Consider the following 72,089-nt stretch of genomic DNA (forward strand, 5'->3'; position numbering starts at 1 on the left):
ATACTGAACCCATGATTGGAATCTGATTTCTTTTTACATTCAGAGAGGGGCGGAATCCTGAGCTCTGCTCCCTACAGTTACAGAAATCAATGTGACCATTTTCTAATGACAGGAGATTGGTGGAAGTAGGTCACAAGCTGCAAAACCCAAGGAGTAAAATGAGAAAGTGTGGGAGCCGCTGTGATGTGAGGTGGATATGGGGGTAAGGTCGCTGGATTTGAATGCTGGAGCTGTCTGATCTCAGGCACATCATGAGGTTAGTGAGGGAGAAATCTTTCTTTGACAAATACCAGGAGAAATGAAACAGAAACTACATTGCAGCATCTGAGCCCAGACAGGAGACAGAAGGAGCAAAGATTGGGGCCTTTGAGACTGAACCTATGACTGAGATTTCATATTTGTGGAAAGAGGATCAGGTTTTTAGAATGGTGATATCAGAAAGGATTAGATATTGGAGGGGGCTTAGATCAATTTTCGTAAGGAATTAAGTTAATTTGCAGAAAATGATGCATATTTATTAAGAGTGAACAGGATTTAATTATTTTGAGGATTAATATTCTGGCCCTATGTCCCTTGTATTGATGATCCACAGACAGACAGATTTCCCTTTCATAAATCCATGTTGACTCTGCCCAATCTCATTATTATTTTCTATGTGCCCTGAATAATAGATTCGAGCATTCTCCCTGCAACTGATGCCAGGCTAACTGGAATGTAGTTCCCCGTTTTCTCTCTCCCTCCTTTCTTAAATAGTGGGGTTACATTTGCTATCTTCCAATCCGCAGGAACCATCCTAGAATCTATAGAATTTTGGAAGATGATAACCAATGCTTCCACTATTTCTATAGCCACCTCTTTCAAAACCCTCGGATGTAGGCCATCAGGTCCAAGGGATTTATTGGCTTTCGATGCCATTAATTTCTCCAGCACCATTTTTTTACTAATTAATTTCTTTCAGTTCCTCATTCTCGCCAGACACTTGGTTCTCCACTATTTCCACTAAGTTGTTTGCGTCTTCTTCGGTGAAGACAGACAGACACAAAATATCTGTTTAATTTCTCTGCTATTTCCGTATTCCCCGTTATAATTTCTCCTAATTCAGCCTGTAAGGGACCCACATTTACTTTCACTAATCTTTTCCTGTTTATATACCTTTACCATTTTACATATCTGTAGAAGCTTTTAGTCTGTTTGTACTCTCATATTCTATTTTCTCTTTCTTTATCCATTTCTTGGTCCTCCTTTGCTGAATTCTAAAATCCTTCCAATCCTCTGGCTTGCTACTTTTTATGGCAACATTATAAGCCTCTTCCTTTGATCTAATACTATTTTTAACTTATCGTTAGCTACGGTTGAACCACATTTCCTGTGGGATTTTGGTACCTTAAAGGAATGTATTTTTGTTATAAATTATGTATTAATTCTTTAAATGCTATCCATTGTCTGTCCACCATCATAACTTTTAATGTAGTTTCCAATCTACCTTAGCCAACTGACCCCACATACCTATGTAGATTGCTTTGTTTCGATTTAAGACCCTAGTTTCGGATTTAACTAAATCACTTTCAAAGTTATGTAAAATTCTATCATATTATGGTCACTCTTCCCTAAAGGCCCATTTACTACAGCTTAATAATGAACCTTTCCTCATTGCACAATACTAGTTCTAAAATTGTCTGTTTCCCAGTAGGTTCCTCAACATGTTGATCTCGAAAACTATCTTGTATACATGCCATGAATTCGTCCTCTACACTATTACTGAACATTTGGTTTGCCCAGTCGAAATGTAGATTAAAGTTCCCCGTGATTACTGCATTACCCTTATTACATGCGTTTCCAAATTCTCATGATTTATACTCTGCCCTACATTACAACTCCTGTTCGGGGGCCTATAAACAACTCCCACCAAAGTTTTCAGCCCCTTGCTATTTCTTAACTCCAATCAAACTGATTCTATTTCTGGATTTTCGGAGCTCAGGTCCTTTCTCTGTACTGTCTTTATCCCATCCTTTATTATCAATGCTATCCCTCCTCCTTTTCCATGTTGCCCATCTCTTCTAAAATATCCCTGTAATCCCAATCTTCGCCACTTTGCAACCACGTCTCTGTAATGGCTCTTCGATCAAACCTATTAATTTCTATCTGCGCTATTAATTTATCTATTTTATGGTGAATGCTTCGCGCATTCAGATATAGTGCCTTTAGCTTTGACTTATTTATATTCTTCCCTGATGTCACCTTAGTCACTGATGCCTTATTACCTTTGTTACTTTCTCCGTCTCTTCCTGACCCACTCTGCTTATTTTTACCCAAAACTCTACTCTGCTCCAGTGCCTTGACATTTCTCTTGCTGCTTTTAAATTTACTTTTTCCTGAAACCTCCCACCCACCCTTCATTAGTTTAACGCCCAATTCGAAAAATAATGGAGGTTCGAGAAATATTTCTATATTCAAGGATTTTCTATCTTCTGAGCACCATTTATATCAAGGCAAGGTCTTTCTTTAAAGGCTGTTGTTGTTTGAGTCTAAGGCCCTTCCCCAGATGTTGCAGCAGCTGTGTCAGAGGCCTGAGAGGGAGATACAAGCCCACCCTCCCATCCAGTCAATGTTGGGCAGTGAGAGGGAGGGAACGGGAAGATGGAATGGTTGAAACAATGAAGGAGGAAGAAGGGAGAAGTTTACAAATAAACATCGACACTGATAAAAAGGTCACTGGAAAGTGAATACAAAGAAACCCAAATATTTTCCACAGGCTGTCCCTGTCTGTGTGCCCGGGCCTGAGATTTATATTTCAGCTGACTTCAGTCAGAAATAAGAAACACATCTTTGAATTATTGATCTTTTCGACATATTTATTTCAACTTCTTTTTTCTCATTCGACATCCTGTCAAAAGAGGCAGTAAATATTTCATTGAGGAAGTCTGTTGGTATCATTGTCTGCTCAGGTTTCGATGTGACAGTCGATGAGAAACAGGTTCGGAGAAATTTCAGAGTTTTTTAACGGAAAGTTGAACTTTAGGTATGAGCTGTGGTTCAGTGGGCAGCATTTTGCCTCTGAGTCAGAAGGTCATGGGTTCAAGTTGGCCCCTAAAGCCTTGAGCCCATAATCCAGGCAGATACTCTCAGTGCAGTACTGAGGGAGTGCTGCACTGTCAGAGGAGCAGTACTGAGGAGGGGCAGTACTGAGGAAGTGCTGCACTGTCAGAGGGGCAGTACAGAGGGAGTGCTGCACTGTCAGAGGGGCAGTACTGAGGAAGTGCTGCACTGTCAGAGGGGCAGTACAGAGGGAGTGCTGCACTGTCAGAGGGGCAGTACTGTGGTAGTGCCGCACTGTCGGAGGTGCAGTACTGAGGGAGCGACGCACTTTCGGAGTGGCAGTCCTGAGGGAGCGCCGCACAGTCGGAGGGGCAGTACTGAGGGAGCGCCGCACTGTTGGAGGGGCAGTACTGAGGGAGTGCTACACTGTCGGAGAGGCAGTACTGAGGGAGTGCTGCACTGTCAAATGGAGTGAGGAAGGGAGGGAGTGGATGGACTGAGAGTGATAGCGTGTAACTGTTATATGTGCAGACTATAGATATACTCTCTGCGTAGTCACTGTATAGTTGCATAAGATGGAGACTTGTTACCTGATGCACCATCAATAAGGTTTACACTGTGTATATATTATGCTGGCACCACTAGAGGATGCAACTGGCGGAGACCGGGGTTTCCTGCTCCTGTGGCAGAGGATGTCCACCAGAGGGCACTGTGGTGGGAGAACTGAGGGTCACCTGCAAAGATCTGCAGGGCCCAGTATAAAAGACTGCCCACCAAGCTTGTGCCTGACTCTGGAGTTATGATTAAAGGACCAAGATCACTACAGTTTGAGTACAACACATTGCCTCGTGGAGTCATTCATAAGTGCATTACAGACATAACAGTAACAAGTGTGAGTGAGTGAGTGCTGCACTATCGGAGGTACCATCTTTCGGATGAGACATTAAACCGAGGCTCCGTCTGCCCTCTCAGGTGGGTGTAAAAGATCCCATTTCAATATTTCGAAGAAGAGCGGGGGAGTTATCCCCGGTGTCCTGGCCAACATTTATCCCTTGACCAACATCAGTAAAACAGATTGTCTGGTCATTATCACATTGCTGTTTGTTGAGAAAGTCCTTCATTGTCTGTGAGGCGCTTTGGGCCATCCTGAGGGGGTGAAAGGCAATGTAGAAATGCAAGTCCTTTCTTTCTTTCTTTGTCCCAAAGCTGGACATGGGCCGAGCGGCTGCCGATTACAGAATGAATATTAGCAGCTGCCTGGGCCCCGCGGGGAGTCCGAGAGTCCAGTCCCCACTGACTGCCCATTCCTTCCGGCCTCTCACATCCAGTCGGGCTGGGTGGGCTCCGGCCTCGGTTCCACTTTGCCTTTCCCAGGGGTGGGAGCGGGTGAGGGGAGCGTGTTTTACCGGCGACGCAGTAAACGCTGGATTCTCCTGCGCTATTCGCACCTTCCCGTGAGCGGCCATGGCGCTGGAAGCCGGTCAGAGCGGCGGGCGGCCGTTAGCGGCAGTTAGCAGTGCAGTCAGCGACAGCAGCACCCGGTGTAAGGTGGGGTCCCGCGGGGATTGGGAGACACACCCTCCCACTTCCTCCCCACACTGGCCTTTCTCACACAGGAGCCCGGTGTAGGGAGCGGGGCACACACACCTCCCATTGTCCTCACACACTCCTCCGTTCTCACACCGCGTCAGAAAGTTATCACACACGCCCGCTGCAAGAGGTCAGAGAAAAGAAAGGTCAGGTCACAGAAACTCTCCCACGTTACAGATTGTTCCAACTCACACTCACTTTTACAACAACTTGCATTTATATCGCGTCTTAATCGTAATATAACGTCCCAAGGTGCTTCACAGGTTATCAGACAAAATTTAACAGAGAGACACAAAAGGAGATATTAGGACAGGGGACCAAAAGCTTGGCCCAAGAAGTCAGGTTCAAGGATTGTCTTATAGGAGGAGCGAGAGGTGGAGAGGTTCAGGAAGTGAAATCCAAAGCTTCGGGCCCAGGCAGCTGAAGGCACGGCCGTCAATGGTTGAGCGATTAGAGTCGGGAATATGCAAGAGGACAGAACTGGAGGAGCACAGAGTTCGTAGACGGTTATGTGGCTGGAGGGGTTTACAGAGATAGGGAGGGTTATGAGGCTGGATGAGGTTACAGAGATGGGGAGGGGTGTAGGGCTGCAGTGGGTTATAGGGAGGGATGTAGGGCTGGAGGGGATTACAGAGATAGGGATGGGTGTAGGGCTGGAGGGGGTTACAGAGATAGGGAGGGGTGTAAGGCTGGAGGGGGTTATAGAGATAGGAAGGAGTGTAGGGCTGGAGGGGGTTACAGAGATAGGGAGGGTTGTAGGGCTGGAGGGGGTTTCAGAGATAGTGGGGGGTGTAGGTTGGGAGGAGGTTACAGAGATCGGGAGAGGTGTCGGGTGGAGGAGATTACAGAGATAGGGAGGGGTGTCGAGTGGAGCGGATTACAGAGATAGGGAGGTATGAGGCCATGGAGAGATTTGAACACAAACATGAGAATTTTAAATTCGAGGCATTGCCAGACTGGGAGCCACTGAGGATCAGCGAGCACAGGGGGGATGGGTGAACGGGACTTGGTGCAAATTAGGATGGGATTAAATATTGAGGCAGAGATTGAGGATTAAATTCTGTATCCAATTATTCTGTCTAATTCTGGGCACATTAGGAAGGATGTCAACGCCTTGGAGCAGAGAAGATTTACAGGAATGATACTGGGGATGTGGGACTTCAGTTATGTGGAGAGACTGGAAAAGCTGGGATTCTTCTCCTTCGAGCAGAGAAGGTTAAAGGGAGATTTAATAGTGGAGTTCACAATTATGGAAGGTTTTTGATCGAGTAAATAAGTAGAAGATGTTTCCAGGGGCAGGAGGGTCAGGGACCAGAGGTCACAGGTTGAAGGTAATTGGCAAAGGACCAGAGGGGAGATGGGGAGAGTTTATTTACGCATCGAGTTGTTGTGATCTGGAATGCGCTGCCTGAAAGGGCGGTGGGAGCAGATTCAATCGTAACTTTCAAAAGGGAATTGGATAAATATTTGAAAAGGAAAGATGTGCAGGTCTATTGGGAAAGAGCAGGGAGTGGGAGTAATTGGATCGCTCTTTCAAAGAGCCAACACAGGCCCGATGGGCCGAATGGCTTCCTTCTGAGCTGTCTGATTCTATGACCCGCCCTCACTGAACTCCAGGCCTCCCTTTGCGAGGAGCTGTGCCACTAATTGTGTGGCAGGTGATGGGAGAGTCCAGGGGGATTCACTCACTAAAAGCCTCTGTGTTTCCCCCCACGGTACCTCTGCTATTGGATACTCTGCTGACCCTGACACCCAGAAGCCGGGGCGGAGTGAGGGGAGGGGCTGGTGCTGGAACGGTTACTTACCTCGACAGCCCCTGTGCCAGTAATATCCGGGCAGGCACCTGTCACACTTGGGCCCTGTCGCCCCCTCCTTACAGTCACAATATCCCGTGTCATTACAGCGATGGTGGAACGAGCCATCAGGGTGACACTCACAGTCTGCAGAAACAAGACAACACACACACTGCACACGGCTGTTCCCAATAAACACAGCGACACAATCTCAGCGACAGGAATGAGTGCGAGCCGGGACAAGGGAGGCTCAGACTGTGGGGGTGAAACAAGTCTCCAACACTTTACAAACAGCTTCAAACCTCCACACACTGACTGCACACGGCCCGTGTTCCACTCCCTGGGGCGACTGCACAGAATTAACGCAGGTTAACAAGGCCAGAAAAAACAAACCAGGTTCATCAATAGAGGATAGAATGCACAAGCACAGAAGTGATGTTAAACTTGTATCGAACCTTGGTTAGACTGCACTTGGAGCACTGGGCACAGTTCTGGTCTCCGTATTATAAAAAGGACAGAGAGGCACTGGAGAAGGTACAAAGTAGATTTGCAAGGATGATACCAGAACTGAGACGTTGTACCTATCAGGAAAGGCTGACCAGGCTGGGGCTCTTTGCTGGGAAAGAGAAGACTGAGGGGTGACCTGATCGAGGTCTTTAAAATTGTGAAGCGGTTTGATAGGGTGGACGTAGAGAAGATGATTCCACTTGTGGGGAGTCAAAAACTAGGGTCAAAAATATAAGATCATCACTAATAAATCCAATAGGGAATGGAGGAGAAATTTCTTTATCCAGAGAATGGAACTCACTACCACAGGGAGTTGATTGAGGTGAATAGTATCGATGCATTTACGGGGAAGAGAGATAAACACATGAGGGCGAAAGGAATAGAAGGATATGCTGATCGGGTGAGATGAAGAGGGGTGGGAGGAGGCTCGTGTGGAGCATAAACACCGGCATGGAGTGGTTGGGCCGAATGGCCTGTTTCAGTGCTGCACATTCTGTGTAATTGTGTGTGTGGAGAATGGGAGGAGATGAGGAAATGGAGAGAGGGGATTGTTGGTGGACACTGACCGGGAGGGGTAACATTGAGCAGAGGGAAGCAATGCTGCTACGATGCAGGATGGTCGTTTACCGAGAATACAAACTGTCATGTATTCAACTGTCATTGTAACCCATGTATAAGCTGACCTAAGTTGTGCATCTTGAGAACACTGACCACAGGGGGCGAACTTGTGGGAGACACTCCTAACCTGGACTTTCCGGTACAAAAGGGGAAGTTCCACCCACCGTCTGTCTCTTGAGGTCTTGGTAATAAAGGTAACTGGTCACAGAGTGACCTTCTCTCAAGTATGGGCCTCGTGTGCATTTATACTGTATAGTAAGGACATATTATTGGCAACGAGAAACTGGGATTTAAACCACGCGAGCATGGCCACTAGCAGCAGAGAAGAGAGATGCTGTGTTGGTGATGATTGGGACGACTTTATTGAGAGACTATAGCTAAGTTTTGTCACTCAGGAAAGGTTGGGACAGCATTCGGCCAGCCAACGCAGGGCTCATCTCCTGACTGTTTGTGGATCCAGAACGTACTCCCTGATGAAGGACCTTCTAGTGCCAGTGAAGCCGGCAGATAAGACTTTTCAAGAGCTCAATAAGTTGATCGGGGAACACCTTAAACCAGCGAGCAGCATGCACATGGCGAGACTGGCGGCGAGAAGGGCAAAGTGTTCCTGACTTCGTGGCAGATCTCCGGCGACCGGCGAGCCTATGTAAGTTCCCAGATGCATGCAGAGCGGAGATGCTGTGAGACTTTTTTTTTGAGGGCATCGGGCACGCTGGGGTTTTCAGGAAGCTGATTGAGACCAAAGACTTGACCTTGGAAGTGGCGGCTCTGATAGCCCAGACAATTATCTCAAGGGAGGAAGAGACTAGAATGATTTATGGCAAAAATCTTGGCTCAAATGCGTCAAATGACCAGGGAGTCAACATTGTTAACGCGGTGCACAGTTCTCTAGGCAGACAAGGGCAATCAGACATGCCCCAGCATGCAGTCGAACCCAAAGAGGGAATTCAACAGAGACAATGGCTAGCTGAACAGCGATTCAGGCCATCGCAATGGACAATGTGCGGCCAGTAATGGGTTCATCAATATCTGTTAATGGTGCGCTTAAGGACAGTTACAGAGATAGTCAGAGACGATCGACTGGTAATGGATCTTTTGTTTCCAACAATGGAGCCTCCAGCTCATGCTGGAGGTGTGGAAGCAAACACCCAGCCAGAGCTTGCAGGTATCAGCAATATACCTGCAGAAACTGCAACATCAGCGGTCACTTGGCGCGTATGTGCAGGAAGCCTGCAGCCAGGTTGATGTACGAGGAGGACGGGCCCGATTTAAGCCCAAGAAGCCAAATGAATACTGGGGGAAATCACTGGAAGCTGAAGTTCAGCGAGTTCAGGTGGAGCACATATACAGTTCATACACCAGGATGCCACTGATAATGATGAAAGCGCTCCTCAATGGCATCCCAATATTAATGGAGCTAGACACGGGGGCCAGCCAGTTCCTGATGAGTACCAAACAGTTCAAAAGGTTGTGGGTGTCCAAGGCCAGGAGGCCAAAATTATTGCCGATTGACGCACTGCTACGGACATATACAAAGGAGATCATTCCGGTGCTAGGCAGCACCACGGTAGCCATGACCCACAAAGATTCGGAGAACAGGTTGCTGCTCTGGATTTTCCCGGGGGACGGTCCCGTACTACTGGGGAGGATTTGGCTTGCTGTCATGAACTGGAAATGGCCGATATCAATGCAATTTCTTCTGTGGAGCGAGTATCATTCTCACAGGTCCTAGACAAATTTGACTCATTATTTCAACCCGGCATCGGCACTTTCATGGGGACCAAGGTAGTGATTCACATAAACATGGACGCCAGGCCAGTATACCACAAGGCCAGAGCGGTGCCGTACGTGATGCGGGAAAAGATAGAATGCGAATTGGACTGCCTGCTGAGGGAAGGCATCATCTCGCCAGTCGAATTCAGCGAGCCCAATCGTGCCGGTGCTCAAGGCGGATGGGTCGGTCAGGATATGTGGCGATTACAAGGCCACCATCAATCGGGTATCACTCCAAGATCAGTACCCGCTACCGAGAGTGGAGGACCTCTTTGCGATGCTATCCGGTGGCAAACTTTCTTCAAAATTGGACCTGACCTCAGCTTACATGACCCAGGAGCTGGCGAGTGAGTCAAAGAAGCTGACCACAATCACGACACACAAGAGGTTGTTTGTGTATAACAGATGTCTGTTCGGGATTCATTCGGCCGCCGCGATCTTTCAGCGAAATATGGAAAGCCTCCTCAAGTCGATTCCAAGGACAGTGGTCTTTCAAGACGACATCCTCATCACGGGTCGCGATATTGAAGAACACCTCCACAACCTGGAGGAGGTGCTACGCAGACTGGACCGGGTAGAGCTGCGACTGAAAAAGGCGAAGTGTGTCTTCTTAGCTCCAGAGGTAGAATTCCTCGGGAGGAGGGTAGCAGCAGACGGGATCAGAGCTACTGCGTCCAAAACGGAAAGGATCCAGAGAGCCGTAACACGACGGAGCTGCATTCGTTCCTGGGGCTCCTGAACTATTTTGTTAACTTTCTTCCCAAATTGAGCACGCTGTTAGAGCCGCTACAGGTGCTCCTACGCAAAGGTCGTGAGTGGGTCTGGGGGGACAGCCAGGAAAGGGCTTTTGATAGAGCACGCAATTTGTTGTGCTCTAACAAACTGTTAACGTTATATGACCCGTGTAAGAAACTAATTTTAACGGGTGATGCATTGTCCTATGGGGTCGGGTGTGTGTTGCAGCATGTGAATGCCAATGGTCAGTTACAGCCGGTAGCTTATGCCTCCATAAGTCTGTCCCAGGAAGAAAGGGGCTGCGGGATGGTAGAAAAGGAAGCGCTAGCATGTGTATATGCAGTAAAAAAAATGCATCAGTATCTGTTTGGCAGGAAATTTGAGCTGGAGACAGATCACAAACCAATAACGTCCCTTTTCGCCGACAACAAGGCCATAAATGTGAATGCATCGGCCCGCATACAGAGGTGGGCACTTACGTTAGCCGCCTATGACTACACAATTTGACACAGACCGGGCACTGAAAACTGCGCCGATTCACTCAGCAGGATCCCACTAGCCACCACTGAGGGGGCAGCTGAGCATGATGCTGAGATGGTCATGGCTGTTGAAGCTTTCGAAAGCGAAGGCTCACCTGTGACAGCCCATCAGATTAAGGTCTGGACAAATAAAGACCCGCTACTGTCTTTAGTTAAGAAATGTGTCCTGAATGGGGACTGGGCAGCTATGTACGGGGCATGCCCTGAGGAGTTTAAACCGTTTCATAGGCGCAAGGATGAACTCTCGATTCAGGCCGATTGCCTACTGTGGGGAAACCGAGTAGTCATGCCCCCGAAGGGCAGAGAGGTGTTTATCAGAGAACTTCACAACGAGCACCCGGGCATTGTCATGATGAAGGCAATTGCCAGGTCATATGTTTGGTAGCAAGGGATAGATGCAGACCTGGAACTTTGTGTTGGCAGATGCAACACATGTGCTCAGCTGGGCAACGCAGCCAGGGAAGCCCCCCTTAGCCCTGGTCCTGGCTCGCCAAGCCATGGTCACGCTTCCATGTGGACTATGTAGGTCCTTTCATGGGAAAAATGCTTTTGGTTGTTGTAGACGCTTAATCCAAATGGATTGAGTGTGCCATTTTAAATTCAAGCACATCCTCTGCCACGGTAGAAAGTCTACAGGCAATATTTGCCGCCCATGGTCTACCGAACGTCTTGGTCAGCGACAATGGCCCGTACTTCACAAGTACTGAATTCCAGGACTTCATGGCGGGCAATGGAATCAACCATGTCAGAATGTCATCGTTCAAGCCGGCCTCAAATGGCCAGGCAGAACGAGCAGTGCAGATAATCAAACAGGGGATGCTCAGAATCCAAGGGGGTTCCCAACAAATCTGCTTATCACGTCTCCTGTTGGCCAATAGATCCCGACCACACTCGCTCACAGGGGTTCCACCTGCAGAGCTGCTGATGAAAAGCACGCTCAAAACCAGGTTATCCTTATACACCCTGCTATGAAAGAAATTGTTGAGATCAGGCGTCAGTCACAATGTGACCACCATGACAGAAATGCGAGGGCAAGATGTATTGATGTCAATGACTCTGCTTTTGTCCTTAATTACGCTGCAGGGCCCAAATGGCTTGCAGGCACTGTGATTGCCAAAGAGGGGAATAGGGTTTTGGCAGTTAAACTTACCAATGGACAAATCTGCCACAAACACGTGGATCAAACTAAAAGGAGGTTCAGCAACCCCATAGAAGAAGCAGAGGAAGAACACGACGTAGAGTTTACTCCACAACAGGTGACCGAACACCGGAACCAAGTGAAGGAGAGCCCAGTCACTGTGGGCAGTCTGGACAGGCCTGAGGCACCGCAAACAGCAGACACTCAGGCCAGCGTCCAACAACCGGAGCCCCAACTCAGGCGCTCTACAAGGGAGCACCAACCACCAGAGAGACTTAACCTGTGATCCCAATAAAACTTTGGGGGGGAGGTGATGTCATGTATTCAACTGTCAGTGTGACCCATGAATAAGCTGACCTAAGTTGTACACCGTGAGAACACTGACCACAGGGGGCGAACTTGTGGGAGACACTCCTAACCTGGACTTTCCGGTATAAAAGGGGAAGCTCCACTCACCGTCTGTCTCTTGAGGTCTTGGCAATAAAGGTAACTGGTCACAGAGTGACCTTCTCTCAAGTATGGGCCTCGTGTGCATTTATACTGTATAGTAAGGACATATTACAAACAACATACAAATTCCTGAAAAACAATGGAGACAGGGAGGCAACAATTATATCGTCAAAACACAGAGCTTTCAATTTACCTCAACACAGCCTGGGCCAAGCCTCATCGCCAGGGAAAGATCGGGTTGGGGCCAAGTCACTGGGGAAAGGTTGGGTCGGAGTCTAGTCACTGGGGAAAGGTTGGGTCGGGGTCTAGTCACTGGGGAAAGATCGGGTTGGGGCCAAGTCACTGGGGAAAGGTTGGGTCGGAGTCTAGTCACTGGGGAAAGGTTGGGTCTGGGCCTAGTCACTGGGGAAAGGTTGAGTTGGGGCCTAGTCACTGGGGAAAGGTTGGGTCGGGGTCTAGTCACTGGGAAAAGGTTGGGTCGGCATCTAGTCACTGGGGAAAGGTTGGGTCGGGGTCTAGTCACTGGGGAAAGGTTGGGTCGGGGTCTAGTCACTGGGGAAAGGTTGGGTCGGGGTCTAGTCACTGGGGAAAGGTTGGGTCGGGGTCTAGTCACTGGGGAAAGGTTGAGTCGGGGTCTAGTCACTGGGGAAAGGTTGGGTCGGGGTCTAGTCACTGGGGAAAGGTTGAGTCGGGGTCTAGTCACTGGGGAAAGGTTGGGTCGGGGTCTAGTCACTGGGGAAAGGTTGGGTCGGGGTCTAGTCACTGGGGAAAGGTTGAGTCGGGGCCTAGTCACTGGGGAAAGGTTGGGTCGGGGTCTAGTCACTGGGAAAAGGTTGGGTCGGCATCTAGTCACTGGGGAAAGGTTGGGTCGGGGTCTAGTCACTGGGGAAAGGTTGAGTCGGGGTCTAGTCACTGGGGAAAGGTTGGGTCGGGGTCTAGTCACTGGGGAAAGGTTGAGTTGGGGCCTAGTCACTGGGGAAAGGTTGGGTCGGGGTCTAGTCACTGGGAAAAGGTTGGGTCGGCATCTAGTCACTGGGGAAAGGTTGGGTCGGGGTCTAGTCACTGGGGAAAGGTTGGGTCGGGGTCTAGTCACTGGGGAAAGGTTGGGTCGGGGTCTAGTCACTGGGGAAAGGTTGAGTCGGGGTCTAGTCACTGGGGAAAGGTTGGGTCGGGGTCTAGTCACTGGGGAAAGGTTGAGTCGGGGTCTAGTCACTGGGGAAAGGTTGGGTCGGGGTCTAGTCACTGGGGAAAGGTTGGGTTGGTGTCTAGTCACAGGGGAAAGGTTGGGTCGGGGTCTAGTCACTGGGGAAAGGTTGGGTTGGTGTCTAGTCACTGGGGAAAGGTTGGGTCGGGGTTTAGTCACTGGGGAAAGGTTGGGTCGGGGCCAATCACTGGGGAAAGGTTGGGTCGGGGTCTAGTCACTGGGGAAAGGTTGGGTCGGGGTCTAGTCACTGGGGAAAGGTTGGGTCGGGGTCTAGTCACTGGGGAAAGGTTGGGTCGGGGTCTAGTCACTGGGGAAAGGTTGGGTCGGGGTCTAGTCACTGGGGAAAGGTTGGGTCGGGGTCTAGTCACTGGGGAAAGGTTGGGTCGGGGTCTAGTCACTGGGGAAAGGTTGGGTCGGGGTCTAGTCACTGGGGAAAGGTTGGATTGGGACCTGGTCACTGGGGAAAGGTTGGGTCGGGGTCTAGTCACTGGGGAAAGGTTGGGTTGAGGCTGGTCACTGGTGAAAGAGGGGCTGATTTCCGACGCGCTTTGCTCAGCCCTATTGAAGTTATTTTCTTTGTTTCTTTATCTTGTTTTGGGCTGAAAGCAGAAGGGTGAAAGAAGGTGAGAGCAAAGATTGTAACAGGAACTGACCTCGGCAAACGTTGTGGTGGTCCAGCTGTGTTGAAGGGTTTCGGTGGTAGCCCAGCCGACATAACTGGCAGTGTCGGCCTCTAGTGTTGTGCTTACAGCTCACGCAAATGGCGGTGGTAAGCAGCTCGAGGTAACTGCACCGGTTCGAATGGCCGAAGCATTCGCAGGCTTGCAGGGAAAAGACAGAGAGTATAGACGGGACACAGACAGTTTGCAGACTGCGAGAGGGTCACATACTGCAGGAATGAGAGGTGGGGAGGAAATGGCAGGAATGGGAGGGAGGGAGGGAACACTGAGGCTTTTAGCCGTGAGGGGAAAACATCAGACTCCTGGCCAGTTACGGTTTGCATTGAATCAGGCAGATGGCAATGGATGGTCCCAATCCCAGGTTTATAGAGTCTGTGCCGGGTTTTACACAGCACTGCCAAGTTAGGAGCCTTTCAACTGTGGCTCAGTGGGCAGCACGTTCGCCTCGGAGTCAGAAGGTCATCGGTTCAAGTCCCATTCCAGAGATTTGAGCCCATAATCCAGACTGACGCTCCCAGTGCAGTACTGAGGGAGTGGTGCACTGTCGGAAGGGCAGTTCTGAGGGAACGCTGCAGTGTCGGAGGGGCAGTTCTGAGGGAGCACTGTGCTGTCGGAGGGGCAGTACTGAGGGAGTGCTGCACTGTCGGAGGGGTAGTACTGAGAGATTGCTGCACTGTCGGATGGGCAGTACTGAGGGATTGCTGCACTGATGGAGCGGCAGTACTGAGGGAGTGCTGCACTGTGTGAGGGGGAGTACTGAGGGATTGCTTCACTGACGGAGGGGCAGTACTGAGGGAGTGCTGCACTGTTTGAGGGGCATTACTGAGGGATTGCTGCACTGCCGGAGTGGTAGTACTGAAAGACTGCTGCACTGCCAGAGGGACAATACTGAGGGAGTGCTGCACTGTCGGAGGGACAGTACTGAGGGAACACTGCACTGTTTGAGGGGCAGTACTGAGGGATTGCTGTCCTGCCGGAGGAGCAGTCCTGAAGGATCAATATATAAATGCAAATCCTTGCTTTCTCCTGTGCTCTGAGCCAGTCGCGGTGTTTGAGGTTCTTGCTCTGGGTTCGTGACCTCTAGTGATGAGATTCTTGGCCGTGTGCGACCGAGTTTTGGGTCAGCTGCATGTGTCAGGAGAAATCAGCAATTATTAATCCCAGCTGGAGAACAACGCGCGTTCTGAACAGAACATCTGTACTGTGCGCACACACATCGAGTGGACACTGTCCGGGATGGCAGGAGTGTCCGAGAGACAAGCAAACAGACATTTCCATCTCTGCTACACCGCCAATCAGACAGAAACTCACACCGAGACTCGGGAGGAGATATTAGGACAGGTGACCAAAGGCTCAGTCAAAGTGATAGGTTTTAAGGAGATTCTTAAAGGAGCAGAGAGAGGTGGTGTGGAGAGGTTTAGGGAGGGAATTCCAGAGCTTCGGGCCCAGGCAGCTGGAGGCTTGGGAAGGTGGTAGGGATGGAGAAAGTTACAGAGATAGGGAGGGTTGTAGGTTGGGAGGGGGTTACAGAGATAGGGAGGGGTGTAGGGTGGGAGGGGGTTCTAGAGATAGGGAGGGGTGTAGGGTGGGAGGGGGTTATAGAGATAGGGAGGGCTGTAGGGTGTGAGGCTTTACTGATAGGGAGGGGTGGGACCACAGAGGGATTTGAACGTGAGGATGAGAATTATAAATTGGAGGCGTTGCTGGACCGGGAGCCAATGTCGGATCAATCAAACACTTCCCCGGGTCGACTCACTGCCCGGGCTGTCGCTCGAAGTGGATCGATGGATAATTAGTGGGAATCTGGTCCGCGGAGAGATGATTACATAGAAACATAGAAAATAGGTGCAGGAGAAGGCCATTCGGCCCTTCTAGCCTGCATCGCCATTCAATGAGTTCATGGCTGAACATGCAACTTCAGTACCCCATTCCTGCTTTCTCGCCATACCCCTTGATCCCCCGAGTATTAAGGACTTCATCTAACTCCTTTTTGAATATATTTAGTGAATTGGCCTCAACAACTTTCTGTGGTAGAGAATTCCACAGGTTCACCACTCTCTGGGTGAAGAAGTTTCTCCTCATCTCGGTCCTAAATGGCTTACCCCTTATCCTTAGTCTGTGTCCCCTGGTTCTGGACTTCCCCAACATTGGGAACATTCTTCCGGCATCTAACCTGTCTAAACCCATCAGAATTTTAAACGTTTCTATGAGGTCCCCTCTCATTCTTCTGAACTCCAGTGAATGGGGTGAGGCTGTGACAGGCTGTTATTGTGGGATTACGGTACATTCGAGTGGGTTGAGGGTTTGAAAGGCAAACTGTGTAATGCCGGATGTGACGGAGTCTCCCTGTTATTATTCAGTGTGACTGAATACAGCAACAACTCACTCAGTAATTCAGCAGAAAATGGAGATTCTTCACCAGATATTAGAACTAGTTTGTCTTTAGTTCAGTTTGTGTCGGTGATGAAGGTTTTGAGTGTTGGTTCTGGCTGTACCTGGGCAGGAAAGGAGCAGGTTTGGGGTCAAAGTGTAACGTTTCATAGACCCCCAGTCTCAGTCAGTGTGGTGGGTTATGGTCACTCCCGGTCAGTGTGCGGAGTTTTGTTCACTCCCGGTCAGTGTGGAGAGTTATGGTCACTCCCGGTCAGTGTGGGAAGTTATGGTCACTCCTGGTCAGAGAGTTATGGTCACTCCCGGTCAGTGTGGGGAGTTATGTTCACTCCCGGTCAGTGTGGGGAGTTATGGTCACTCCCGGTCAGTGTGGAGAGTTATGGTCACTCTCGGTCAGTGTGGGGAGTTATGGTCACTCCCGGTCAGTGTGGGGAGTTATGGTCACTCTGCTCCCGGTCAGTCTGGGTGTTGGTTCGGGGTTGCGATATTGCGGATGATTTGGAATGACATGGACAGCATGCGAAGGGTTAAATAAACGGGAACAAGTTGATGTAAGATCCAGGAACAAAGGGGAACAGATTGAGGCCGAGACACTCACCCAGTTCCCATTCCTGTATATGGGATCACGGGATTACAACAGGTCCACATTGATCTCGGCCTCAGCCACCATATGGATTTCTACAAATCTTCCCTCCACTTCCCACTGAACGTTCTCACTGAGACACAGTTAAGAAGCATTTTCATCTCAGCTAAGATGTGTGTCGTATATATTACATCTTCCCTGCTTTATATCTGCTGCACTGCTCGAGGAGATTATACTTTACTGCATAGATACACAGGCAAGCAGACTCCTGATCCCAGCCCTGTTCATACCGAATCTGCCTCACACCTTCATCTGTTCACACTCAGCCCCTGCTCACACTCAATCCCTGCTCACACCTACACCTGTTCCTCGCTCACTGAGCGACAAGGGAGGTTTGAGGGAAGCGGATCATTCCCGATACAGAAATGAGCTCTGGGTCAGCAAGTCACAGGTCAGAGAGCATAGGTCCTACTTACGGCCACTCGCCACGGAGGGGTTAGGGAGCCCTGGAGAGGGAAACGGAAACAAACAGAGTTAGAGAGACATCTGATCAACAATCTTTATCGATAAACACATTAACACAACCGATCACACGGAGTGTTCATCAGATCTACGTTACTCAAACTCACGAACAAGGAACTGATGGGGGATTGGCGTGCTGCATCCTCTGAGCGCTCACACCAGCCCTGTGTGAGACCAGGTAGAGTTGCTAAAGTGCTCCCATAAGGTGAGTGTGAGAGTAGTACGTGGGGACGCTCCCACTACGTGCGATTAGTGTGTAAGTACGCAGAGTTAATACGTAAGGGCATCAGTGGTCACACACACCCCTCCCCCACTGCCCAGTCAGCTCACTATCTGGATATTGATCTCGGGACATTCCACACACAGCAGGCCACAGATGTCCCTCACAACCTTCACTTCCTGATCTGCTTCAGATATTGATTACACAGAGGCTTATTCTCCTCTCACCTTCCCCAGCTGTTCCCCAGATGTTCATCCAGCTGTGAACATTCCATTCTCACATCAGTCTGCACCTCACTGCTGGCTCTGTATCTGTGGGTGTCCGGAGTGAGGTTTCAGCAAATTCAACCCCTGCTATTACAACCTCACCCTCTACATAATGCCAGCGATCCCCCTCGCTCACTGACCCCGACATTACATTGATAGAGGGCTTCAAAATGAGGAAGGGTTTTGATGGAGTGAATAAGGAGAAACTGTTTGCAGGGGCAGGAGGGTGGGTAACCCAAGGACACAGATTGAAGGTGATTGGCCAAAGATCCAGAGGGAGATGAGGATTATTTTTATGCAGCGAGTGGTTGTGTGCTGCCTGAAAGGGCGATGGGAGCAGATTCAATCATAACTTTCAAAAGGGAGTAGGATAAATACTTGAAAAGGCAACATTTGCAGGGCCAGGGCAGTGGGGAGTGGGACTAATTGGATAATCTTTCTTTCATTTTTATTTCCTTTTCTAGATCTCTTCCATTCTCTTTCTCACTTTCCTTTTCTCTCTCTTTTCTTCTCCCTTATTTTCCATCTCTCATTCTCAGTTACTTACTCTGCTTCTCTCTCTCCCTCTTTCTCACATTCTCTATTTCTCTCTTTCCCACTTTCTCACTTTTTTTTGTTCTCTTTCATTCTTTACTTCTCTCTTTCTCTCTCGACACACCTCTCTCTCTCCCTCCGTCTCTCTTTCTCTCCCCCTCCCACTTTCTCTCCCCCCTTTTTCGCTCCCTCCCTCTGCCCTTCTCTCTCTCTCCCCTCTCCATCTCTCCCCCCCCCCCCCCACCCCGCCCCCTCAGTGTGGAGCTGTGGGCACGGACCCTATTTCTGTCCCTGGCTCTGTCCAATTTCCCGCTGTGAGTCTCTGTTCCCACATGAACACAATGACAAAGATGGGTGGGTTGTATTTTGGAGTCGGTGCTTTGCCGGGAGTTGGGCTGAGAATGAAATGTGAAGGGAATCTGGTGCCGGCACTGGTCCGGGTCGGAGCAGCTCTGGTTACTCACAGACATTGGCCGTCCCTTTGGGAATTAGGAGGTACGAGCCCGCTCTCCACGCTCGGCCTTGAAAGTCTTTCTTGCATCTCCCGCAGTCCGGCCCCGTCGTGTTGTGCTCACACTCGCAACTCAGCTTCCCCTTCTCCCAGATACAGTTGTTGGCGTGAAGATTGCACTTACACCTGGCAAAAAACAACAGCAAGCTGGTTTCAAATAAGCTGAGCAGCCGGGTTAGACTGGGGACTGGCCGCTCCGCGAGTCCGCTCTCCCTTTCCCAGCTTCGCTCTGCAAACAGCAACATTTTTCTCCCACTTATTGCCTTTCAACCCAGGCGGCGGGTCAGTTTCTGGGTGTGTTTCCGCTGATTGACGATCAGATTCTGGGCAGCAACAAGAACACGTTAGGAGAGAGTTTCTGATCAGCTCCGGCCTTCCAGGCCCCTCAAAGGAAGAGCTTGCATTTATAGAGCGCCTCTCACAAGTTATTTCTTTACAACAACAACACCTACAACTGCAACAATAACTTGCATTTAGATAGCGCCTATAGTTAGTAAACCATCCCAAGGTGCTTCACAGGAGCATAAATCAGATAAACTGACACCGAGCGACATAAGGATATATTTAGACAGGTGACCAAAAGCTTGGTTTAAGAGGTCAGTTTTAAGGAGCGTCTTAAAGGAGGAGAAAGAGGTAGAGAGGGAGATGTTTCGGGAGGGAATTCCAGAGCTTAGGGCCCAGGCAGCTGAAGGCACGGCCGCCAATGGTGGGGCGAAGGGAGTGGGGAATGGGCAAGAGGCCTTGGTGGAAGAGAGCAGAGATCTCGGAGGGCTGTTCTTGGTGTTGGAGGAGAGCAGAGATCTCGGAGGGCTGTAGGGTGGGAGGAGGTTACAGAGATAGGGAGGGGGAGAGGCCATGGAGGGATTTTTAGACAAGGATGAGAATTTGTTGTTGTTGTGGTTCAGTAAATGCAATTTGGAAAGGCGCAAAGTGCTGTGATGGTCTCTGTGCCGTGAAGCGTGAGAACGCTGGTCTCGGTGACTCTGTGCTAACAGCATCGAGCCGCCGTTTAACTCACTGCGAGGGTGAAGCTTCACAATCCGCAGATTGTACGTTGCACATTCAGCAAATTGTCAGTTATGGGCACTGTTTGCTGAACTAAGCAGATACCCAGACAGTTCCTTGGAGTCACATTAACGGCAGCGTAAACATTTTACTGCTCCTGTTCTCTAATTAGTGTCTGAAGATTGTCCTCGGCTAAAAGCTGGAACGAGCCTCCCAGAAGCTGAGTGTGGAATAATGAGGGAATGCCTCCGAGCCCTGGAGATTGTGTGATGGGAGAATGGGAACTCACTGACCCAGACTGAATATAGATCCAACACGAAGGAAGCCTTCAGTCACAATCATTCCTCAAATCAGGGAGGGCTTGGATCGAGTAAATGGGGAGCAACTGTTTCCAGTGGCAGGAGGGTCGGGGAGCAGAGGTCACAGGTTGAAGGTAATTGGTAAAAGACCCAGAGGGGAGATAAGGAGAGTTTATTTACGCAGCGAGTTGTCGTGATCTGGAATGCGCTGCCTGAAAGGGCGGTGGGAGCAGATTCAATCGTAACTTTCAGAAGGGAATTGGATAAATACTTCAAGGGAAAGATTTGCAGGGCTATGGGGAAAGAGCGGGGAGTGGGACTAATTGGATATGTCTTCCAAACAGCCGGCACAGGCCCGATGGTCTGAATGGCCTCCCCCTGTGTTGTGTGATCCTCTCACTCTCTGAATCCTGATCAGACTGGAGCTCGGCAGTGCTGAGAGTAAAGGGACAGACTCTGCTCGCTCCGTGCTGCTCGATTGGCTGAACACTGAGCAGGAACTCGCTGACTCATCGCCAGCCAGCCAGCAGGACTGTGAAAGCTCACAAACGGGCCCATCACCAGGGGCAGGGGGAGCTGGCACAGTGCTGGTCTGTGCCCACTGTCGCAGGGCCATTCAGGAAAGCTCAAACACCCGACACAGGGGCAGCTGGCGGTGCCCAGTGGGCCGGGGGAGGGATCCCCATCTATCGCTGTCAAACCTCCCAGTTACCCAGCGTTCATGTTGGAACAGGAGGAGGCCACTCAGCCCCTCGAGCCTGCTCCACCATTCAATGAGATCATGGCTGATCTGTGACCTAACTCCATTCACCCACCTTTGCCCCATATCCCTCAATACCATTGGCTGATAAAATCTATTAATCTCAGATTTAAAATTAACAATTGGTCTTGCATCAACTGCTGTTTGTGGAAGAGAGTTCCAAACTTCTACCACCCTTTGTGTGTAGAAGTGTTTCCGAATTTGACTCCTGAAAGGTCTGGCTCTAATTTTTAGACTTTTCACCCTACTCCTAGAATCCCCAACCAGGGAAATAGTTTCTCTCTATCTACCCTTTCAGTTCCCCTTCATATCTTGAAAACTTCAATCAAATCACCTTCTAAATTCTAGGGAACACAACCGTAGTTTATGTAATCGCGCCTCATAATTAGATGTTGGCCCTAATAAACTGCGCTTCAGATGTTCATTGAGATTGTGTGCCAGATGTTAAGTCAGATATAGTGCCCTCCAGATGATAACTGAGAGTGCCATGCCAGATGTTATCTCTGATAGAGTATCCCAGATGTTAGCTCTGATAGGGAACACCAGATATTTACCCTGATGGAGAATCACCAAGTTAATAGACTGAGAATATCCCCCAGATGTTGGTCCTGATAGAGTTCCCCAGATGTTGGTCCTGTGAGTGCTCCCAGATGTTGGACCTGAAAGAGTGCCCCCAGATGTTGACCCTGAGCTCCCCAGATGTTGACCATGTGAGTGCCCTCCCAGATGTTGGCCGCGTGAGTTACCCCCAGACGGTGACCATGAATGCCCCAGATGTTGGCCCTGTAAGTGCCCCCTCGATGTTGGCCTGACACGGCGCCCCCTGGGTGTGAAGTGTGGGGTCTGCGACTCTGGCCAGAAGGGGCAGGAGCTCTCACCGGCCGCGAATGTCCAGGTTGGAGATGGCGTAAAAGTATGTGGAGAGGTTGTGCTGGTCAACACTGGTTGCCCCAGTGGCCGGCCGGAGCAGCCTGACCCGCAGGTCAGTCAGGGTGAAGAAGTCCCTCAGGTCTTTGGTGGTGTTGGCCGTACAGCGAGGCCATGTCCTGGAGACGGGGCCCCCCGAACAGGGCAAAACGCTCCTGGATCTCGAAGCGGACCATCTTGTCCACCTTCCACACGTAGCCCCTGGAGTACTCCTCCGTGCAGATGATGTCCAGTACTGAGGCCGGGCTCAGATCCCGGGCGCTTCTCGGCTCCATCCCGAAGGAGGTGAGGCAGTCGGCCGCGTAGAACTGGTATGGTTGCCACGTCCGGCCGTGGTCCAGAGACTTCTCCAGGACCATCTGCTCCGGCCGGCTCGACTCGAAGGTGATGACTATGTCCTCGGTCAGCTCGATGGTCTTGCCCCAGGACAGAGTGATGTTGATCAGGAGGGGCTCGGGGAAACTCCTCCAGGAGATGCTTTGCCAAAAGGAGTTGGGAATCCGCCCCTCGTCATCCAGCATCAGCTCGGGCGGGTGTGCGAGCTCGGGCATGTGAGCATCACACTCGTTGTTGCACATGTACGGGTTCTCCTGGAAACGGAGACGGAACAACACAGGTTAGATACAGAGTAAAGCTCCCTCTACACTGTCCCATCAATCACTCCCAGGGCAGGTACAGCATGGGTTAGATACAGAGTAAAGCTCCCTCTACACTGTCCCATCAAACACTCCCAGGGCAGGTACAGCACGGGTTAGATACAGAGTAAAGCTCCCTGTACACTGCCCCATCAAACACACCCAGGGCAGGTACAGCACGGGTTAGAGACAGAGTAAAGCTCTCTCTACACTGTCCCATCAAACACTCCCAGGGCACGTACAGCACGGGTTAGATACAGAGTAAAGCTCCCTCTACACTGTCCGATCAAACACTCCCAGGGCAGGTACAGCACGGGATAGATACAGAGTAAAGCTCCCTCTACACTGTTCCTTCAAACACTCTCAGGGCAGGTACAGCACGGGTTAGATACAGAGTAAAGCTCCCTGTACACTGTCCCATCAAACACTCCCAGGGCAGGTACAGCACGGGTTAGATACAGAGTAAAGCTCCCTCTACACTGTCCCATCAAACACTCTCAGTGCAGGTACAGCATGGGTTAGATACAGAATAAAGCTTCCTCCACACTGTCTCATGAAGCAATCTCATGGCAGGTACAGCATGGGTTAGATACAGCGTAAAGCTCCCTCTACACTGTCTGATGAAATACTCCCAGTGCATGTACAGCACGGGTAAGATACAGAGTAAAGCTCCATTTAAACTGTCCCATTTAATACTCCCAGGGCAGGTACAGTACAGGTTAGATACAGAGTAAAGCTCCCTCTACATTGTCCCATCAAACACTCCCAGGGCAGGTACAGCACGGGTTAGATACAGAGTAAAGCTCTCTGTGCACTGTCCCATCAAACACTCCCAGTGCAGGTACAGCATGGGTTAGATACAGAATAAAGCTCCCTCTACACTGTCCCATTAAACACTCCCAGGGCAGGTACAGCATGGATTAGATACAGAGTAAAGCTCCCTCCACACTGTCCCATGAAGCACTCCCATGGCAGGTAAGCATGGGTTAGATACAGAGTAAAGCTCCCTCTACACTGTCTGATGAAATACTTCTCGTGCAGGTACAGCATGGGTCAGATACAGAGTAAAGCTCCATTTAAACTGTCCCATTTAATACTCCCAGGGCAGGTACAGTACAGATTAGATACAGAGTAAAGCTCCCTCTACACTGCTCCATCAAACACTCCCAGGGCAGGTACAGCACGGGTTAGATACAGAGTAAAACTCTCTCTACACTGCCCCATCAAACACTCCCAGGGCAGGTACAGTACAGGTTAGATACAGAGTAAAGCTCTCTCTACACTGCCCCATCAAACACTCCCAGCGCAGGTACAATACAGGTTGGATACAGAGTAAAGCTCCCTCTACACTGCCCCATAAAACACTCCCAGGGCAGGTACAGCATGGGTTAGATACAGAGTAAAGCTCCCTCTACACTGCCCCATCAAACACTCCCAGGGCAGGAACAGTACAGGTTAGATACAGAGTAAAGCTTCCTCTACACTGTCCCATCAAACACTCCCAGGACATGTACAGCATGGGTTATATACAGAGTAAAGCTCCCTCTACACTGTCCCATCAAACACTCCCAGGACAGGTACAGCATGGGTTAAATAAAACCCCAGGTCTGGACGGAACACTTTGTGCTTTTTAAATGAATCTGGGGAAGAAATAGCAGAGGCTTATATTTAATAATTAGTTAGAAAAAGGTGTCATACCCGAGGACTGGAAGCTAGCTAACATAATACTTATATTTAAGAAGGGAGATAGAACATGTCCAGAGAACTGTAAACCCGTCAACTTAATATCGGTGGTAGGAGAAATAATGGAATCCTTACTAAAGGAGAATATACAATAACATTTAGAGAGCAGAAGTATAATAATGAATAGTCAGCATGGATTTCAAAAGGGAAAGTCTTGCTTGACCAACCTCATTGCATTCTCTGAAGAGGTAACAGAGAGAGCAGACAAGGGTAATGCAGTAGATATAATTTATCCAGATTTCCAAAAGAACTTCGATGAGGGACCACATAATAGACTAATGAATAAGGTCAGAGAATGCAGAGTCAGGGAGCCAGTAGCAGAATGGATAGCTAGCTGGCTTCAAGACATAAAGCAGAGAGTCGGGGTAAAGGGCAGCTATTCAGAGTGTCAGAAGGTAAAAGTGGGGTCTCCTCATCTCCCCTCTGGTACTTTCACCAATCACCTTCAATCTGTGTCCTCTGGTTACCGACCCTCCTGCCACTGGAAACATTGTCTCCTTATTTACTCAATCAAAATCCCTTCATGATTTTGAACACCTGTATTAAATCTCCCCTTAACCTTCTCTGCTCTGAGGAGAAAATCCCAGCTTCTCCAGAGTCTCCACATAACTGAAGTCCCTCATCCCTGGGACCATTCCAGTAACTCTCGTCTGCTCCCTCTCCAAGGCCTTGACATCCTTCCTAAAGTGTGGTGCCCAGAATTTGGACACAATTCTCCCGCTGGGCTCTGCCTCCACCACCCTTTCAGGCAGTGCATTCCAGATCCTAACCACTCACTGCGCAGAAACATTTTTCCTCATGTCGCCTTTGGTTCTTTTGTCAATCACCTTAAATATGTGTCCTCTGGTTCTCGAGCCTTCCGTCAATGGGAACAGTTTCTCTCTATCTACTCTGTCTAAACCCCTCATGACCATGAACACCTGTATTAAATCTCCCCTTAACCTTCTCTGCTGTAAGGAGAACAATCCCAGCTTCTCCAGTCTCTCCCTGCAACTGAAGTCCCACATCCCTGGGACCAGGAACGAGCCCCAGCCTGTTCAGCCTTTCCCCATAGTTAGATCCTCTCAGTTCCCCAATCATTCTTGGGAATCATTTTGAGCAAAATAAAATGGACTGTAAAGAGACCAGGGAGCTGATATTTGGACAGATTTCTGACATGACGAAATTTTGCAAGTTTTCTTTGTTTAGATTTTCCAAAGTTCATGTTCAGTGAAAGAATCTCCGACCTCTGACCTCTAGAGATGGGAAAATGAGTCTCACTGCAGCTGTCTGTTTGGGTTAGAGAGAGAGAGAAAGGGCGAGAGTTTTGTGGGCAGAATGATTGATGGGAACTTGTCTTTTTATTGTCTGTTGATAAAACAATCCCTTATTTGTGCTCAGGCCTTACCCCTGGGCTCTGTGTGTCGGACCCTCGCCCAGCCTGTGGGCCTAATGATGCTTTACCTCAGGCTGGTTTGTGAGGGAGCAGTCGGAGGTGGCAGGGCTCCCTTGGGGTCACTTCAGGTCATTGACCTTCCGCGGTGAAGCAGCGATGGACACAGCGGCAGCTCCAAATGTTGTGATCTGGAAGGCGCTGCCTGAAAGGGCGATGGCAGCAGATTCAATCGGGAATTGGAGAAATACCTGTAGGGGAAAGATTTACAGGGCTGTGGGGAAAGAGCGGGGAGTGGGGTTAATTGGGTAACACTTTCAAAGAGCCGACACAGGCACGATGGGCCGAATGGACTCCTTCTGTGCTGTATCATTCTATGATGCTGTGATTCTAAGTCGGGACACTGTGTGACTCGAGGGGAACTTGGAGGCGATGGTGTTCCCAGGCACCTGCTGCCCTCGTCCTTCTAGATGCTGGAGGTGGCGGGTTTGGGAGGTGCTGCTGAAGAAGCCTTGGCGAGTTGCTGCAGTGCATCCTGTGGATCGGACACACTGCGACTCTACCTGACATCGGCAACACAGAATCAGCCCGACATCCTTTTCCAAATGATCAGACAGCTCACCTGTAACATCCTCATCCCCAGCAAGTGGCTGTTGCAGCAATCAATAAAACTAATGCGTGTGATAAAGATGGAGAGCGCGGCAATATACAGAGATCATAGAGATTAATGAATCTACAATTGTCACAGCATCGACTAAAGGCAGTGACTAAAGCCGCATATTGGATTGGTTATTTTTAATACTCGATGTAGAAGGAATGGAGTAACATTAGTACCAGAATCCTAAAGCTGTGTAATGTGTGAATGAATAATGGAACGGTGCAGATGTGACGTGCTCCTGAATTGCCGTGTCCTCGGGACATAATTAACAGCACCATGCCCCAGCGCTACAACTGACCTCCGACTGCTCCATCACTGTGTGTCCCAGGCCGTGGTCTTTGTTGGTGAAGGCACCATAAATGTTCAGGCTCAGTTCACCAGCCATGCCCATCCAAACCTGGCTCACCTTCTGGTTCCCTACTCAGCCTCACCCCACCTCACACTACCCTTTCACAAGATTTCAGCCTCATCCCTAATCTGAGGTCCTTCTCACCTCATCCCACCGTTCACACATGCACTGTGAGCAGCCACGCAGATTCAAATGCACGTTTACACACATCCACACAGCAGCAGCTATTCAACTATGGAAGGCACATGTGGCACACGATGAGCTGCACACTCACTCACACCTTCTTGTGCTTCTTACTGCAGGTGAAACTGGTTCACAACAGGAGAGAGCAGCAGTGCACCGGTGGAGGGGAGCCTGACATACAAGCCCTCAGTGACGTGGAGGAGCGAGTGTCCATCCCCATGGGCACACCAGTTGGTGCGGTAGTGGCCGGAGAAGCAGCGCCCCCTGTGGACCGTGACGGTATGTGAATGCCCTTTGGCATTTCTGTGAGATCCTTGACCCTTGACAGTAAACGCCGTCCACTTCGACTGACGGGGAAGATGATGAGGAAGGTGAGGAAAGTGTGGTGTCTTTGAGGGACCCTCCATCAGTTGCTCCGAGTGGGGTCACCACCTTGGTGGAAGAGCCAACATTCCTGGGCTTTGAAGAGCCTGAGGCTCCTGAATCCAGTGGCCTGCAGCAGTGCCCAGAGCGAGGGGAAGCTCGGGGGCCATCTCCCCGCACAGTGAGTCGGCCTATCAGTCCTGCTCAGAGACAGTCAGACGTGGACCTGGACTTGGAGGCTATGTCCAGAGAGTCCATGCAAATACACCGCGAGCCAATGGGTGCATTGGAGAAGGTCCCGCAGAGCATGGATACACTTGCCCTGAGGTTGGGGGAGACCGCCTCGAGCATTGTCCCTGCCTCTCAGCAGTTCAATGAACCCATCCTTGCCCACTTACAGAGGGAGATGGACTCAACCAGCGACAGTGGAGTCGCAGAGGGGAGAGCGCGTGCCATGGTTGACGTGGCAGCAACTATCGCATCACAGGCCCAAGCCACGCAAGGTCTTTGTGATGTGATACTGTCAATGATTGTGGCAACAACTCTCAGAATGCTGCCTTTCAGACTCAGGCTGCTCTGAGTCAGTCACAGAGTGATGCCATGCAAACACTGACTGCTGCCATCCTCTCTGTTCCCCACAGTCCAACGGGGAGGTAACGGTGCCGAAGCAGGCCAGTAATCCGCGCTCCCACATATTGCTCCGGATATTTGAGGCTCCGCCCTGGGGGAGTGGCAGTGGGCTGTGGGAAATGGAACGTGTTGTCTTTGCTCAAGATGACAGCATTCTGGCTCCCACCACTGCCACTCTGCCTTTGCACCTGCCGCGGTCTACACACCAGCCAACCTAGACTGCTGCTGCCGATGCTGAGGTGGCGCAGTCTGCAGCCGGGCCTTCCAGGCCCAGAGCTGGTCCAATGTATCCTACTCGGCCATCTGTAGTGTCTGTGTTAAACACACAGCAGCCCTCAAGCAGCCTTGCTGCAGGCACTGAGGCAACATTGAGGAGGAGCAGGAGGTGTGGGAGGGGTTTAAGGTAAGGGGTAGCAAATGCTCGAGCTAGTCTCAATAAAAACTTTAGCCACAATGGACAGAAGGCCTCATCCTGCAAATATGTTTGTCAAGATCTGGTTGCAGTTTTTGAGGCCTGCTATTGTTGTAAGTGTATGTGCCTAATATGGCACATGGGTACTGTTGAGGAATGACAAATGGCAGGGGCCTGTGTACAGATATTGTTGAGGTTAATTGTGTGTTATGGTGTTTCAAGGGGCCGTTGTTAAATGTTTATTAGTTGCTGGTCAGGGGTTGTGTTGTGTTGTTGGAGAACCGATGTATGATGAGCCGCTGACATGTGGCCCTTGTATCGGGAGCAGTGCCACGGTGTCTCCTCCGTGGCTGCTGCACCTCCTCCTCTGGCTGGCCAGTCGGGGCCTCGCCAGGCTCCTGTTCCTCTTTCTCCTCCTCCTGAGTTGGGGCTGCACTTCCCGCTGGCAAGGCCTTGGCCCTCACGATGGCCAAGTTGTGCAACATGCAGCACACCACAATGAATAGCGACACCTGTTGAGGGAAGTATTGAAGGCTGCCTCCAGAGTAGTCCAGGCTTCGGAAACGCTGCTTGAGCACCCCTATTGTCTGCTCGATGATGTTGTGAGTGGCCGTATCTTGGATCTTTGGATCCAGACCGCTCAAAATGGAGGAGAAGCTTCCGAGAAGGCGACGAACACATCGAGTCTCTTTGCTGGGAGGATGCGGAAGCCAAGTACAAACAGCAGAAGGAGCGTACGACAACCCAAGCACCCCACCCACCCGTCCCTCTAACCACCATCTACCCCACCTGTGACAGAGACTGTGGATCCCACATTGGTCTCATCAGTCACCTGAGAACTCATTTTAATGTGGAAGCAAGTCATCCTCGACTCCAGGGGACTGCCTAAGAAGAAGAGAAGAATTTAACATTACCATACAGCATAGGGAGAAAGAGACACAACAGGCTCCTGCTGTGTGTGGCTGCATCAATGCGGGAAGGGAAGATATTTCAATATAAGGATCATATATTACAGAAACTGCTCCTGCGACACTGGAGCATAAACGGACCATCTCATAAATCATTGCTCCTTCTACAAATCCACTCACCCCTTGACATTTATTTCGGGGCTTTAAGTGTTGCTGTCTCGGATTTACACTGTGTGGTGTGACGAAGAGCCTGTCGTTATCACCAACTAAACCACTCACTATCAGCACGGTTCACTCCCCTGGTTAATGATATTAATTAGTGTATTATTGAGTCCAGAAGTTAGTGGCTCCATAAAGTACAATCCCGCAGATTGCTGTCACTTCCCATCACCCAGTAATCAGGCCCTTTGTTGGAGTTAATGTTAGAGCAGAGTTGCTCAGTTAGCAGCATTTAGTGGGCCAGTACTGAGCTGAAAGATTACATCGGATTACATATAGGATTATGTATAGGATTACATAAGATACACAGCACAGAAACAGGCCATTCAGCCCAACCAGTCCATGCCGGTGTTTATGCTCCACTCGAGCCTCTTCCCGTCTTCCCTCATCTAAATCTATCCACAACCCTCTATTCCCGTCTCCCTCATACGCTTGTCTAGCCCCCCTTAATGCATCTACACTATTCGCTTTAACCAGTCCCTGTGGTAGCAATTTCCACATTCTCACCACTCTTTGGGTACAGACGTTTCTTCTGAATTCCCGATTGGATTTCTTGGTTCTGTCTGTATCCACTCTATCAAAACCTTTCATAATTTCAAAGACCTTTATTAGATCACCCCTCAGCATTCTCTTTTCAAGAGAAAAGTGACCCAGCCTGTTCATCCTTTCCTGATATGTATACCCTCTCATTTCTGGTATCATCCATCTCCCCACGGCCACAGTGGGTCAGGGAGAGGGTCCTCTCCCCACGGCCCACAGTGGGTCAGGGAGAGGGTCCATCTCCCCACGGCCCACAGTGGGTCAGAGAGAGGGTCCTCTCCCCACGGCCCACAGTGGGTCAGGTAGAGGGTCCATCTACCCACGGCCCACAGTGGGTCAGGGAAAGGGTCCTCTCCCCACGGCCCACAGTGAGTCAGGGAGAGGGTCCATCTCCCCACGGCCCACAGTGGGTCAAGGAGAGGATCCATCTCCCCACGGCCCACAGTGGGTCAGGGAGAGGGTCCTCTCCCCACGGCCCACAGTGGGTCAGGGAGAGGGTCCACTCCCCACGGTCCACAGTGGGTCAGGGAGAGAGTCCTCTCCCCACGGCCCACAGCTCAGGGAGAGGGTCCTCTCCCCACGGCCCACAGTGGGTCAGGGAGAGGGTCCTCTCCCCATGGCCCACAGTGGGTCAGGGAGAGGGTCCTCTCCCCACGGCCCACAGTGGGTCAGGGAGAGAGTCCATCTCCCCACGGCCCACAGTGGGTCAGGGAGAGGGTCCTCTCCCCACGGCCCACAGTGGTTCAGGGAGAGGGTCCATCTCCCCACGGCCCACAGTGGGTCAGGGAGAGGGTCCTCTCCCCACGGCACACAGTGGGTCAGGGAGAGGGTCCTCTCCCCACGGCCCACAGTGGGTCAGGGAGAGGGTCCTCTCCCCACGGCCCACAGCTCAGGGAGATTGCCGTGAAGCCCAACTGGTTCAGTAATGTCCTTTAGGGAAGGAAACCTGCCTCCGTACCCAGTCCAGGCCTATATGTGACTCCAGTCCCACACCAACGTGGTTGACTATTAATGACCCTCTGAAGTGCCCGAGCGAGACACTCAGTTTGTATCAAACCCGCTCCCAGTGGATCAAGAAGGCAGCCCACCCCCACCTTCTCAGGGCACCTGGGGATGGGCAATAAATGCCGGCCGTGTCACCGATGCCCACATTGACAGAATTAATTTAATAAAGGAATGGAGGTTTTAAGTCCATATCTTGCCAGGGAGCTCGATGGGATTCTACACTTTGGAATTTAATTATAAAGAACATGAGCCGGCAGAAATGAATGTTTGTTCAAGTTAATGAAACCCAGAACTCTGCACCTGGTGTTTGTGTCTAAACATTTCAGCAATGAGAAGACCAGAGGGAGGTTTCAGAGAAAGAAACCAGACTGGGGAAGGATTGAGAATCTGCAGCAAATCTTCAACCAGCTGTGGTGTAATCCCACATTATTGACCGGCCTGTGTCGATCGGCCCTTATAGACCACAGCCATCGTTCATTAAACACCCAGCTTCCAATTTTAAACCGTCCGTCCCCAATGGGTGACCTCCTTCTAATGAAAGGTCCCCAATAAAGGGCCTTCTCCCCAAACTAATGTCCCCAGTGCCCCAGCCTCACGGAGACTCAGGGCTGTGAGCAGGTGTTCAGGGAACCCACCGACAGTCTGTCAAACCAGGTTTAAACAAACACTTTAATCCCAGGCTCATTTCAGCTCCGTCAGTCAGCAGGTTCCTGGGGGTGGGAAATAAAACAGGAGCTCGCAGACATATACCGCCGTCCGCCCCGCTCCCCACGCACTTCCACCCCGCCGCAAACCGACTACACCGCCCGCAACAAAAACAATCTACAAAGAGCTGAATTTTGCTCAACTCTCCACTCCATGGATTGGGGCGGGGAAAATCGTCTCGCTCAGTGAGTGCGCCCCCTTTCGTCGGAGGGCAAATTCGGCAACAGGGTGTTTCTGGTGAATGAGCCCGTGTAATGTGGGAGGGGAGGAAGGAGCAAGAGGGAGAAAGAGAGTGGAGAGAAAGAGAGAGCAAAGACTGAATTCTAAAGCGCGATTCACTATTTCAGGATGAGAGCAGTGCAGCGCTCCCTCAGTACTGCCCCTCCGACAGTGCAGTGCTCCCTCAGTACTGCCCCTCTGACAGTGCAGCGCTCCCTCAATAATGACCCTCCGACAGTGCAGCACTCCTTCAGTACTGCTCCTCCGACAGTGCAGCACTCCCTCAGTACTGCCCCTCCGACAGTGCAGTGCTCACTCAGTACTGATGCTCCGAAAGTGCAGCACTCCCTCAGTACTGCCCCTCTGACAGTGCAGCGCTCCCTCAGTACTGCCCCTCTGACAGTGCAGCGCTCCCTCAGTACTGCACTGGGAGTCTCGGCCTGGGTTTTGTGCTCAAGTCTCTGGAGTGGGACTTGAACCCTCGACTTTGCCTGTCTGCCTCTATCTGTGTTTATAATGAAATTTGCGCGTGGCCAATACAGAGAATGGGTAACAGAGAATAACAGGAGATGGAACCGAAACTCCTCGTCATTCAAACTGCTCGATAGAAAAATCCATCCACTGGTGACAGGGTCAGGGGTCAGTCAGTCAGTGCCACAACAACAGTAAATCATTCTTCAAGCATTCTCCTGTCTGAGCTGCTAAAGTGAGTGGAACATTGTCAGAGAGCAACGCAGTGAGGGAGCTCTGATCCAGGAATCAAGAGACTGGGAAAGTTTGATGTGCAGCCGGTTTACTGGGGACAGTAGGCAGTGAGTGAGATATTGGGCAGGGGGAGGATTCATGGGGATAAAGTCTATGGCCTCAGGTTTAATCCACTTACTGTAGGCCTCTCCCAACCCCTCGATTTCCCGTCTGAGTATTTAAGGTTTAGTCCCAGACCCAATAGAACGGACTGCAATATTACAAAGAGAATGTTTGGTTCGTTCAGACTGAAATCCCGTCTGCTGTTCGCATCTGCTGAAAATAAACTCCCTTAAAACAGGGGAAATATCATAGAATCTCACAGCACAGAAGGCCATTCGACCCATCGTGCCTGTGCACGCTCTTTGAAGAGCTGTTTGAACCTGCTTCAACTAAACTCCCTGAAAACAGGGAAAAATATACTTAATAAATTTGAGAAAAAGGATAAATTTGCAAGGCTATGGGGAAAGAGCAGGGAGTGGGACTAATTGGATCGCTCTCTCAAAGAGCCGGCACAGGCACGATGGGTCGAATGGCCTCCTGTTGTGCTGTGAGATTGTGTGAACAGCTGGCGGGGGAATGGATACCGATGTTAACAATCCCGAGAGGATCAGACACAATCCCCAGGCACCAGTTTACAATCAGTTCAAACTCAGCTTACAGAAATTACCCAGAAACTTCGCGTTAACATTCACCAGCTGTCACCACTCGCTGGGATTTCCAGAATTGGTGATCGGATTCAGAAATAATTGGCTGTCAGACTTTTACCCGAGCAAGGCACAGACTGTGTTTCTGCAGAAGTGGTGATGATTCTCCCTTTAATTCGATTGTTCGAGCTAACCTCACAACACAGTCCCTCACCCCCTCACCCCTGATCAAACTGTGTCACTGTGCCCCGTGTCCCATCTCTCTCTCCCCTCACCCCCGGTCGCACTGTGTCCCTGTGCCCCATGTCCCATCTCTCCACTACAATGAGGAGCCCACTCTGCCCGCAGTATTCCAGAAGTGCCTCTCCCTCGGTTTGTGCTCAGACACTGTGAGTTTTGCTTTGCAGCACGTGAAACACTCAAATCAATGAACAAATCAACACTGAAGTGGAATTGGAGGCGAATACTTTGAGCTGGTGCCAGAGATTAATCAAATTGGGGATTACAGATCAGCGGGAGATTATATTTCTAACATGGAGATCGATGAGCATTAACTGGTGCCTTTTGGTCGAGAAGAACTAAAACAAACAATCATATCCGCTCGATCACCAAGACCACCTATTTCCATCTCGGTAACATCGCCCGTCTCTGCCCCAGTCTCAACGCATCTGCTGCTGAAACCCTCACCCATACTTTGTTCCCTCCAGACTCGACCATTCCAATGATCTCCTGGCCGGACTCCCACCTTCCATCTCCGTAAATTTCAGCTCATCCAAACCTGTGCTGCCCGTGTCCTAACACACACATTGAACATATATTCAATGTTCCTTCATTGTCACTGGGTCAAAATCCTGAACTCCCTCCCTAACAGCACTGTGGGAGTACCTTCACCACGCGGACTGCAGCGGTTCAAGAAGGCAGCTCATCACCACCTTCGCAAGGGCAATTAGGGATGGGCAATAAATGCCGGCCTTGCCAGCGACGCCCACATCCCAGGAACAAATAAAAAAATGAAGGATGTGCCTGGGACTGAGTCTCGCAGCAGGACCGGCAGTATCTCGCTCTGCCCAGTCTCAAAGCCCATGGAGGGATTGGAAGTGCGGTTCTGTGGATTACTGGTCCAGTCACAGAAGCCCTGCACCACCGTGCCCTGGTACATTCGATCACAACAGCTTGTGACCAGGAATTCGTGTCTTTGCACCAATGTTACAGCCACAGTCTGAATACATTCTCACCCTGGAGTCTTTCCGTCTCACTCACCCACTCACAGTCAACACACAATCAGGGAACACAAGTTCAGGAGTCGGGACACATCGGGAAAGAAGGAGCGAGTCCACCTGTCAAAAACTGTTACATATTAAAAAATGCAAACTACAAGATAAAGGCCGATAAATTCAGCCGCGTTTTTATCGGTGAAAGAAACATGATTGCGATTTCAAAAAGTCCTTCATTGGCTGTGAAGCGCTTTGGGACGTCCTGAGGTGTGAAACTGAGACAGTAACATCTAGTGTGGTCTCACTGGGTCCGGGCCCTGTTTCACACACAGCTCCCACAGTGGGATATGGGACAGCTGGAAGATTTACCTCAAAGACTTGTCGTATTTTTGTAACAGATTACTAATTGAGCTGGAGAATAATTCCCTCTGATAAACTGCATGTTCTGCAATAAATTATACATTTTCAATTATTACTGAAACATACGGCCGATTATTAAACCAGGCGTTTCCCCTCGAACAATGATGTAGGAACCAATTATCCTGAGGAGATGATTCACTCAGCAGAAGCATCATTAATATTTAGAAACAGGCTTGAATTTACATCTCAAGGACATATTCCCCACTGGGGATATTGGGCAGGACTCAGACACAATGGGACATATTCCCCACTGGAGATATTGGGCAGGGCTCAGACACAATGGGACATATTCCCCACTGGAGATATTGGGCAGGGCTCAGACATAATGGGACATATTCCCCACTGGGGATATTGGGCAGGGCTCAGACACAGGGGTCAGGAGCTTCAGGGGGTGTTTATAAACATTCAACCTCCCTCCTCACATCTATTACTGTGTCTAATTTTACAAACACTGCCACCCCTTACGGTGCGACACTGGGAAGCAGCGAGTTTTGTGGTTTATGTGTCCTGACCTTTCCTCTTCAGTCCAGCAGTTTTACATCTCCTCACAGTTCCACTAAATGCAACTTATCAAACTGTTATTCCATCCCCATATCTCCTCCTTCACCAAGCCCGCCCACTTTCACCTCCGTGATATCGTCTGTCTCTGCCACTGGCTCAGAGCTGTCCAGTTAGTCCCACTCTCTTGCTCCTTCCCCATAGCCCTGTCCATTTCTCCTTTCCCAGTATTTATCCAATTCCCTTTTAATGTTATTCTTGAATCTGTTTCCACCTCCCATTCAGGCAGCACATTCCAGATCATAAGAACTCGCTCCATTAAAACATTCTCCTCATCTCCCCCCTTGGCTTTTTTGCCAATTATCTGAAATCTGTGTCCTCTGGTTACTGGCTCTCCTGCCAATGTAAATAGTGTCTCCTTACTTACTCTATCAAAACCCTTCATGATTTTAAACACCTCATCAAATCTCCCCTTAACCTTCTCTGCTCTGAGGAGAACAATCCCAGCTTCTTCAGTCTCTTCACAGAACTGAAGTCCCTCATCCCTGGGACCATCCCAGTAAATCTCCTCTGCACCCTCTCCAAGGCCTTGTCATCCTTCCTAAAGTGTGGTGCCCAGACACAATACTCCAGCTGGGGCCTAACCAATGATGTATAAAGGTTCACCATGACTCCCTTGCTTTTGTACTCGATGCTTCTATTAATGAAGCAAATGTAGGAGTTTGGATGGAATTCACTTTGGTAAAGGCCGTTCAGTGAGCGTCCATTCATAGCGCGACACACAACAGAGGCTGTCTCAGAAAGGCTTCTACTCACCAGCGTGCAGTACATCTCGGGGGTCTCTCCACACGTACTGTCGGCGGGATCCAAGCTGACCTTCAGTGACCTGGTGAGCAGGGCGGCCTCTGGCTGGCAGGCCATGTAATCCCAACTCATGGCCTGGTCCCAGTGAAGCTGAGCCTTACACAGGTCGTAGTGACCCCAGGACGGGAAGTGCTGCGTGGCAAGAGACAGGGCCGCCCAAAGGGCCTGAAGGGGCAACAAACCGGACAGATGCATCGTCCAATTGGACCCCGCTCAGAGAGGGGCGATCTTAGTACGTCTGGGGATGATTCAGGGGGTCACTGCTCCGACTGGACCCTCTCAGAGAGGGGTGATCTCGGTCCGTCTGGGGATGATTCAGGGGGTCACTGCTCCAACTGGACCCTCTCAGAGAGGGGTGATCTCGGTCCATCTGGGGATGATTCAGGGGGTCACTGCTCCGACTGGACCCTCTCAGAGAGGGGCCATCTCGGTCCGTCTGGGGATGATTCAGGGGGCCCTGCTCCGACTAGACCCTCTCAGAGAGGGGCGATCTTGGTCCGTCTGGGGGTGATTCAGGGGGCCCTGCACTGACTGGACCCTCTCAGAGAGGGATGATCTCGGTCCATCTGGGGATGATTCAGGGGGTCCCTGATCTGACTGGACCTGCTCACAGAGGGGCGATCTCGGTGCTTGCAAATGTTCCAGGTGTTGGGATTCTGGATGTTTTCCCAGTGTTGCTGCAAATTTTCCAGGTGTTGGGATTGCAGCTGTTTTCCCAGTATTGGTCCAGGTGTTCCAGGTGTTGGGATTCCAGCTGTTTTCCCAGTGTCTGTACAGATGTTCCAGGTGTTGGGATCCCAGCTGTTTTCCCAGTGTTGGTACATATGTTCCGTGTGTTGGGATTGCTGCTGTTTTCCCAGTGTTGGTCCAGGTGTTCCAGGTTTCGGGATTCCAGCTGTTTTCCCAGTGTTGTTGCAGATGTTCCAGGTGTTGGGATTCCAGCTGTTTTCCCCCCAGCTGCCTGCTGTGTCAGACAGATGCTCTGATAGGCTGATCAGTCAGTATTGGGACCCAATGTGATGACTGTCTCGTGACCAGAGTCTGTTTCCCATCGATCATCTCTTCCTTCTGCCATCAGTTCCCTGTGAGGAGAGAAATAAAATCAATGCATTTCGGAACAGGTCCTGCTCCTGACCTTCGACCCCCACCCTCCAACACCGCCTCCCATTAGCTGCAGCGTTACACAGAAATAATCACCAGTTGGGAATCACTGCAGCCAATAGGAGGTGGCTAAATCACTTTTGTTAATATACCAAATGAGACAAATGAACAATTATCCTATTTTAGTGATGTTGGTTGAGGGATAAATATTGCTCAGGATACTGGGGAGAACTCCCCTGCTCTTCTTTGAAATAAAGCCGGGGGATCTTTGATGTGAAGCTGAGAGGGCAGACGGGGCCTCGATTTACCGCCTTGTACGACAGTGCAGTGCTCCCTCAGTACTGCCCTCCGAAAGTGCAGCATTCCCTCAGTACTGCCCCTCCGAAAGTGCAACACTCCCTCAGTACTGCCCCTCCAAAAGTTCAGCACTCCCTCAGTACTGCCTCTGTGACATTGCTGCAGTCCTTCAGTATTGCCCCTCCGACACTGCAGCACTCCCTCAGTACTGCCCCTCCAACAGTGGTGCACTTCCTCAGTATTGCCCCTCCGACAGTGCAGCACTCCCTCAGTACTGCCCCTCCGACACTGCAGCACTCCCTCAGTACAGCCCCTCCGACAGTGCTGGACTCCCACAGTACTGCCCCTCCGACAGTGCAGCACTCCCTCAGTACTGCCCCTCCGACCGTGCAGCGCTCCCTCAGTACTGCCCTTCCGACAGTGCAGCACTCCCTCAGTGCTGCCCCTCCGACAGTGCAGCGCTCCCTCAGTACTGCCCCTCCAACAGTGCAGCACTCCCTCAGTACTGCCCCTCCGACAGTGCTGCACTCCCTCAGTACTGCCCCTCCGATAGTGCAGCGCTCTCTCAGTACTGCACTGGGAGTGTCAACCTGGATGCTGGGCTCCAGTCTCTGGAGTGGGATTGAGTCAGCTCCTTCAGCAAAATCTATTCTCCTTCCTCCATTATCACACCTCAATCTCAGAGCTCTCACTGGAAAAGCAAAATTATTCTACTTCTTAGTGCAATCAAGCAGACGCAGCATGAATTCATGAAGGGGAAATCATGTTTAACTAATTTACTGGAATTCTTTGAGGATATAACGAGCATGGTGGATCGAGGTATACCGATGGATGTGGTGTATTTAGATTTTCAAAAGGCATTCGATAAGGTGCAACACAAAAGATTACTGCAGAAGATAAAGGTACGCGGAGTCAGAGGAAATGTATCAGCATGGATAGAGAATTGGCTGGCTAACATAAAGCAGAGAGTCGGGATAAATGCGTACTTTTCGGGTTGGAAATCGGTGGTTCGTGGTGTGCCACAGGGATCGGTGCTGTTTACAATATACATCGATGACCTGGAAGAGGGGACAGTGTGTCGTGTAACAAAATTTGCAGATGACACAAAGATTAGTGGGAAAGCGGGTTGTGCAGAGGACACAGAGAGGCTGCAAAGAGATTTAGATAGGTTAAGCAAATGGGCTAAGGTTTGGCAGATGGAATACAATGTCGGAAAGTGTGAGGTCATCCACCTTGGGGAAAAAAAACAGTATAAGGGAATATTATTTGAATGGGGGGAAATTACAACATGCTGCGGTGCAGAGGGACCTTGTGCATGAATCCCAAAAAGTTAGTTTGCAGGTGCAGCAGGTAATCAGGAAGGCAAATGGAATGTTGGCCTTCATTGTGAGAGGGATGGAGTACAAAAGCAGGGAGGTCCTTCTGCAACTGTATAGGGTATTGGTGAGGCCGCACCTGGAGTACTGCATGCAGTTTTGGTCACCTTCATTAAGGAAGGATATACTGGCTTTGGAGGGGGTACAGAGACGATTCACTAGGCTGATTCCGGAGATGAGGGGGTTACCTTCTGATGATAGATTGAGTAGACTGGGTCTTTACTTGTTGGAGTTCAGAAGGATGAGGGGTGATCTTATTGAAACATTTAAAATAATGAAAGGGATAGACAAGATAGAGGCAGAGAGGCTGTTTCCACCGGTCGGGGAGACTAGAACGAGGGGGCACAGCCTCAAAATACGGGGGAGCCAATTGAAAACCGAGTTGAGAAGGAATTTCTTCTCCCAGAGGGTTGTGAATCTGAGGAATTCTCTGCCCAAGGAAGCAGTTGAGGCTGGCTCATTGAATGTATTCAAGTCACAGATAGATAGATTTTTAACCAATAAGGGAATTAAGGGTTACGGGGAGCAGCTGGGTAAGTGGAGCTGAGTCCACAGCCAGATCAGCCATGATCTTGTTGAATGGCGGAGCAGGCTCGAGGGGCTAGATGGCCTACTCCTGTTCCTAATTCTTATGTTATGTTCTTACACTTTAAAAAGTCGCCCCTTTAAACACTGACAGACTCTGTGTTTGGTGACCCTCCCACGGCCTGTTTTATGACACAAGGTGTTACTCTGGGCTGTGACTGATCTACAGACTAGTAACGGGGATATTTATAATCTATTTTCTATAATAAATTCAATGGGCTTTTACAAACTGCTCCACCGCGAGCAGGAATAGTCTCTGAATGTCTCACTTCCTCCCCCGTAATGCTGTTCCCTTTCAGCTCGAGCATCACAATCCACAGTCACCTTCTGGGCCTGACGTCACTCCTCCTGCTCAAACCCCAACACACACTCACCATCTCCAGTCACACACCCAACACACACTCACCATCTCCAGTCACACCCCAACACACACTCACCATCTCCAGTCACACCCCCAACACACACTCACCGTCTCCAGTCACACTGATTTACGCTCCTGTGAAGCGCCTTGGGATATTTTACTGGGTTGAGGCGCTCTATAAATGCAAGTTGTTGTACAATGTGTTCCTTCATTGTACAGATTGCTGCAGCGCTCCGATACAATGCACAGCGCTCCTATACAATGCCTGCAATCCTCAGATACAATGCACTCTTATCCAATGGAAGATTGCTGCTCTAGAATGCACACAGAATCGTCCTCTCCAATTCTCCAGCCCTCCGATACAATCCACACAGGAACCTGTCTGATCCCCGGGCCAAGCCGCCAATCGCTGCTGGAAACAGCAAGGCGATCCCGGGAGATCCCGGGACAGAGTCTGACTCACTCTCGGGGAGATCAGCGAGCTCCGGGCGCGGCGAGGTCCCGGAGACAGCTCCGCATTGCTCAGCAACAAGTTCAGGAGCCTCCTCAATGGACCGGAGGAGTTTAGCACATAATCCGCACTCAAGGGGAGGGAGAGGGGGAGTGAGAAGGAGGGGGAGTGGGAGAGAGGGAGGGGGAAAGAGAGGGAGGTAGAGAGAGGGAGAGAGGGGGAAAGTGGGAGGGAGAGGGAGGGGGAAGAGGGAGGGAGAGAGTTCGGGAGAGGGAGAGAAAGGGAGAGGGAGGGAGATGGCGAGAGTGTGAGGGAGAGAGAGGAGAGATTGAGCGAGAGGGAGGGAGAGAGAGGGAGGAAGAAGAAGCGAGAGAGGGAGGGAAAGAGAGAGGAGTGATTGAGGGAGAGGGAGAGAGAGAGAGGGAGGGAGGGAAAGAGAGAGAGAGGAGAGACTGAGCGAGAGGGAGGGAGAGAAAACTGAAATCTCAATCCAGACGTCGCCCCAGCTCAGCATTCCGCGCGGTCCTAAAGCCAGCAAAGTTCAAATGTCCAATTACTTGGCTGCCCCAATCAAAACGAATCGGATATTCAGCTCGGTTGTGAGCTGGGGAAAGTGTTCTGCTGTTATTTAAATATAAAAATCCACATGAAATGCGGTAATGAGAGATTTAATAATATGGGGGAGGGGAGCTGACAGTCAGGGTGGAGGTCAGATGTCTGCACTGCTTCAGGGATCTGTCCTGTTGCTGTTTACCATCTTCTCGGGAGAGCTGACTAATATCCCATCTATACAGGGCTCTAGGGAAAGAGCAGGGAGTGGGACTGATTGGATCGCTCTTTCAAAGAGCCGGTACAGGCCTGATGGGCTGAATGGCCCCCTCCTGTGCTGTCTGATTGTATGGAAGGATTAAACACATAAACCTTGGGGTGGAGAGTTCATGGACCCATTGGTCTGCAGTATTTAACTCGAGAAATGAAGGCAAGTCCGGCAGCTTTAAGAGAGATGCAGAGGGAGGCCGTTCAGCCCATCCAACCCCACATTTAAAAAAAACTGCAAATCCCCCGCCCCGCCTGTCACAGCCTCCCACTGACCCTTGAAAATGGCCCCAGAGGTTTCAATCCCACTCCCTGCCCTGGGCCATTTCACGTATTGGTCACTCTGGGAGTGAAGTGTCTCCTTATACCAGGCCCGAAACTGCCTTTTCCCAGTCTGTACCTGTGTCTCCTTGTCCTGCAGTCACCGCTTAACTTCAAATAGTGCCTGGGGACTAACCCTTTCCAATCCACTTAGTATCATCTGCAATTTTGAAAAATCCCATCTCATTCAAGAGAGAGAGTGAGAAGGAAGGAAAGAGAAAGAGAGAGATGGAGAGAAAGAGAGATGTAGACAGACAGAGACAGATACAGAGAGACTGAGAAACAGAGACAGAGACAGACAAGGAGAGAGCGAGAAAAGAGACAGAGATACAGAGAGACCGACAGAGACATAGGGAGAGAGAAACAGAGATCCATTTTCCAAGTCTCTCTCCATATTTGTATTCCCTCACACCAGGCAGCACCCGAGTGAATCTGTGCTGTTCCCCCTCAACAGCCTCACTCACCTCTCTATAGTGTGGAGCCCAATGCTGCACACAATGCTTGAACTGCCCCTATCCAGTCATTCCTCATCCCATAATATCCCCTGCCGCTGTCCAGCCCATTCCCCACCCCATAATATCCCCTGCCGCAGTCCAGCCCATTCCCCATCCCATAATATCCCCCTGCCCCTGTTCGGCCCATTCCCCATCCCATAATATCGATCTGTCCCTGTCCAGCCCATTCCCCATCCCATAATATACCTCTGCCACTGTCCAGCCCATTCCCCATCCCATAATATCCTCCTGTCCGGCCCACTCCCCATCCCAGAATATCCCCCTGCCCCTGTCCAGCCCACTCCCCATCCCATAATATCCCCCTGCCCCTGTCCGGCCCATTCCCCATCCCATAATGTCCCTGTGCCGGGCCCTTGGACCTTCTGAACCATTACCCACCCCTCCTGATCTGGGACATCCGCAGATTTCCCGCTCCGAAGCCTCAGTGACCAACACGCCCAGTGCCCGGATCGCAGAGATTCGCCGAATAAACTTCTGTCCTTCAGGCATCTCAATTGTTGCAGCAGCAAATCCTCAGCCCGTCAATCCGGATCAGAGCGTCGCCACACACCCAGATCGAGCTGCTTCGGATCGCTGGCTGGACCATCGACTCGATCAAACCCTCGGCCGTGCGGTTAGATACGGTGAAAGGAATTCTCTCCCAAACTCTGCTCCACACTGTTCCCCCAAGGAACAATGTACAACAATCAACGTGTCCGTTTGATAAACCCCAGGACAACACAAGCAATAGCTCGCGATTTATTGGTATTTAGAGAGGCTTCGGTAAACTGATCCTTAGATTAGATTTAAAAGATATCTGAGGACAAAGAAATCGATCCGAATATAAACAGAGTTTCAAAATTCCACACTCTGCTGTCACTGAAATAAAACTGGGATCTCTGCAACGCCTCGATTTTAAAATTCTCATCCTTCCAGGGCCACGCCCCTCCCAATCTCTGTAACCCTCTCCAGCCCGACACTCCTCCCTATCTCTGTAACCACTCCCATCATACACCACTCCCTATCTCTGTAACCCCATCCAGCCCGACACCCCTCCTTATCTCTGTAACCTCCTCCATGTTACCTGTGAAAAAAATTCCGGGCCGCGCGACCTTTTCAAGATACCGTGCATGTGCAGCCGTGCACCTTCCAGGGGAATGTGGGACTGTGCTGGGATATTGGGCTGTGTCCCACAGGGGAATGGGGAATTGTGCTGAGATACTGGGCTGTGACCCACAGAGGAATGGGGGACTTGCTGGGATACTGGGCTGTGTTCCACAGGGGAATGGGAGACTGTGCTGGGATACTGGGCTGTGTTCCACAGGCGAATGGGAGACTGTGCTGGGATACTGGGCTGTGTCACACAGAGGAATGGAAGACTGTGCTGAGATACTGGGTTGTGTCCCACAGGGGAATGGGGGACTGTGCTGGGATACTGGGCTGTGTCCCACAGGGGAATGGGAGATTGTGCTGGGATACTGGGCTGTATCCCACAGGGAAATGGGGAATGTGCTGGGATAATGGGCTGTGTCCCACAGGGGACAAGGAGACTGTGCTGGGATACTGGGCTGTGTCCCACAGGGGACTAGGAGACTGTGCTGGGATACTGGGCTTTGTTCCACAGGGGAATTGGGGACTGTGCTGGGATACTGGGCTGTGTCCCACAGGGGAATGCAGTGTGAGAGGATTAAACACTTACAGTGACAGTTCCATTCTCAATCTGCAGTCAGTGATCGAGAGTAACCAGGTTACCATCAATCTGCAGTCAGTGATCGAGAGTAACCAGGTTACCATCAGTCTGCAGTCAGCGATCGAGAGTAACCAGGTTACCATCAATCTGCAGTCAGCGATCGAGAGTAACCAGGTTACCATCAATCTGCAGTCAGCGATCGAGAGTAACCAGGTTACCATCAGTCTGCAGTCAGCGATCGAGAGTAACCAGGTTACCATCAATCTGCAGTCAGCGATCGAGAGTAACCAGGTTACCATCAATCTGCAGTCAGCGATCGAGAGTAACCAGGTTACCATCAATCTGCGGAGCTCCAGTCACAAGCCAAGCTCTCAAGCAATGAATATTTGCTGATAAAGGAATGAATTATTTATGGTCTGGAACTGAATAAAGTCACATTGCATTTTTATCACATGAGAATCTGGAGTTTTTTCATTCATTTTATGTTCCTGAAGGTTGAAGGATGTTGGTGCTGGGACACAAACATATCCCCATTTCATTGCTCAGTGTCAGCATCAAACATTCCCAGGGCAGGTACAGCACGGGTTAGATACAGAGTAAAGTTCCCTCCACACTGTCCCATTAAACACTCCCAGGGCAGGTACAGCACGGGTTAGAGACAGAGTAAAGTTCCCTCCACACTGTCCCATTAAACACTCCCAGGGTGGGTACAGCACACGTCAGATACATAACAAAGTTCCCTCTACACTGTCCCATCAAACACACCCAGGGCAGGTACAGCACGGGTTAGATACAGAATAAAGCTCCCTCTACACTGTCCCATCAAACATTCCCAGGGAAAGTACAGTACGGATAGATACAGAGTAAAACTCCCTCTACACTGTCCCATCAAACACTCCCAGGGCAGGTACAGCACGGGTTACATGGAGAGTATGGTGAAACAGGCTCGAGGGGCTGAATGGCCTCCTCCTGTTGCTATGTAACTAGGGATGGGCAGTAATGCCAGCCTGGCCAGCGACATCCACATCCTGAGAATGAATTAACGATGGTTTCCTGTTGATTTCCCGCTACACACACCGTGATTTCCCTGAATCACTCTGTGTGATATTAGTCCCAATCCCCCAACTCCCAGCTCTGCTCATTTTACATGATTTACAGCACTACATTAAGAACATAAGAATAAAAGAAATAGGAGCAGGATTAGGCCATTTGGCCCTCGATCCTGCTCCACCATTTAATAAGATCATGACTGAATTGATCATGGACTCAGCTCACTTCCCTGCCCGCTCCCCATAATCCTTTATTCCATTATCGTCAAAAGTCTGTCTATCTCTACCTTAAATATATTCAATGATTCAGCCTCTAATGCTCTCTGGGGCAGAGAATTCCACAGATTTACAACCCTCTGAGAGAAGAAATTTCCCCTCATCTCAGTTTTAAATGGGCGGGCCCTTATTCTGAAAATATGCCCCCTAGTTTTAGTTTCCCTATGAGTGGAAACATCCTCTCTGCATCCACCTTGTCGAGCCCCCTCATTACCTTATATGTTTCGCTAAGATCACCTCTCATTCTTCTGAACTCCAATGAGCATAGCCCTGACCTACTCAACCTATCTTCATAAATGAACCCCCTCATCTCTGGAATCAACCTAGTGAACCTTCTCTGAACTGCCTCCAATGCAAGTATATCCTTCCTTAAATACAGAGACCAAAACTGTACGCAGTACTCCAAGTGTAGCCGCACCAATACCCTGTACAGTTGTAGCAGGATTTCTCTGCTTTTATACTCCATCCCCCTTGCAATAAAGGCCAATCTGTAAACAGGGCGAGATAAATGAGTAAAGCTCGATGTAATTCGATCCTCGATGGACAGCCCGATCTATCAAAATAAAAAGTAGGAGAATTGAGAAACGCGACGGGAAACATCAGCTGAGGCCGAGACTCGGGGGCAGAGCGGAATCTGAAATCTGCCGTCATTTATTGTCTGTCCCCAGGGAACAAAGGCAGTCGTTTCACTCTGAACGAGAACCAGGTCTGAAACCCCCCAGCTCTGGGCCACAGAAGGTAAAGAAAGAAAGGACTTGCATTTCTATAGCGCCTTTCACCACCTCAGGACGTCCAAAAGTGCCTCACAGACAATGAAGTATTTATGAAGTGTAGTCACTGTTGTAATCTAGGAAACGTGGCAGCCAATCTGCACACAGTAAGATCTTCATCAAGAATGCAGTGGGATCTTATACATTGAACTGAAAAGACAGATGGGACCTCGGTTTAACATCTCATCTCAATGACGGCACCTCTCAGTATTCTCTCAAAACTGCCCCTCCAACAGTGCAGCGTTCCCTCAGTACCGCCCCTCCAACAGTACAGTGCTCCCTCAGTACTGCCCCTCCAACAGTGCGACGCTCCCTCAGTACTGCTCCTCTGACAGTGCAGCTCTCCCTCAGTACTGCCCCTCTGACAGTGCAATGCTCCCTCAGTACTGCCCCTCCAACAGTGCAGCGCTCCCTTAATACTGCCCAGCTGAACCTAACACTCCCTCAGTACTGCCCCTTCGACAGTGCAGCGCTCCCTTAATACTGCCCTTATGAATCTAACACTCCCTCAGTACTGCCCCTCCGACAGTGCAGCGCTCCCTTAATACTGCCCTTCTGAATCCAGCACTCCCTCAGTACTGACCCTCCTATAGTGCAGCTGGAAGTATTGCACTGGGAGTGTCAGCATTAATTATGGGATCTGGAGTGGGACTTTAACCCACGACCTTCTGACTCAGAGGCGAGGGTGCTGCCCACTGAGCCATGGCTGATATCTAATTAGTGCCAAACTCACTATTTCCACCACAGGCGCATCATGGTTGCAGAGTGTACCATCTACAAACGCACTGCAGCAACTCACCAAGGCTTTTTCCCTTCAAACACTCCCTCCCTCACAGCCCTGTGAGAGAACCTTCACCACATGGACCGCAGTGGTTTAAGAAGGTTCACCACCACCTTCTCAAGGGCGACTTGGGATGGGTAATAAATGCCGGCCTTGACAGCGACGCCCACATGCAGAGAATGAATGAAATGGTTCTCCCTCCTGCCTGCCCTCTGTCTGTCCTGCTGTGGGTGTCAGGAGGCAACCATCGATTTTCTCCACAATTGCAGAGTATGTCAATGAATGAAATGACTGCCCTGATCTCAGCATCCCAGCAACATCAGTCACTGCTCCTACAGTGCAGTTTACATGGAATTAAAAGGCTGGTGTTTAATTATAAATATGTCAGTAACACATGAGTAGAGAAATAACAGGATAGAGCAGATAAATGCATGGCTTGGTGCAGGAGGGAGGGCTTCAGACCCCTGGGACACTGGGATCGGTTCTGGGGGAGGTGGGACCTTTACAGGCCGGACGGGTTACACCTCACACTTCAACAGAGCTGGGACTAATTTCCTTGTTGGGGGCCAGATGACGGCAGGGGGCAGGTTGCTAGCACTGTTGGGGAGGGTTTCAACTAATTAGGCTGGGGATGGGCAACAGGATGTATCATTAGTCATGGAGGCCGGGTCATTGAATATATTGAAGGCAGAGAGAGACAGATTTTGAACGACAAGGGAGTGAAGGGTTATGGGGAGTGGGCGGGGAAGTGGAGCTAAGTCCAAGATCAGATCAGCCATGATCTTATTAAATGGCGGAGCAGGCAAGAGGGGCCAGCAGCCTACTCCTGCTCCTATTTCTTATATTAGAAAGGAGAAACAAGGTGCACAAAGGATTGGGGAGACAGATAGCACGAGAGTAAGAAATAGTACGATATTAGGTAGGGTCAGACTAAGAGAGAACACAAGAAGGTGTAAGAGCGGTTTACAGTGCATGTGTGTGAATGCATGAAGTGTGGTAAATGAGGTTGGTGAGCTGCAGGCACAAATAGACAGATGGGATTATGATGTTGTGGCGATAACAGCGACCTGGCTTAATAAAGTACTGGATTGTGTATTAAATATTCCTGGATATAAGGTGTTCAGGAAAGATAGGGAAGGAAAGAAAGGAGGTGGGGTGGCAATATTGATTAAGGAGATTATTACAGTGCTGGAGAGAGTGGATGTCCTGAAGGGGTCAATGACAGAATCTATTTGGTTAGAGTTGAGAAACAATAGAGGTGCCATTAAACTACTAGGTGTATTCTATAGGTCACCAACTAGTGGTAAGGATATAGAGCAGCAAATCTGCAGGGAAATTACAGAGAGGTGCAAGAAATATCGAGTACTGATAGTAGGGGACTTCAACTATCCTAATATAGATGGGATAGTAATAGTGTAAAGGGCAAAGAGGGCGAAGAATTTCTGAAGTGTGTTCAGAAGAACTTTCTTGAACAGTACGTTTCTGGCCCAATGAGGAAGGAGGCATTGCTGGATCTGGTTCTGGGAATGAGATGGGTCAAGTAGAGCAAGTGGCAGTAGGGGAGGATATAGGGAACAGTGATCATAATGTCAGAAGGTTTAGATAGGGAGCAATCTAGAGTAAAAATACTTAATTGGAAGAAAGCCAATTTCAGTGGGTTGAGAATGGATCTTGTTATGTCCAGAATAGAGTAATGTGATTGAGTACTGTCGACGTGAGTAAGTGTGACCTTAGTCTCTTTATTCTAACTTCAGAGTGTTGGAACAGCATGGGAGGCCTGCTTATATACAGTGCTCCCAAGGGATGCTGAGATTCCTTGGGACTCCAACAGACATGCCCTCTGGTGGCAGTAGAATGCTGGTTACACAGGGTTGCATATATAACATCACTCCCTCCCAAAGTCAATAGTATACTTATTTACAGGGTGAGACGATCTGGGGCTTTTCGCTCCCTAGTTAATCACCTCGGTACAAATGCAGGTGCAGGTGAGTTGGTTGGTTCTTCACTGGGCTGCTGCGCAGCTGGTCTTGCTGGGCTGCAGAGGGTGATGAGTTCAGCTTCATGGTCAACCATGATGTCGGTTGCCACTTGTGTGTGCGTCGGAGGGTCAAAATTGGTGGTGTCCTCTTCAGGATGCTCATGGCTTTCTGTGAATCGCAGTTTGTTTTAGTCCAAATGCTTTCTGCAAGTTTGTCCATTTGCGAGTTTGACCTGAAATACCCTACTTCCTTCTTTGGCTACGAGAGTGCCAGCAAGCCATTTGGGACCATGATCATAGTTGAGTACAAATACAGGGTCATTGACTTCAATATGACATGACAAACTTGCGCGATCATGGTACATGCTTCATTGATGCCGCCTGCCCTCGACATGATCATGGAGATCAGGGTGGACTAGAGAGAGCCTTGTGTTGAGTGCCCTTTTCATGAGCAATTCGGCAGGGGGAACCCCGGTGAGAGAGTGGCGTCTGGTAGCTGAGCAGGACTCGGGACAGGCGGGTCTGCAGGAAGCCTTCCGACACGTGTTTCAAGCTTTGCTTGATGGTTTGGACTGCCCGTTCTGGATGGCCATTGGATGCGGGCTTGAACGGGGCAGATGTGACAAGCTTGATCCCATTGCAGGTCATGAATTCCTTGAATTCAGCGCTGGTGAAGCACGGCCCATTGTTGCTGACAAGGACATCAGGCAGGCTGTGTGTGGCAAACATGGCTCGGAGATTTTCGATGGTGGTAGTGGACGTGCTTACAGATATTATTGCACACTCAATCCACTTTGAATAAGCATCCACAACAACCAGGAACATTTTGCCTAGAAACGGGCCAGCGAAGTCAACGTGGATCCTAGACCACGGTTTGGAGGGCCGTGACCACATACTTAGCGGTGCCTCCCTGGGTGCATTGCTCAGTTGAGAGCAAGTGTTGCATTGGCGCACACAACACTCTAAATCTGAGTCAACGCCAGGCCACCACACATGGGATCTGGCTGTTGTTTTCATCATTACTATGCCTGGGTGAGTACTGTGTCGGTTGCGTATAAATGTTTCCCTGCCTTTCTTCGGCAAAACCACGCGATTACCCCACAAAAGACATTCCGCCTGTATGGACATTTCGTCTTTACTCCACTGGAACGGCTTGATCGCTTCATGCATCTCCACTGGGACGCTGGACTAGCTCCCATGGACAAGGGACAGGAAAGGATCCTGGCTGGTCCAGGTCCTGATCTGGTGGGCCGTAATGGGTGACTTTTCATTTTCAAATGCATCGATCACCAAGAGCGAGTCTGCAGGCTGTGCCATTTCCACACCGGTGATGGGCAATGGTAGCCGACTGAGGGCGTCAGCGCTGTTCTCTGTGCCTGGCCTGTGGCGAATTATATAGCTATATGCAGACAGCTTGAGTGCCCATCTTTGGATGCTAGCACAGGCATTGGTATTGATACCTTTGCTCTTTGAGAATAGCGATATGAGCGGCTGATTGTCAGTTTTTAACTCGAATTTAAGCCCAAACAGATACTGATGCTTTTTTTTTACCCGGTAAACGCATGCCAGATCTTCTTTTTCAATCATGCTACAGGCCGTTTCGGCCTTGGACAAGCTCCTGGATGCATAAGCGACCGATTGCAATGTTCCCAATTCGTTTGCTTGTAACACACACCCGACCCTGTACGAAGACACATCTCAAGCTAGCATTAACGTTTACAAGGATCATACAGGACAAGCAGTTTGTTCGAACATAACAGATTTCGGGCTTTCTCAAAGGCTGTCTCTTGTGATTTCCCCCATACCCAGCCATGTCCCTTGCGTAGCAACATGTGTCGAGGTTCGAGCAAGATGCTTAACCTGGTTAGGAAATTACCAAAATAATTGAGGAGTCCCAGGAACGACTGCAACTCCGTCACATTCTGTGGTCTCGGCGTGTTCTTGATGGCCTCCATCTTGGCGTTAGTGGGTATGATGCCATCTACCACAATTCTTCTCCCTAAGAACTCGACCTCTGTCGCCAGGAAAACATACTTCGAGCGTTTAAACCTGAGTCCCACACGATCTAGCCGAATTAGAACCTCTTCCAGGTTCTGCAAGTACTCGATGGTGTCCAAACCTGTGACCAGTATATCATCCTGGAAAACCACGGTGCGTGGAACCGACTTTAGCATATTCTCCATGTTCCTTTGAAAAATAGCCGCTGCCAATCGAATCCCAAACAGGCATCTATTGTAGATGAACAGAACTCTTTTTGGTTTGTAGATGAAGATACCTTTGTGCGTGTTGATGTAGGTGAGACCTTTCGAAGATTCCGCCAGTTCCTGCATCATGTAGGCCGAGGTCAGTTCCAACTTGGTGAACACCTTTCCTCCTGCCAGTGTCGCAAATAGGTCATCTGCCTTAGGTAGCGGGTACTGGTCCTGAGGCGAAAAACAGTTAATCGTTTATTTATAGTCCCCGCAAATTCTGACCGTGCCATCACCCTTGAGAACCGGAACAATCGGACTGACCCACTCATTGAACTCCACCAGCGCGATGATGCTCTCTCGTTGCAGCCTGTCTAGCTCGATCTCCACTTTCTCTCGCATCACATACGGCACTGCCCGTGCCTTGTGGTGGATGGGTCATGTACCGGGAATCAAGTGGATCTGCACCCGTGACCCAAGAAACTTCCGATGCCTGGCTCAAACAACGACGGAAACTTGCTCAGAACCTGGGCACATGAGGCGTCGTTGACGGACGAAAGCACTCGGATGTCGTTCCAGTTCCAGCGGATTTTTCCCAGCCAGCTTCTGCCGAATAGTGTGGGGCCAGCTCCCGGTACTATCCAGAGTGGTAGTTCGTGCACTGCTCCATCATAGGAGACTTTTACTGCTGTACTGCCAATAACAGGGATCAGCTCTTTAGTGTAAGTTCTCAGCTTGGTGTGAATGGGACTCAGCTTGGGCCTGTGTGCCTTGTTGCACCACAGCCTGTCGAAGGCCTTTTTCCTCATGATGGACTGATGAGCACCCATGTCCATTTCCACGGATACTGGAATTCAATTTAGTTCAACCTTTAACATGATCGGTGGACATTTCGTGGTGAAGGTATGTACCCCATACACTTCTGCCTCCTCGGTTTGAGTCTCCAGTTCAGTTTGATCCGCCATGGATCGGTCTTCCTCTGCAACGTGGTGGCTTGCAGAGTTTGCAGCTCGTCTGCACATTCGCTGAAGGTGTCCCATTGTTCCACAGCCTTTGCACGCATCGTGTTTGAAGTGGCATTGATGGGTTCGATGATCACCTCCGCAGCGCCAACAAGGTGTTAACTGACGCGCATTAACGCTTGATGGTGGTGTCTGAGTCATCTGAGGTTGTGCAGCTGCAGGCGTGTACATTCTGCCAGATGCATTCCTGCCAGAAAACAACGTTATTTTGTGTACAGTACTTGCCGAAACATCTTTATGCTGCGAAATTTGTTTGGTGTTATGTCGAGTGGACATAAATGCCTGGGCTATTGTTATCGCTTTGCTCAGGTTCGGTGTTTTAACAGTCAATAGTTTGCGAAGGATAACCTCATGGCCAATGCCAAGCACAAAAAAGTCTCTTAGCATTTGCTCCACGAATCCATCAAATTCGCAATGTCCCGCAAGGCGCCTTAGTTCGGCAACGTAGCTCACCACTTCCTGGCCTTCAGACCGTTGACAAATCGATACCTTGCCATCAGAATGCTCTCCTTCGGATTTACATACTCCCGGACCAACGTGCACAGTTCTTCATACAATTTGGTTGTTGGTTTCACCACAGCAAGAAGATTCTTCATGAGGCCATAGATTGTTGCCCCGCAGACAGTGAGGAGTATCGCCCTTCGTTTGGCAGCATTCTCATTCCCTTCCAGCTCATTGGCCATGAAGTATTGGTCAAATCGCTCCACGAAGGTCTCCCAATCGTCCTCTTCTGATACCAAAAGTTCTCCGCATTTTCGCATGATGGTTCGTTATCTCGTCGCCAGTTGTTATGTCCAGAATAGAGTAATGTGATTGAGTACTGTCGACATGAGTAAGTGTGACCTTAATCTCTTTATTCTAATTCCAGAATGTTGGTACAGCATGGGAGGCCTGATTGTATACAGTGCTCCCAAGGGATGCTGGTATCACTTAGGACTCCAACAGATACACCCTTTGGTGGCAGTAGAATGCTGGTTGCATAGGGTTGCATACATAACCGATATGGTCCGTGTAAATTGCAATGTGTGGACACATGGCAAATGACATTTAATGCATAAAAGTGCGGAGTGATACATTTTGGCAGGAAGAACGAGGAGAGGCAATATAAAGTATAGGGTACAATTATAAATGGGAGAGACCTCGGGGTATATGTTGACAAACCATTGAAGGTGGCAGGGCAGGTTGAGAAAGCCGTTGAAAAAGCATAATAGATCCTGGGCTTCATCAATAGATGCATAGAGTACAAAACCAAGGAAGTGATGATGGATATTCCAGGATATTTAAATTGGGAATTAAATATTCCAGGATACTTAAATTGGGAATTAAATATTCCAGGATACTTAATTTTTAGAAGAGATAGGGAAAATGGAAAAGAAGATGGAGAGCCCTGATAATACAGAGAAAAATACATTGAATCATACATAGAAAATAGGTGCAGAAGTAGGCCATTCGGTCCTTTGAGCCTGCACCACCATTCAATAAGATCATGGCTGATCATTCCCTCAGTACTCCTTTCCTGCTTTCTCTCCATACCCCTTGATCCCTTTAGCCATAAGTGCCATATCTAACTCCCTCTTGAACATATACAATGAACTGGCATCAACAACTCTCTGCGGCAGGGAATTCCACAGGTTAGCAACTCTCTGAGTGAAGACGTTTCTCCTCATCTCAGTCCTAAATGGCCTACATCTTATCCTCAGACTATGTCCCCTGGTTCTGGACATCCCCAACATCGGGAACATTCTTCCTGCATCTAAACTGTCCAGTCCCGTCAGAACTTTATATGTTTCAATGAGATCCCCTCTCATCCTTCTAAATTCCAGTGAATAAAGACCCAGTCGATCCAGTCTTTCCTCATATGTCAATCCCGCCATCCCGGGGATCAGTCTAGTGAACCTTCGCTGCACTCCCTCAATAGCAAGAACGTCCTTCCTCAGATTAGGAGACCAAAACTGAACACAATATTCCAGGTGAGGCCTCACTACGTCCCTGTACAACTGCAGTAAGACCTCCCTGTTCCTATACTCAAATCCCCTAGCTATGAAGGCCAACAAACCATTTGCCTTCTTCACCACCTGCTGTACCTGCATGCCAACTTTCAATGATTGATGTACCATGACACCCAGGTCTCGTTGCACCACCTCTTTTCATAATCTGCCACCATTCAGATAATATTCTGCCTTCGTGTTTTTGCCCCCAAAATGGATAACCTCATATTTATCCACATTATACTGCATCTGCCATGCGTTTGCCCACTCATCTAACTTGTCCAAGTCACCCTGCAGCCTCTTAGCATCCTCCTCAGAGCTTACACTACCACCCAGCTTAGTGTCAGCTGCAAACTTGGAGATATTACACTCAATTCCTTCATCTAAATCATTAATGTAGATTGTAAATAGCTGGGGTGCCAGCAGTGAGTCCTGCAGCACCCCACTAGTCACTGCCTGCCATTCTGAAAAGGACCCATTTATCCCGACTCTCTGCTTTCTGTCTGCCAACCAGTTCTCTGTGCACGTCAGTACATTAACCCCAATACCATGTGCTTTAATTTTGCACGCCAATCTCTTGTGCGGGACCTTGTCAAAAGCCTTTTGAAAGTCCAAATACACCACATGCACTGGTTCTCCCTTGTCCACTCTATCAGTTACACGCTCAAAAAATTGTCGAAGATAATAAAGGATGGGATAAAGACAGTAGAGAGAAAGGATCTTCGCTCGGAAAATCAAGAAGTAGAATCAGTTTGGGTGGAGCTAAGAAACAGCAAAGGGCAGAAAATATTGGTGGGAATTGTTTATAGGCCCCCACACTGTAGTTGTAATGTAGGGCAGAGTATAAATCAGGAAATTAGAGGCGCATGTAACAAGAGTAATACAGTAATCAAGGGGGAACTTCAATCTACATACAGACTGAGCAAACCAAACTTGTAGTAATAATGTGGAGGACGAATTTATGGAATGTGTACAAGATAGTTTTCCAGATCAGTATCTTGAGGAACCAATTAGGGAACAGGCTATTTTACATCTAGTATGGTGCATTGAGAAATGGTTCATTAATAACCTTGTATTAATGGGGCTCTTCAGGAAGAGTGACCATAATATGATAGAATTTTATATAAGTTTGAAAGTGATGTCGTTAAATCCGAAACTCGGCTCTTAAATCTAAACAAAGCAACTACATAGGTATGAGGGGTGAGTTGGCTTAGGTAAATGGGGAAACTATATTAAAACGTATGCCGGTAGACATGCAATGGATAGAATTTAAAGAATGAATATATAATTTACAACAAATATACATTCCTTTAAAACACAAAAACCCCACAGGATAAGTAGTCCAACCGTGCCTAACAAGAGAAATTAAATATAGTATTAGTTCAAAGGAGGAGGCTTATAATGTTGCCAAAAAGAGTAGTCAGCCTGACGATTGGGAGAATTTTAGGATTCAGCAAAGGACGACAAAGGAATTGATAAAGAAAGGGAAAATAGAATATGAGAGTAAACTGGCAAGAGACAAAAAAACAGACTGTAAAAGCTTCTATAGGTATGTAAAAAGGAAAAGATTAGCAAAAGTAAATGTGGGTCCCTTGCAGGCTGAGACAGGAGAAATTCTAATGGGGAATAAGGAAATGGCAGAGAAATTAAACAAATAATTTGTATCTGTCTTCACGGAAGAAGATGCAAGAAAGCTCCCGGAAACGGTGGAGAGTTGGTAACTATTGGACACAGATTGAAGGTGAATGGCCTCCTCCTGAGCTGTATCATTCTATGATTCTATTACATTACAATTATATTACATTCCAATTCTATTACGAGACTTTTCACCAACTAGTGAATCTAAAGGCCAAAAAGGAGATAAGAGTCGCTGTTAATGATACGGAGAATCTTAAATAACAGATCTCCTTTCCGCAAGTGACTGATCCGACCATTAGAAGGAAATCCGAGATCTTACTCGCTCTCAGAAAATGCGTCTGGCCGTGTAATTTCATATTTCTCAATGTTGTTGACATTTCAGTGAATGAAATCTCAGTGTGGCTGCCTTTATTTGTGAGCCTGGTCTCAAGCTCGCTCCAAACAGCTTCTATTGAGGGTTAGTTGTTGTTTTTCACAGGCCCAAAGCCTGTGATTGAGGCCCATCGATTTAACACAAAGGGCACGAAATTGCCCCTTTCCTTAAAGCCTGTTACCACCGCAAATCAGCGGCCAGGCTGCGGAGTGGAATGTCCGCTGACTTTTGGTGGAATGGCCGCTGATAGCCCAATTGCCCTCCCGAGTTTTCCCGGCGGTGCCACGATTCCCCACTTACCACTCCACTGCTGCCGATCCATCTTAACCGTGTCATCACCGTGTGCATCGCCGATCTAACCTCCCCGACAGCGACAATCCCCTCGGAAAATCTTCGGCCTGCCTGATGGTGACAAAACAAGCTTTTCCCAGTGGTCCAGTGAGGCTGTGGCCTTCTGCAGCGGCGGTGCAGCTTCTGTTAAAGGGGAGGGCGCACTGCCGCATGTTTTTTTTGTCGGCCGACGAACATGTTGGCCCGACAATTATGTCCCCGGGTTCAGCAGGGCCACCAACAGGCAGCCTGATACACCCTCTTGAGTGTCAGGTCGCTGGCCCGGCTGAAACCCTCCCTGGTGGCCCAGTGGGTCGAAGTTTTGAAATCGTGGTGAAGCAGCGCCATGATGATGTCATCGCGGTGGTGACTCCGCACCGCCCCCAACTTCCACCCCTCAGTTGCTGTCACCGCCATGTCTTTGCCCCTCAGATGTAATCACTGCCCCCACTAAGACCGACTTCCGGATCAAAACAAACAAAACCAGTCAAATGTCGCTCAACAGACGAACTGAATCGCAGCTGCGGTAAAAACCACAGAAACGGGGTTCTGGGCGGGGGGCAATTTCTACCCCTAAGATTCTGGACAGAAAACGGAGCAGGAAATGATGGGCCTCCCCCAGCCCTTTGGGCCTGGGCTACGGGTGAACTGAGATCAGGGACACAAGCCTCCTATTGGCGCAGTCACTGTGGCTCTGAGTCCCCTTACTGAGCAAGTCAGGGAGCGCTGTTTCAAAAACTGCTTTTATCCATTAAAATAAACCATGTAATAAAGTAATAACACTGACAGGATAATGTTACCGCGCTGAGCACTGATTATGGGCTGTTGAGTGTGTCTGGAGTTTGTAATAAACACACTGAGTGCAATCTATCTTTCACCAGCTGACGATTATTCCACATTCCCCAGTGAATATATTTCCATATTCAGTCGCTGTTTGTGTGAACTGATCACATTCTCCAGTCAGCTTTGTGAATAAATCCACTTCCAATCATCCTCCGCCGCTGGTCGGAGGCACCTTAGGGAATGAGTCATGTGATGGAATCATTCAAATATACGTAGAATGTACAGCACGGAAACAGGCCATTCAGCCCATGCCGGTCTTTATGCTCCACTCAGTCTCCTCCCACCCCTCTTCATCTCACCCTATCAGCATATCCTTCTATTCCTTTCTCCCTCATGTGTTTATCTGTCTTCTGTGTGTTGTGTGATTGCACTGCTATAGTTAGGGTTAATATCCAGAGTTAATATTCAGGGTTAATATCCAGGGTTAATATCCATAGAAACATAGAAACATAGAAAATAGGTGCAAGAGTAGGCCATTTGACCCTTCGAGCCTGCACCACTAATCAATAAGATAATGGCTGATCATTCACCTCAGTACCCCTTTCCAGCTTTCTCTCCATACCCCTTGATCCATTTAGCCGTCAGGGCCATAGCTATCTCCCTCTTGAATATATCTAATGAACTGGCTTCAACAACTCTCTGCAGTAGAGAATTCCACAGGTTAACAACTCTGAGTGAAGAAGTTTTTCCTCCTCTCGGTCCTTAATGGCTCACCCCTTACCCTTACCCCTGGTTCTGGACTTCCCCATCGGGAACATTCTTCCTGCATCTAACCTGTCCAGTCCCGTCTGAATTTTATATGTTTCTATGAGATTCCCTCTCATTCTGACTAACTCCAGTGAATACAGGTGCAGTCGATCCTCTCTCTCCTCATATGTCAGTCCTGCCATCCCTGGAATCAGTCTGGTGAACCTTCGCTGCACTCCCTCAATAGCAAGAACGTCCTTCCTCAGATTAGGGGACCAAAACTGAACACAATATTTCAGGTGAGGCCTCAGCAATGCCTGTACAACTGTATTAAGACCTCCCAGCTCCTATAGTCAAATCCCCTAGCAATGAAGGCCAACATGCCATTTGGCTTCTTCACCGCCTGCTGTACCTGCATGCCAACTTTCAATGACTGATATACCATGACACCCAGGTCTCAGTGCATCTCCCTTTTTCCAAATCTGCCATCATCCAGATAATATTCTGCCTTCATGTTTTTGCCCCCAAAGTGGATAACCTCACATTTATCCACATTATACTGCATCTGCCATGCATTTGCCCACTCACCTAACCTGTCCAATTCACCCTGCAGCCTCTTAACATCCTCCTCACAGCTCACACCGCCACCCAGCTTAGTGTCATCTGCAAACTTGGAGATATTACACTCAATTCCTTCATCTAAATCATTAATGTATATTGTAAATAGCTGGGGTGCAAGCACTGAACCCTGCGGCACCCCACTGGTCACTGCCTGCCATTCTGAAAAGGACCCGTTTATTCCGACGCTCTGCTTCCTGTCTGCCAACCAGTTCTCTATCCACGTCAATACATTACCCCCAATACCATGTGCATTAATTTTGCACCCTAATCTCTTGTGTGGGACCTTGTCAAAAGCCTTTTGAAAGTCCAAATACACCACATTCACTGGTTCTCCCTTGTCCACTCTACTTGTTACATCCTCAAAAAATTCTAGAAGATTTGTCAAGCATGATTTCCCTTTCATAAATCCATGCTGACTTGGACTGATCCTGTCACTGCTTTCCAAATGCGCTGCTATTTCATCTTTAATAATTGATTCCAACATTTTCCCCACTACTGATGTCAGGCCAACTGGTCTATAATGCCGTTTTCTCTCTCCCTCCTTTTTTAAAAACTGGTGTTACATTAGCTAACCTCCAGTCCATAGGAACTGATCAAAGTTGATAGACTGTTGGAAAATGATCACCAATGCATCCACTATTTCTAGGACCACTTCCATAAGTACTCTGGGATGCAGACTATCAGGCCCCTGGCATTTATCGGCCTTCAATCCCGTCAATTTCCCTAACACAATTTCCTGACTGATAAGGATTTCCTTCAGTTCCTCCTTCTCACCAGACCCTCGGTCCCCTAGTATTTCCGAAAGGTTATATGTCTCTTACTTCGTGAAAACAGAACCAAAGTATTCGTTCAATTGGTCTGCGGTTTCTTTCTTCCCCATGATAAATTCACCTGATTCTGACTGCAAGGGACCTACATTTGTCTTCATTTATCTTTTGCTCTTCACATATCAAAAGAAGCTTTTTCAGTCGATTTTTATGTTCCTAGCAAGCTTCCTCTCATACTCTATTTTCCCCTCCTAATTGAACCCTTTGTCCTCCTCTGCTAAATTCTAAATTTCTCCCAGTCCTCAGGGTTGCTTCTTTCTCTGGCCAATTTACATGCCTCTTCCTTGGATTTTACACTATCCCTAATTTCCCTTGTTAGCCACGGTTGAATCACCTTCCCCGTTTTATTTTTACTCCAGACAGGGATGTTCAATCGTTGAAGTTCATCCATGTGATTTTAAAATGTTTGCCATTGCCGATCCATCATCAACCCTTTAAGTATCATTCACCAGTTTATTCTAGCCAATTCACGTCTCATACCATCGAAGTTACCTTTGCTTAAGTTCAGGACCCTTGTCTCTGAATTAACTGTGTCACTCTCCATCTTAATAAAGAATTCTACCTTATTATGGTCACTCTTCCCCAAGGGGCTGCGCACAACAAGATTGCTAATTAGTCCTTTCTCATTACACATCATCCAGTCTAGGATGGCCAGCTCTCTAGTTGGTTCCTTGACATATTTGTCCAGAAAACCATCCCTAATACACTCCAGGAAATCCTCCTCCACCGTATTGCTACCAGTTTGGCTAGCCCAATCTATATGTAGATTAAAGTCGCCCATGATAACTGCTGTACCTTTATTGCGCACATCCCTAATTTCTTGTTTGATGCTGTCCCCAACCTCACTATTACTGTTTGGTGGTCTGTATACAACTCCCACTCACGTTTTCTGTCCTTTGTTATTCCGCAGCTGTACCATACAGATTCCACATCATCCAAGCTAATGACCTTCCTTATTAGTGCGTTAATTTCCTCTTTAACCAGCAATGCTACCCCACCTCCTTTTCTTTTCTGTCTATCCTTCCTGAATGTTGAATACCACTGGATGTTGAGTTCCCAGCCTTGGCCACCCTGGAGCCATGTCTCTGTAATCCCAAATATATCATATTCGTTAATAGCTGCCTGCGCAGTTAATTCGTCCACCTTATTACGAATACTCCTCGCATTGAGGCACAGAGTCAGGCTTGTCTTTTTAACACTCTTGGCCCCTTTAGAATTTTGCTGTCATGTGGCCCTTTTTGATTTTTGCCTTGGATTTCTCTGCCCTCCACTTTTACTTTTGTTGTTTCTATCTTTAACTTCTGCCCCCATTTTACTTCCCTCTGTCTCCTTACATAGGTTCCCATCCCCCTGCCATTTTAGATTAACCCCTCCCCAACAGCACTAGCAAACACTCCGCCTAGGACATCGGTTCTGGTCCTGCACAGATGCAGACCGTCCAGTTTGTACTGGTCCCCCCTCCCCCAGATCCATTTCCAATATTCCAAAAATTTGAATCTCTCCGCCTTGCACCATTCCTCAAGCCACGTATACTTCTGAGCTATCCTGCATTTCCTACTCTGACTAGCACGTGGTACTGGTAGCAATCCTGAGATTACTACCTTTGAGGTCTTACTTTTTAATTTATCTCCTTGCTCCCTAAACTCAGAATGTAGGACCTCATCCCATTTTTTACCTATATTGTTGGTACCTATACGTACCACAACAGCTGGCTGTTCATCCTCCCCCTGCAGAATGTGCTGCAGCCACTCCGAGACATCCTTGACCCTTGCACCAGGGAGGCAACATACCATCGTGGAGTCTCGTTTTCAGCCTATCTATTCCCCTTACAATAGAATCCCCTATCACTATAGCTCTCCCTGTCATTTTCCACCCCTCGTGCCATGGACTTGGCTGCTGCTGCCTTCCCCTGATGAGTCATCTTCCCCCAACAATACCCAAGGTGATGTATCTGTTTTGGAGGAAGATGCCCGGTGGGGACCCCTGCACTACCTTCCTTCCGCTGCTCTTCCTGATGGTCACCCATTCCCTATCTGTCTGAGTAACCTTTACCTGTGGTGTGACCAACTCACTAAACATGCTATTCACGTCATCCTCAGCATCTCAGATGCTCCAGGCTTAATATCCAGGGGTTAACATCCAGGTGTTAATATCCAGGTTTAATATCCAGGGTTAATAGCCACAGGTTAATATCCACAGGTTAATATCCAAGGTTAATATCCAGGGTTAATATCCAGGGTTAATATCCAGGATTAATATCCAGGGTTAATATCCAGGATTAATATCCAGGGTTAATATCCAGGGTTAATATCCACTGCCTTTCTGTTACACGCCATTAATCAGCGGTTGGGCCCCAGCTGGAGTATTGTGTCCAATTCTGGGCACCACACTTTAGGGAGGATGTAAAGGCCTTGGAGAGGGTGCACAGGAGATTTACTGGAATGGTACCAGGGATGAGAAACTTCAGTTATGTGGAGACTGGAGAAGCTGGGATTGTTCTCCTGAGAGTAGAAAAGGGTGATTTAATAGAGGTTTTCAAAATCATGAGGGGTTTTGATAGGAGAGTAAATCAGGAGAATGTTGTTTACGCAGAGAGTTGATGTGATCTGGAATGCTCTGCCTGAAAGGGCGGTGGGAGCAGATTTAATAGTAACTTTCAAAAGGGCATTTGATAAATACTTGAAAAGGAAAAATTTCCAGGCTATGGGGAAAGAGCAGGAGAGTGGGACTAATTGGATAGATCTTTCAAAGAGCCGGCACAGGCCCAATGGGCCGAAAGGCCTCCTTCTGTTCTGTGAGATTCTGTGATTCTCTGAACACTACGACACCGGAATAGAGACATTCCACACGTCCTGCTCCTCCCATGTTCCCCGATCATCTTCCTGAGGTATTGGGGTTTACGGACCAGCTGAGGAACACGGGAACATCTAAAGGGGGCGATCTTTACCCCGGGACATCTCAAACTCACCACAACTCAACATCAGCAAAATCAAAGCAGCAGCAATATTGAGACAAACAGATTGATGGGAGTGACATTTCAATCTGCGCATCACAGAAGGAAAGTTGTTTAAAGAGGATATTGGAAGTGAGAATCAATCCCCCCTGATATGGACTTTCTGGGCCCCAACCTGATCCTCATGAATATTTCCTGGGATGGATGAGCTGCTTCAGGGAGTTTACAGAAGGTTCAGAGAGCGACAAATCATCTTTATTCATGAAATACTAAGCCTGATTCTCCGTTAGTTTATTGTGTCTGCGAGCGTGTCTGTGTCGATTTGTGGATAGCTGTGTGTGTGTGTGTGTGTTTGTGTCTTTGTGTGTTTGTATAAGTGTGAGCGGGCATGAGTGTGTGTGTCTGTGTGAGTGTGTGTGTGCGTCTGAGTGTGAGTGTGTGTGAGTTTGTGTGTCTGAGTGTGAGTGTGGTTGTGTAAGTGATTGTGTGTGTCAGACGGAGCAGCGTCTTTGTGTGTTTGTTTTAGTCTGAGTCGTTGTTCATGTGAGTCTGAGTGTGAGTGTGCAGTCCCTCAGTACTGCCCCTCTGACAGTGCAGCGCTCCCTCAGTACTGCCCCTCTGACAGTGCAGCACTCCCTCAGTACTGCCCCTCTGACAGTGCAGTGCTCCCTCAGTATTACCTCACCGACAGTGCAGCACTCCCTCAGTACTGCTCCCCTGACAGTGCAGCACTCCCTCAGTACTGCTCCCCTGACAGTGCAGCACTCCCTCAGTACTGCTCCGCTGACAGTGCAGCAGTCCCTCAGTACTGCCCCTCCGACAGTGCAGCACTCACTCAGTCATCATCATCATAGGCAGTCCCTCGAACGAGGATGACTTGCTTCCACGAATTCACAGGTGTTTCGATGAAGGATCCGATATTCCAGTCTTGAACTCCAATTGAGGGGATGGAAGATGCCTGTGTGTGAATTTTTTAAACGTGTTGTGACTGTTGCACACCAGGCACCACACGGGCTTGACAGAGCTATATCTTGGTCCAGTGGCAAGGCTTAACCAAGGCGACTGGAGACCTGCTCTCTTGCACGGACCTAGCGCGCACATATCGCAGAGTGGGCTGGCCCGTGCTGCCCCTGGGCTCTCGGCTCTTCTGGGCCGCGTACCATCATTTGTCGCACCTCCGCCACAATCCCTCGCCGGTCCTCCACCATAAACATTCACCGCATCTCATCACAAGCACTCGCCGCTCATGCGCCCCGGCCTTCCCACTCCTCTGTACCTGGCGAGGTTCCTGCCCACGCTCCAAAACGGAGACCAGGATTTTGATAACGTCATCTAGTTGCCCATCTCAAAATCCTTGGAGCAGCTCGCGCTGGAGGTTGAATTGGTATGCCACTCCAGCTCTTTTGTATCCCGACCTGTGGAGCTTTTCTCTCGCAGGTCTTCCCTTAGTACTGCCCCACCGACAATGCAGCACTCACTCAGTACTGCCGCATTGACAGTGCAGCACGCCCTCAATACTGTTGTTGCAACAGTGAGGCGCTCTCTCAGTACTGCCACTTCTACAGGCCAGCACTCCCTCAGTACTGCCGCTCTGACAGGGCAGCACTCCCTCAGTATTGCCCCTCCGACAGTGCAGCACTCCCTCAGTACTGCCGCACTGACAGTGTAGCACGCCCTCAGCACTGTTGTTGCAACAGTGCAGCGCTCTCTCAGTACTGCCCCTCTGACAGTGCAGCACGCCCTCAATACTGTTGTTGCAACAGTGCAGCGCTTTCTCAGTACTGCCGCTCTGACAGGGCAGCACTCCCTCAGTATTGCCCCTCCGACAGGCCAGCACTCCCTCAGTACTGTCGCTTCGACAGTGCAGTGTTCCCTCAGTACTGCTGCTCTGACAGTGCAGCACTCCCTCAGCACTGCCACTCTGACTGTGCAGTGCTCCCTCTGTACTGCCTCTCTGACAGTGCAGCGCTCCATCAGTACTGGCGCTCTGACAGTGCAGCACTCCCTCAGTACTGCCACTCTGACTGTGCAGCATTCCCTCAGTACTGCCGCTCTGACAGTGCAACACTCCCTCAGTACTGCCACTCTGACAGTGCAGCACTCCCTCAGTACTGCCGCTCTGACAGTGCAATGCTCCCTCAGTACTGCCCCCTCTGACAGTGCAGCATTCCATCAGTACTGCCGCTCTGACAGTGCAGCGCTCCATCAGTTACACGCTCAGAATGTCGGCCTGTGGGAAAGGATTTGTTGAGCAACTATTAGAGTATAGAGTGTCTCTGTGGTGAGCGGAGAGATCTGTCCAGGGAGGTGAATCCCTGAGATCACAGAATGATGTAATACCCTGGGATGGGAGATGATTGTGGAAACAATCTTGTCTTCTCACAAGGTTCACGTTATGTCAGAAAGATTTTAACCAGAATAAGCTGTGAGTGATCAGCAGCACATTCCAAAGCCCGGAGCCTCTGGGAATGGGCCTTTATTCCCTGTAATTGATTCTCAGCCGTTTGGTTCCCGTGAGGAGAATTATAGCAGAGAATGCGAGGTTAGGAAGGAGCATTAAACACTCAGAAGCTTTCAGCACAATCCTGCACCAAGAAAGCTATTTCTCGACAACAAATATCTCCTTCGAGCGGAGAAGGTACAGGGGAGATTTCATAGAGGTGTTCACAATTATCAGTGGCTTTGATCGAGTAAATAAGGAGGAACTGTTTCCAGTGGCAGGAGGCTCGGTAACCAGAGGACACAGATCTAAGGTCATTGGCTAAAGACCCAGAGGGGAGATGAGGAGAAATGTTGTGATCTGGAATGCGCTGCCTGAAAGGGCGGTGGGAGCAGATTCAATCGTAACTTTCAAAGGGAATTGGATAAATACTTGAAGGGGAAAGATTTGCAGCATATGGGGAAAGAGCGGGGAGTGGGATTAATTGGAAGCTCTTTCAAAGAGCCGGCACAGGCCCGATGGGCCGAATGGCCCCCCCTGTGCTGTCTGATTCTGTGATTCTATGAAACTGTGACAGACTCTGACAGCAGCTCTGCGCAGATTGTGAGGCGACTCACAGATGATTCACTTTCTCCTGCGATCGGCCTTTTACATTTCTCACTGAGTGAGCTCACGATCTTTCATTTTATTGCCACGATTGTCCGTTTAATCATTGGGGGAAATTATTGCTGCTTTTTTCTGATTTCCCAGTTTGTGATGAACCTTTACATTATTTAACAGCCAGTGTGAGGCGAAGGTTTATTTCGGAGACTATGCTCACAGACTGGTATTATGGTCTGTGTGACCATGACCTGCTCAGAGACTGTGTCAGCACAGGTTTAATAGCTTCACACAATCCAGTCAGTCCCTTAGGTTTCTCAACACAAGAGTCGCTGCACACAAATACTGCAATAAATGTGGCAATGAGCAAGATGGCATTTTCACCACAGATACATTTCAATTCACAGAAGTGTTATAAAGTGAAGGGTTTGATGTGAGAATGGCAGACTGGGGAATTTGCTTAAGTTTGTGGATTTAAGGAAATCCTCTCATTACAAAAGACGTGTGATTTATGTAATGCATTTCACCACCACAGGAAGTCCCAAAGCGCTTCACAGCCAATGAAGTACTTTTTGAAGTGTTGTCACTGTTGAAATGTAGGAAACGCAACAGCCAATTTGAGCACAGTAAGCTCCCACAAACAGCAATGTGATAATGGTCGATAATCTCTATTTTACGTGATGTTGTTCAGGGATAAATATTGACCAGGATACATGGGAGTGATCCCATGCTCTTCTTCAAAATATTGCCATGGGATTTTATTCATCCACCTGAGAGAACAGACAGGGCCTCGGTTTAATGTCATTAAACAACAGCTTGCATTCATATAGCGCCTCTAACTCAGAAACCCTCCCATTCTAAAAAGGGAGGGAGAACAGCCAGTTGTCGTGGTGCACGTGGGTACCAATGACATAGGTAAAAAAAGGGATGAGTTCCTACGAAATGAATTTTAGGAGCTAGGAGCTAAATTAAAAAGTAGGACCTCAAAAGTAGTAATCTCGGGATTGCTACCAGTGCCACGTGCTAGTCAGAGTAGGAATCGCAGGATAGCTCAGATGAATACGTGGCTTGAGCAATGGTGCAGCAGGGAGGGATTCAAATTCTTGGGGCATTGGAACCGGTTCTGGGGGAGGTGGGACCAGTACAATCCGGACGGTCTGCACCTGGGCAGAATCGGAACCAATGTCCTCGGGGGAGTGTTTGCTAGTGCTGTTGGGGAGGAGTTAAACTAATATTGCAGGGGGATGGGAACCAATGCAGGAAGATAGAGGGAAACAAAAAGGAGGCAAAAACAAAAGACAGAAAGGAGATGAGGAAAAGTGGAGGGCAGAGAAACCCAAGGCAAAGAACAAAAAGGGCCATTGTACAGCAAAATTCTAAAAGGACAGAGGGTGTTAAAAAAACAAGCCTAAAGGCTTTGTGTCTTAATGCAAGGAGTATCCGCAATAAGGTGGATGAATTAACTGTGCAAATAGACGTTAACAAATATGATGTGATTGGGATTACGGAGACGTGGCTCCAGGATGATCAGGGCTGGGAACTCAACATCCAGGGGTATTCAACATTCAGGAAGGATAGAATAAAAGGAAAAGGAGGTGGGGTAGCATTGCTGGTTAAGGAGGAGATTAATGCAATAGTTAGGAAGGACATTAGCTTGGATGATGTGGAATCTATATGGGTAGAGCTGCAGAACACCAAAGGGCAAAAAACGTTAGTGGGAGTTGTGTACAGACCTCCAAACAGTAGTAGTGATGTTGGGGAGGGCATCAAACAGGAAATTAGGGGTGCGTGCAATAAAGGTGCAGCAGTTATAATGGGTGACTTTAATATGCACATAGATTGGGCTAACCAAACTGGAAGCAATACGGTGGAGGAGGATTTTCTGGAGTGCATAAGGGATGGTTTTTTAGACCAATATGTCGAGGAACCAACTAGGGGGGAGGCCATCTTAGACTGGTTGTTATGTAATGAGAGAGGATTAATTAGCAATCTCGTTGTGCGAGGCCCCTTGGGGAAGAGTGACCATAATATGGTGGAATTCTGCATTGGGATGGAGAATGAAACAGTTAATTCAGAGACCATGGTCCAGAACTTAAAGAAGGCTAACTTTGAAGGTATGAGGCGTGAATTGGCTGGGATGGATTGGCGAATGATACTTAAGGGGTTGACTGTGGATTGGCAATGGCAGACATTTAGAGACCGCATGGATGAACTACAACAATTGTACATTCCTGTCTAGCATAAAAATAAAAAAGGGAAGGTGGCTCAACCGTGGCTATCAAGGGAAATCAGGGATAGTATTAAAGCCAAGGAAGTGGCATACAAATTGGCCAGAAATAGCAGCGAACCTGGGGACTGGGAGAAATTTAGAACTCAGCAGAGGAGGACAAAGGGTTTGATTAGGACAGGGAAAATGGAGTATGAGAAGAAGCTTGCAGGGAACATTAAGACGGATTGCAAAAGTTTCTATAGATATGTAAAGAGAAAAAGGTTAGTAAAGACAAACGTAGGTCCTCTGCAGTCAGAATCAGGGGAAGTCATAACGGGGAACAAAGAAATGGCGGACTAATTGAACAAGTACTTTGGTTCGGTATTCACGAAGGAGGACACGAACAACCTTCCGGTTATAAAAGGGGTCGGGGGGTCTAGTAAGGAGGAGGAACTGAGGGAAATCCTTATTAGTCGGGAAATTGTGTTGGGGAAATTGATGGGATTGAAGGCCGATAAATCCCCAGGGCCTGATGGACTGCATCCCAGAGTACTTAAGGAGGTGGCCTTGGAAATAGTGGATGCGTTGACAGTCATTTTCCAACATTCCATTGACTCTGGATCAGTTCCTATGGAGTGGAGGGTAGCCAATGTAACCCCACTTTTTAAAAAAGGAGGGAGAGAGAAAACAGGGAATTATAGACCGGTCAGCCTGACATCGGTAGTGGGTAAAATGATGGAATCAATTATTAAGGATGTCATAGCAGTGCATTTGGAAAGAGGTGACATGATAGGTCCAAGTCAGCATGGATTTGTGAAAGGGAAATCATGCTTGACAAATCTTCTGGAATTTTTTGAGGATGTTTCCAGTAGAGTGGATAAGGGAGAACCAGTTGATGTGGTATATTTGGACTTTCAGAAGGCGTTCGACCAGGTCCCACACAAGAGATTGATGTGCAAAGTTAGAGCACATGGGATTGGGGGTAGTGTACTGACATGGATTGAGAACTGGTTGTCAGACAGGAAGCAAAGAGTAGGAGTAAATGGGTACTTTTCAGAATGGCAGGCAGTGACTAGTGGGGTACCGCAAGGTTCTGTGCTGGGGCCCCAGCTGTTTACACTGTACATTAATGATTTAGATGAGGGGATTAAATGTAGTATCTCCAAATTTGCGGATGACACTAAGTTGGGTGGCAGTGTGAGCTGTGAGGAGGATGCTGTGAGGCTGCAGAGCGACTTGGATAGGTTAGGTGAGTGGGCAAATGCATGGCAGATGAAGTATAATGTGGATAAATGTGAGGTTATCCACTTTGGTGGTAAAAACAGAGAGACAGACTATTATCTGAATGGTGACAGATTAGGAAAAGGGGAGGTGCAAAGAGACCTGGGTGTCATGGTACATCAGTCATTGAAGGTTGGCATGCAGGTGCAGCAGGCGGTTAAGAAAGCAAATGGCATGTTGGCCTTCATAGCAAGGGGATTTGAGTACAGGGGCAGGGAGGTGTTGCTACAGTTGTACAGGGCATTGGTGAGGCCACACCTGGAGTATTGTGTACAGTTTTGGTCTCCTAACCTGAGGAAGGACATTCTTGCTATTGAGGGAGTGCAGCGAAGGTTCACCAGACTGATTCCCGGGATGGCGGGACTGACCTATCAAGAAAGACTGGATCAACTGGGCTTGTATTCACTGGAGTTCAGAAGAATGAGAGGGGACCTCATAGAAACATTTAAAATTCTGATGGGGTTAGACAGGTTAGATGCAGGAAGAATGTTCCCAATGTTGGGGAAGTCCAGAACCAGAGGTCACAGTCTAAGGATAAGGGGTAAGCCATTTAGGACCGAGATGCGGAGGAACTTCTTCACCCAGAGAGTGGTGAACCTGTGGAATTCTCTACCACAGAAAGTTGTTGAGGCCAATTCACTAAATATATTCAAAAAGGAGTTAGATGAGGTCCTTACTACTAGGGGGATCAAGGGGTATGGCGAGAAAGCAGGAATGGGGTACTGAAGTTGAATGTTCAGCCATGAACTCATTGAATGGCGGTGCAGGCTAGAAGGGCCGAATGGCCTACTCCTGCACCTATGTTCTATGTCTATGTAAGGCACTTCATAGGTGTGTAATCAGACAATATTTGTAACCGAGGCACGGAAGGAGATATTAGGACAGGTGACCAAAATCTTGATCGATGAAGTAGGTTTCAAGGAGCGTCTTAAAGGAGGAGAGAGAGCTGTAGGGGTTTAGCGAGGGAATTCCTGAGCTTAGCGCCCAGCCAGCTGAAGGCACAAGCATCAATGGTGGAGCGAAGGGAGTGGGGGATGGACATGAGGCCTGAATTGGAGGGACGCAGAGATCTCGGAGGGTTGTAGGGCTGGAGGAAGTTTCAGAGATAGGGAGGGGTGTAGGGTGGGAGGAGGTTACAGGGATAGGGAGGGGTGTAGGGTGGGAGGAGGTTACAGGGATAGGGAGGGATGTAGGTTGGGAGGGGGTTACAGGGATAGGGAGGGGTGTAGGGTGGGAGGAGGTTACAGGGATAGGGAGGGATGTAGGATGGGAGGGGGTTACAGGGATAGGGAGGAGGTTACAGGGATAGGGAGGGGTGTAATGTGGGATGGGCTTACAGGGATAGGGAGGGGTGTAGATTGGGAGGAGGTTACAGGGATAGGGTGGAGGTTACAGGGATAGGGAGGGGTGTAGGGTGGGAGGAGGTTACAGGGATAGGGAGGGGGTTACAGGGATAGGGATTACACTACTGTACCTGCATTAATAACAGAGAGTGTCCATCAGTTTCATTCCTCGGGCAGTGACTGGGGAATGAGAGTGCTGAGGGTCATGGGGACGTCTCTCTGCTTAATCCCATCATCTGATGGAATGATGATCAGATGGACCTTGGAATAAACACCTTGTCTGCGATTCCATTAATCACTGGCAGCAATTAACAGGACATTCAATTGCTGACTAGTTCCCCAACTTGTCATGTAGCAGTCCCGCTGAATCTATGAGATTCAGTATAATGGGTGTTAAGCGGTTGATTCCTTCATCTTCCAGCCCTCACTAGTTACATTATTCCCTCTCAAGGTGACTGATTTAATTTGCGATTATAATAGCCTTGGGTTGAGATGTTTTGACAGCAATGATTTTCTGTCCTTGTCGCTCAGTGTCTGAAGCCCAGGACTGGGGATGAGCTTGTTGGTCTGCCTGGTGTCAGAGTGTGGAGTGAGGTGAAAGGTTAAGGCTCAGTACGAGCAGACAATAATGTTTCTCATCCTTAAGGACCTGTCCAACTCCCTTTTAAAATTATTTATGGAATCAGCTTCTAGATCCCGACAACTCTCTGAATGAAAACAATTCTCTTCATCGCCCTCTCGATCTTTTGCCAATGATTTTAAATCTATGACCTCTGGTTATGGACCTACACACCAGCAATAATAGTTTTTCTCTATCTTCTCTATCAAAACTCGATCAAAAGTCCTCATCATCTTAAAAACCTCTATTATCCTTCTCTGTTCCAAGGAGAACACTCCAAATTTTTCCAACCTCTTCCCAGAACTGAATCCATCATCCCTGATAATATCCTGGTAAACCCCCTTGCTACCCTCTCTAAGGCCTTTACATATTTCCAGAAATGCAGTGCCCAGAATTGTCCACAAACTCCAGCTGAGGCCTAGCCAATGATTTATAAACTTCAATCATGATCTCTTTGCTTTTATATTTTATGGGCCCAAGTTTACCCCCCGGGGTTAGAACGGCACACTTCCGTGTGTTGCGCCGACTTTTTAGAACAGAAACGGAGCCTATTCTTTACCTTGGTATTCTCCCCGCCGTCCGGTCGATCCAGGCCCTTGGCGCAGTGCAGCAGAACTCGTGGAGGGCGGAGCCAGGTCCTGGCGCTGAAAACAGTGCCGGGACCTCTACACATGTGCGCTAGAGTGTGCACGCATGTGCAGTGGCTCCTCGCAGCCCAACGCTCTGCAGGCTGCGTGGGAGAGGCCCGAAGATTGCCATCCCTCGCCCTGGCCGACTAGGCTCCCCGGGCACTGAACTTCGGGACTCGGGCTTCCCTCCTGTTCAGCTCCACCCCCCCTCCCTCCCCCCTCATTCCTCCTCCTCTCCCCCTCCTGGCCTCATCCTCTCCCCTCCTCCCCCCTCCTCCCTCCCCCCTCCTCTCCCGCCTCTCTCCACTCCCTCCCCCCTCCTCTCCCCCCTCCCTCCCCCCCTCATTCCCCCTCTTCTCCCCCTCCTGGCCCCCTCCTCACCCTCCCTCACTTCCCCTCCTCTTCCCACCCCCACTTCCCCCTCCCTCCCCGCCTCACTTTCCCCTCCTGCTCTCCCCCTCCTCCTCTCCCTCCCCCACCTTGACCCACTCCACCCCATCCCTCCTGCTCCCCCTCCCCCTCCTCCATCCCCTCCCCCCTCACTCCCCCACCTCTCGCTGTCAGAAACACAGAGACTCACTGAAAGAGACAGAGAGAGAGACACTGGGGAGGTCCCACCCCAGCACACTTTTGGAGGGCTCCTGGTGCTGCAGTAGGTGAGTAGAAACTTAATCTTTTATTTATTGATTGATTTTTTATTATTTTTTTATTTTTTATTATTTAATTTTTTTGATTGATTTAA

The 72,089-nt window shown here is 49.2% G+C and overlaps 1 pseudogene; it reads right to left on the reverse strand.

The window, feature by feature from the left end:
• Positions 1-4,517: 4,517 nt before the first annotated feature.
• Positions 4,518-36,768, reverse strand: LOC139250605 (netrin-G1-like; annotated as a pseudogene).
• Between the last annotated feature and the right edge of the window lie 35,321 nt (positions 36,769-72,089).

The sequence above is a fragment of the Pristiophorus japonicus genome, unplaced genomic scaffold (assembly GCF_044704955.1).
Source record: "Pristiophorus japonicus isolate sPriJap1 unplaced genomic scaffold, sPriJap1.hap1 HAP1_SCAFFOLD_400, whole genome shotgun sequence".
Lineage (NCBI taxonomy): Eukaryota > Metazoa > Chordata > Chondrichthyes > Pristiophoridae > Pristiophorus > Pristiophorus japonicus.